At 42.1% G+C, this 60,948-nt stretch overlaps 3 protein-coding genes across 4 annotated transcripts; all 3 read left to right on the top strand.

Annotated features, from left to right (window-relative positions):
• Positions 1–261: 261 nt before the first annotated feature.
• LOC133895617 (putative lipase YDL109C) lies at positions 262–5,142 on the top strand. 2 transcript variants are annotated; one of them, XM_062336068.1, is made up of 10 exons: positions 262–797; positions 907–974; positions 1,995–2,065; positions 2,340–2,582; positions 2,931–3,094; positions 3,246–3,301; positions 3,401–3,453; positions 3,558–3,666; positions 4,167–4,264; positions 4,770–5,142. In XM_062336068.1, the coding sequence occupies exons 1-10, from the start codon at positions 469–471 to the stop codon at positions 4,839–4,841; spliced, it is 1,263 nt and encodes a 420-aa protein (XP_062192052.1). In that variant the 5' UTR covers positions 262–468; the 3' UTR covers positions 4,842–5,142. The 2 variants fall into 2 exon arrangements, with proteins under 2 accessions (XP_062192052.1, XP_062192053.1); XM_062336069.1 differs by having other exon boundaries at positions 673–807.
• Positions 5,143–21,598: 16,456 nt separating this feature from the next.
• On the top strand, positions 21,599–28,491 carry LOC133895730 (protein ecdysoneless homolog). Its single transcript, XM_062336226.1, has 5 exons — positions 21,599–22,886; positions 23,247–23,579; positions 26,662–26,801; positions 27,312–27,472; positions 28,102–28,491. The coding sequence occupies exons 1-5, from the start codon at positions 21,733–21,735 to the stop codon at positions 28,279–28,281; spliced, it is 1,968 nt and encodes a 655-aa protein (XP_062192210.1). The 5' UTR covers positions 21,599–21,732; the 3' UTR covers positions 28,282–28,491.
• A 16,071-nt stretch (positions 28,492–44,562) lies between these two features.
• On the top strand, positions 44,563–50,754 carry LOC133895438 (D-3-phosphoglycerate dehydrogenase 1, chloroplastic-like). The gene is made up of 5 exons (XM_062335745.1): positions 44,563–45,283; positions 48,932–49,308; positions 49,407–49,517; positions 49,616–49,711; positions 49,784–50,754. The coding sequence occupies exons 1-5, from the start codon at positions 44,677–44,679 to the stop codon at positions 50,456–50,458; spliced, it is 1,866 nt and encodes a 621-aa protein (XP_062191729.1). The 5' UTR covers positions 44,563–44,676; the 3' UTR covers positions 50,459–50,754.
• Positions 50,755–60,948: the final 10,194 nt, after the last annotated feature.

Below are 60,948 nucleotides of genomic sequence, written 5' to 3'. Positions count from 1 at the left end.
CGCGTCGAGATTTCGCTACGGTTTATTTGGAAATTCTGCAAAGATTCATACAAAATATTTGAATTTCTGTAGAAACCGATGGAATTTCCATGTTGCAACTTTATTTATATTTTTTCTAATGAAGGTTGCAACTTTTTTTAAGGAATCAGGTTAAAAATTGTTAGAGATAATAGAAAATAGAATATATAAAAAAAAGAAATTAGAAAGGAATAGAATCTAGGATGATGAAGGGAGTATGGTTGGAGATGTCTTACAGACCGTGTACTCCAGGCAAATTTCCAGCTCTCCCTTTCGTCACTCTCGCTGTACAGTGCAAATGTACAATCATTGTCATCTTCCCTGCTCGCCCCAAAGCTTCTCCTCCCAGCTCACCTCCGCGTTCCCTCGGCCCCCACCTTCCGCGCGAAGTAACCGCCGCTAGACACTTGTCCACCTGCCGCATCTAGGTCTACGCGGCCTCCTCGCCGGATGATTGCCGCCGGCGCCGCCTCGATGGGCCGCGCCGTGACTCGAGCACCCGGGGCCCGGCCCTCCCGGTGGCCGCGCACCGTGGCGCGGCTGCGACTCGCGCTCCGCTCCCCGGCGGCGGAGAGGGGCGCGGGCTGCTTCCGGCCGGCGCCGTCCCCGGCTGCGGCGGCGGCGGTGAATGAGGCGAAGGGGAAGCTGCCGGAGGTGGAGGAGGAGCCGGCGCGCGGCGGAGGGGATGACGTGTGGAGCGCCGAGGCCGAGGCGGAGGTGGCTCAAGGCGGGGGATTCCCGGAGCACCTCGTCGTCATGGTCAATGGCCTCGTCGGGAGGTGGATCCGCGTGCGCTGTTGCTTGGTCGCCCGCTGCAGTGAAGTTGGCTGTGCAGCTTGCGCGTATTCGTTCGCTGTGGCTAAAATTTTGTTTGCTTCTGTTTTGCAGCGCCGACGATTGGAAGTTCGCGGCGGAGCAGTTCGTGAGGCGGATGCCGGACAAGGTGATCGTGCACCGTGAGTACCACCAATCCTTATTCTTTGCCATTTCATGCTGCGTCGTTAAATGTACTTTGCTCGCTGAAACTGTGGAACTTCTGAGTTGTGGATCGTAGTGCCAAGTTAGTGTGCGTGCACGTATGTTCTAACGTATTGGAGATTTTGTCGTGGAACTTATTTTCCATTTCATGAAATGAAGTCGATTTTGGACCATTGGATGAGTGAAATCCAATAACTATGTAGGAATGTTATTGATGTTAGAGTGAAGACTTGTGCTGAAGGAATGCTTAACATGATGGTGACAACATTTAGTTTAGACATGAAATAATTAAAGATTGAATGCCCGTGGCAACATGTAAATAGCTATCTACTCCAGTTGGCAATAAAGGAGGGGATTAGGTACTTCTCAGTTTCCTATCCTATTTATTACATAACTTATTGTTGAAAGAGATACGTGAGGTATTGTTTGGATGACATGGTGAGTAGATCCACCACGTAAGTGTGACTAGTGAATAGACCCAGCACACAGTGTGACCAAGTGCTTTTGACAAGTCTGTTGTGGGGACATTGACGTACATGGGCAAGGGCAACATCACTTTGCATGTAGATAAAGTAACGGTGTACTCCTAATACCACTTAGCAAAGATTGATGTGAGAAAGGTTGTATTTGCCAATGCTATTCCCTGACACGCTTTCCTCCTATGCAGTCGTAAGATGCTTTTGTGGTACACCTAGTTGTTTAGTTGCATCTCAAATCTTGTGATCTTATGCAATCTTCTTCTTTCGTACCCTGTCTTATTCTTAGGTGACATGCCAGGTGTTATATAAGAAACTCTTTCATATGTCGAAGTTCAAAGGAACTATGCCAGCACATACATCTTTTTATGCTTTCTCCTTTTGGATTATGCAGATGCAAAAGTCAAGAAGTTTTTTTGGAATGAATTGATGGATACAACATTCATCTTTCCTCCACTCTGTGCCCTGGCACAGCCCCGGTACTATTCCTATTTTCCTGTATAACCTCTCCTTTTCATGCAGGAAGTCAATGCAACTCTGCCACCCAGACATTTGATGGAGTTGACTTGATGGGTGAAAGGTTAGCGAACGAGGTACATTTTTTGTTCTAACTAAATATTGTCGTCTATAGATAGAAGTTAACTGCATGTTTGCTCAATCCGTCTTGTTTGTCTCTTTTTTTATGTAAAATTAACCGCATTCATCCCTGGTGTATTCGTTATTGTGTACAATTCTTTTTGAAGTAAACAATGTTGATTTTGTGTTAGTTTGCATCCGGTTAATGGCATCCAGTCTTATTTTCATATTTGGAAGTACAATGTTTTCAAACTTATTGTTTCATATTGGAACCTAACTGAACTATTATAGGTTCTATCAGTTGTAGAGCAAAGAAGAGGGGTCAAGAAGATTTCGTTTGTGGCACACTCTCTTGGTGGTCTTGTTGCCAGATATGCTATAGGAAGGCTTTATGAACCTAATAGCATAAGTGAATCATCTGTCGGAAAGAGCAGAGATGAAGTTGAGCACATGGAGGGTCTCATTGCTGGTTTAGAACCTATGAATTTTATAACATTTGCATCACCACATTTGGGTTCAAGCGGAAACAAACAGGTAAGACTGATCTCTTTCTCTGTTTTATAAACTTAAGTTAAATCAGTCAATTTCTTTTTTCCTTGTTAACTTCATATGGCCATCCTACCATTGTGTATGTGATTATTGAGAATTTTGGAATTTGAGGTTCTAGCTAAATCTATGCAAGTTAATTAACCATGCAACTTTGTAAAACTTAGTTATGCTGTTTCTCTTAAGTTCATGGAATGTTACTCATGTTATTTCTGTTAATTTTAGATTTCGTATATAGTATGTATAATCATGAAGTATCTTGAGTTCATTTGAAGTAGAGCAAGAACATTCAAATTCTTCAGTAATGTTAGTCTCATGTTCAGATTCTTCCACCAGTTACCTTTTTTATGTGGCCTGCCTTTCCTTGAGCGAAGAGCATCAGAAACTGCACATTTGATTGTTGGGAGAACTGGAAAGCATTTATTCCTTACAGACAATGATGACGGCAGACGCCCGCTCCTCCTTCGAATGGTTGATGACTGTAATGATTTAAAATTCAGGTTATTTTGTTTACTTCTCCTTTCTATTTGAAATGGTTGATAAAATGTGAACGTATAGAATCAGATCCTTTATGCTTTCTTTGGATTGTCCAAAGGAGTTAAAAAATGTATGGGGGCATCAAGTGTAAGTACAGCATGTTCTCTTATGCAGGTCAGCATTGCGCTCTTTCAAACGGCGTGTAGCATATGCGAATGCCAATTTTGACCGTATCCTTTAATAGCCTCATTTCTTGTCTGTGTAATAATTATTTATGCTGAGTTACACTTCTTACCTCTGATATGATATCTACTTAACTAAATGAAAAGATATGGTTGGGTGGAGAACATCATCAATCCGGCGTCAGCACGAGTTGCCAAAAGTATGTATTAGCGGTACTTTCATGTTTACAATTTCTGCTCTGTAAAGAAATAGACTGAATCATTTATATTTGTTATTGAAATGGTTTACTTTCAACTCCTGTAGCATCGGCTTCTTGTTCGTGATGAGAAGTATCCACATATTGTCCATGTTGAAAAGGAAATAACAAACAATAATGAAACAGAAGCCCATGCTGATCTTTTTGACCCAGAAGGTATACTGACTTCTCATTAAATCTGTTTTTGATGAGAAATGTACAAAGAGCAATTTATCACTGGATTTTTTTTTATTTCCATCATGGCTGTGCTGTACATTGTAGTTTTGGCTCTTATCTGGTTGCCTAGATAAAAATGAATCACACATCTTTCTTTTGCTTTTTTTTTGTCTGGCAAGAGAATGATACACATCTTTTGGTAGTGATGCATCATGAACCGTTGTTTACAATTTTTAGATGCAGACTGTAATGAGGGAATATTTTTCTGAAATAGAGTTATTTAGATTGTATCAATTGTGATTTTTCCAATCATTTCAGTTAAGTTTGCTACATGGAATGGTATACTAATGTCATCCAGTAGTGATTTTGATGTATTTCTCAACTTTCAGCATACCCTATCTTAACCGAACTTTATACTTTCTTCGGATTAAGCTGTTACTTTATCCCAAACTACTAAAATTGATTGTTTAACAGCTGATAAGAACCCCTCTTATGTGCAGAGGAGATGATAAGAGGCCTTACGCAAGTTCCATGGGAACGTGTTGACGTGAGCTTCCAGAAAAGCAGTCAAAGATTAGTTGCGCATAACACCATTCATGTATGATTTTTTTTAAACTTTTCAAATTCATTCTTCATTTTCTGGCATTTGAACTTTCCTTGGGTAGCTGAGGTGTGTACTGTAGATCGTAGAGGGCCTCACTAGTGTGTATATTTTGTATGTTGCATCTAGTGAAATATCCCCAGAAAAAGTTTATCTTACATCTTGCTTGCAGAGTTGCCTTTTAACTACTCGGCAGTTGTGTATATTGTCTTATGTTACACATCCACCTTGCGTGCGTATTACGTTGTTTTGATAAGTTATTTCTGTATGCAAGATTTTCTGTCACTAGCATTATTAAAGCTGCCTTGAATCCTGAGTTATCTTCGTTCATTTTTGTTTCTTGAAGATGTCATAGCTTGTGCTAACTGGGGCACGAAAGGATCATGGCCTTTCTCTACACTTTTTATTCTCTCAAAATTGTGTATGCCATTCCCATTGTTGCATAACAGAAATAAGCAATCGACACATGCTCATCATAATTTTCTTGTACTGCCAATTCCAGGTGAAAAGCTATTGGCTAAACTCGGATGGAGCAGACGTGATCAACCACATGATGGATAACTTCATCGTCTAACCTACAATGTGGGCATGGCAGTAAATTCCTGTCGCAGTTTGTTGATCAGTGACAATTCAATTTTGCCTAGCTAGTTTTTCCGTGGAAGGTTACAGTTCCCATCCCAAGTAATGTGGTTGATTCTTTAGGCCCGTGTGCTGCAGACGCAGAGCAGAGCCCAGATGTCTCTGATCCTCCTCCATCAGCAATGCTAGCTCGTCCAATTGTACCATAATCTGCCCCCTCTCTTGTGTTGCACAACTGGGCTAAACAGATGTTGCTGGAAATATATTTCTCCTGTCTGATTCTATTGACATGCAAACTAGAACTTGACATGGTCGAGTGATTCATCACTTATTTATTAGGTCTAATTGCACGTATCAGTGACCTAATTGCATTAGCCTGGACCTAATTGATCTTTACCTAATTGATCTTTAAAACATATAATTGATGACTAATTCACTTAAGCCGATCACTAAAAGCATCATCCGGTCATTATTTAACATAATTAAATCTAATTGGGTTTGATTAAGGGCTAAAACGCCTCTGATGCTAAATATTAGGTCTAACTGCATGTAATTAACTAAGACTAACCCTTAGATCAAACAACATATCATTAGCGGAAGCATGATTGACTTACCAAAGCTCGGAGATGCCATTAGGTCCTCGATTTGTTGGTGCAGTGGACGCCGGCGTGAGAAAGAAGTTGTCGGCTTAATGCAGCTAATTGATGTGAGGTAGCTAATTGTTGGCACATAGTCGTAGACCAAGTGGCAGCAGTGGTCTTCACCTCGTTCTTAGCACCCTTAAGGATCAGCTAGGGTTTTAGGATGTGGGAGAGGTGGCAAAGACTTTCATGAGTTAACCCATGGCGTTGGACTCCCCCTAGTTTGGTTTTATAGTGTTGTACGGGGTGGGACTGCAATCAACGTGCTGGTTGTGCCCCTGATCAGTGGACATACGTGAGGGGCGAGCTCCTCCCCCCCTCTTCTCTCGGTTCGGTTAGGATACTTGTCAGGTAGTCGAGATCAAATCCAACATTCTCTCTCTTGATCGTAAGTCCACTCTTAATAAAATAACATACCAAGACAAAACATTACAACTGCTAATAAAATGCAACTAAAACCTAAATACCTATAACACACTACTCCATCTCAAAATGGGTATTCATTATCTTAATGTGAGTTTGTTTGCTTTATGATCCTCTTATCCAGAATCATAGGCTTTCCAATAACCTCATGCCAGCACATGATCACAAAAATATATGGGATGATAAGCCTTTAGTGAGAGGCGTCGTAAGCATTAGCTCAATACTTATATGTTTGACACTGATAGTTTGATCCTAGATTCTACCTTTCACAACATAATACTTAATGTCGATATGTTTGGTAGCATCACTCGACTTGTTGTTACTCGTACAGAAAACTACGAACTGATTACCGTAGTATAACACAAGTTGTTTCGTAATGCTATATATTATTCTTAATTCCGGGATAACATAAGTTCTTTAGTCATACAGCCTACCTGGTAGCCTCATAACATGCTACAAACTCATCATGCATCATGAAGATGTTGTAAGTATATGTTTGGAGCTTTTCCACGAGATAGCTCCTCTGGCTAGGGTGAGGATATAACCTATGGATTTCTTATTATTAACACACATCACAAAGTCTGCATCCGAATAACCAACAACTTTAAGGCCATCAGTTTTTTTAAAAATATGAGCATGTAGTGCTTAGTGCCTTACAAATAGCAAAAGACTTCCTTAATGGCTTTCGAGTGGTCCGATCTTGGATTTGATTGATATCTGGCAAGCATCCCGATTACGAAAACTAAATCAGGGCACGTACATACTGGAGCATACATAATGCTTTTTACAGTTGAAGTATAAGGAACCGACTTCATTTGATCAGTTTTATATTGATTTCTCGGACATTGCATATTAAAATATCCCAAACTTATTTCCCTTAGCAATAGGAGAAGGCGAGACAGAGCACTTATGCATATTGTATTTCTTCATCACTTTGTCCATGTATGCCTTTGGACCTATCTTGGTGAATCTCAGTGCCAAGAATGTAAAAGGTTTCACCAAGATCCTTATTATGACTAAGATGGTGATTTTTCTCCCTTTTAAACTTATACATAAATGCAATTGCTTACGACTTTATCAAACTTGAGATACTTCATCCTCAGTCTTTTGCTATGACCTGTTTTGAACCTTTCAATATTTCCCTTAGAGTCACACTTTATTTTGTAGACCCATTTATAGCCTACTGTTTTGGCTTCGTCAGAAATTTCTACTAAGTCTCATTCATCATAATCGCTCAGACTTCAATTCATACTTTATGGCAGTAAGCCACTCAGGTGAATGCTCTTTATACAAGTTGGGAATGTTGAGGCTCATTGTTAGGTGCTTTATTAGTTTCAAAAACTTCAACAACTCCTCCTAAATCTATGCAACGGTCAGGGTTAGAGAAGTCTAAAGGGTGAAGAATCTCTTTCGTAATAGACACTCTATTCTCCCCCTCGAAACATGGCCTAAAAGACAATGCCACAATTTTGAATAAGTCTCATTATTCATACCACAGATATTCACAGATACTAAGAATTCATTCAGAGAAAGCAAGACTAATAATTTCTGAATTTAAATTTAATGATACACTTATTATCTCTGAAATTACATTCATAACCATAATAAGATTCTTTCTAATGGAAGGAACATGAAAATAGTATTAAGATGAAGAATGAAGCCGCTATCTAATACTAATGGAAGTGATCTGATAGCTTCAACTTCAGCTTTCTTCTGTTGGCGACTCTAAGACTTCGCTCCTTATTTCTTAGGGTTCTCACGGTATGGAATGCCTGTAACGAGTTGGCATACTGCACAATGGCATCTGAGTCAATTCACCAGGTAATAAGGGAGAAACTAACATAAGAAGATTCATTAATAAATGTTATTATATTATTACCTTTTCTTACGAGCCACTTCAGGAGACCAGCATAGTTTCTCCGGTAATATCCTTTTTTTTTTGTAGAAGTGGCATCCATTATCCTTAGTTTCTTGAGTACTAGGAGCAAAAGGAGCAGGTGCCTCAGGCGCCTTGTGCCTTGACTTGTCAGATTTAGGGGAGAAATGCAGCTTCTTCTTAGATTTGTAGTCCCCTTGGAATTTTCTCTTGCTGGGGCCACTAACATATCACGATTAAGTTGCTTATGGTCCACTTCTCATTCTGAGTGTTATAATTGATCTTAAATGGAGTAAACTAAGGAGGTAGAGAGGTCATAATGAAATGGACAAGAAAACCCTTAGAGATCTTCATATCCATGCCTTTGAGCTTGCCAGCCATATTAGTCATCATAATTATGTGCTCTCTGATGCTGCCAAACCTATCATACTTAGTAATTAAGAGCCTTTGAATGAGCGTACTAGCATAAACCTTAGATGTGCTTTGAATTGCTCCTCCACGGATGTCAAGTACTTCTTAGCAGTATCAGAGTCAGGGATGCTTCCCTTATCCCAACTGAGATAGAATTCTTCATAATCTTTAAGGACAAGCGGTTTGATCACTCCTACTTCTCAACAATAGCATCATAAGTTCTCTTAAGTTCATCATAATTATCCACACCAACGGTAGGAGCAGTTAGAGCATCAACCCTGAGTACATAATCTAGGTCCAGAACACCAAGGACAATAGTAGCTTTTTCTTTCCAAGAGAGGGAATTATTTCTTGTAAGCTGCTCGATGCTATCAATTGTGGCGGCAACAGTAGAAGTGATTTGGGCCAAATTAGACCATTATCAAGAAGAAATATTTGCACGAAGGTAACCCTACGTTGGTCTGATTAAAATCATGCAAAATTTTAGCTCATGATCGCAAACAACATTGGTCAGTATGCAACCACGACCAAAACAACATCAAAATTCTCTAAATAAATCTTCATGTTGGTTCCAATTTATCGAGAGAAAAAAAATATAAATTTTGATAACATTAAGCTTAATTTATTTGGGCAATAATCATCAACAATTCCAGTGGATAAAAGGAAATACATTATAAATCACTGGAAAGTCCATTAAAACAAAAAAGCCTAAGAAATTATTAAAAAATAGTTTAGCCTACGAGCTGGTCCAACAACTTAGCGTGCAGCCCAGCTAACCCACTCTAAAATGTGCGCTTGGTCCACGCATCTATGGCCCACAAGAGCTCCTCCCGCCCAACAGCGCATCTCCTCACCCAAGCCGACCTCAAGCGTGTGTGCGACAGAGGTCGTGAGCAGCTCTGTCAAGCAGCTCCACGGCGACGCCCATGAAGACTAATCACACACGGCCAAATGGTGGACACCGACGGAGCTCCTGCGTGCACAACGGAAAGAGTAAGAGCACTGAAGTGGAGACACTAGCAACTGAGGAGATCCGCATTTGACCAAGACAGAGGAGGCAGATCCGCCGAAAAAGATGCATGAATCGGCTTCGGCTGTCTCACCATAACCTTGATGCGTATGTTCTTGCCTCCCCTAGGGATGAAAACGAAAATGGTAAAACTCAGAATTCCAGAGATCGTTTTTGAACTTTTTAGACCGTAGAGGGCAAAAATGATATATCCAAAAAAAGGAAACAGAAACAATGAAACTATATGGAAACGATAGCGAAACGATTTAGGCCACTTCTGATCGTTTTTGAGTTTTTTTCGTTTTGAGCCAGAAATTTCTAGCGGTAATTCTTGAGGCGTGTTGACGTGTCCCCCTCGAGGCTGAGGCGCAAGAGCACGATGCAAAGGGCGAAGACGCGGCCAACAGTGGAGTGGAGCACATTGAGGCTCGCGATCTAGCCAAGGAGGCCTAGAGTGGACGAGCGCACGGGGTCCCCTTCTCATCTGGATCCCCTCTCCTTTATATAGGCCTGGCGATGAAGAAATCAAAACCGGCTCACCGAGATTTTGGGCCAAACAACTAGAGCTCAATCCAATTGATTTCGAGATGGTTTGAATTGGATTTGGATCGAGATGAACTCGAGTTTGAGTTGGGGATTGGCTAAGGATTCGATTTGGAAGCTTGACTCGTTGGAGATAGAGGGGAGGGGATTAGGTGAAGAGGAGATAGAGGCGCCTTGTGTGAAAACAGACAGAGGCAGAAATTGAAGCGGCTTGGCTGGAGGTAGGGGAAGGAAGGCCTCAGCCGACTCGAGCTGGACCAAGGAGAAAAGATGATTGGGGGTGGGGGGGGGGGAGCCTTGGGCTGGCCTAAGAAGAAATGAGAAGGTAGGAGTGGACTATTGCTTCGGGCCAAAAGGGATATATGCAAACCTTTCCCTCTCTTTTTTCTTTTTTCTTTTATTTATTTATTTATATTGCTATATATATATGTGTGTGTGTGTGTGTGTGTGTGTGTGTGTGTGTGTGTGTGTGTGTGTGTGTGTGTAGGTTGCTGAAATTTCATTATACAACACCATTACAAGGACCACACCTATTCTTCATGTATCTGTATGACTGTAATGCGTATGCTAGAAACTTGACGTCACATTGTTCTTTCGAGTTTGAATTATCGATTCCCGATGATACCAGAAAGTTTTCATCCCAACAGCACTGTTTTCGGTTTCTCGTATTATCGACGTCGTATTCGTTTATGGCATTATCGTTATCAACTTTGTTTCCAAGAAAAAATGTGAACTGGAAGTGGTTTGGGCCTTTTTAGATCGCTTTTGAACAGTTTTCATCCCTACCCCCCTTTAGATTAGGGTTTCTTATTTGGGGATTGGGTTCTAGGGTTAGGGATTGAGGAATTTTTGGGGGTTAGGGTTTCGGGTAGTCCCAAAATTGGGTCTTAGGGTTTAGAGATTTGGAGGGGATTTGAGTGAAACTTCTCAGTTCTTCCAAAATTTGATTGATTCCCCTCATTCTTAATGCTACCCGAGCCTAATTCTATCTCATCTGAGGCCAATTCGACCAGAATAGCCTTCAATCCGATCCTAAAAACCACATAAAGACACAAACATACATGAACAACATCTAATTCATGATCCAAAAACTCCAATTCATGATCAAATACACTAACCCTAGCCTAATCCGACATAAACACATAAGCAACATCTAATTCATAAACATAAATGTAACACCTGATTTTCAAATTTTGCAATTCTCTAAAATTTTCCTAGATTTAATTTGAGTTTAAACAAATAGCATAGGATAAAACCTAATTTCTAAATGTTATATTCATATTTGAATTAGGATTATTATTTGTTTGAATGCATTCATGCTGGAGTTAGGCATTTAGATTTTTGTTTGACTTATTTGAATTGTTTGCTTGAGAATAGATTTAGCAATGTTTAGAAAAGAATAGAAAATAGAATTGGAATAAAGAAATGACAAAGAAAAGATTAAAACTCCCTCCTGGGCCGCCCTTCCTCCTTCGGCCCACTCTTCTATGCCGGCTCATTCCTTTCCCCGCCTCACGCCGCTCCTCCTGGGCCGCGCCGCGTGCCCGAGCCGGCCCAGCCAGCCGCCCGCGCCCGCGCTCGCCCGTGAACACGCCTTCCGCCGTGCCGCCTTCACCCGAGCCTCTGCCATGTGGGTCCTGCGGGTCAGGACCATCTCCTACCTCCGGACGGAGTCCGAACCGAGCACGAGACCGCAGCGCCGCCGCCTTCTTCCTTGTCGTTCGCGCCCTGAACTCCTTGGATCTCCGCCTATAAATAGCACCCGACACCCCTCTGTCCCATCTTGCCAAAAGACGTTGCCTCCCGTGCTCTTTTCGCCGAATCACCGAGAGCCCGCCGCCACCGCCATTAGAGCCGATCGAGCTCGCCAACTCGCTGATTTTGTCGCGCTTTGCCGCCGACTAGCCGTCCAGAAGCTCCTCCATCGACCTCCGAACCCGTCGGTACCTTTTTCTTCGCTTCCCGGCCGCCAGAGACCCCTTCTCGATGAGCTTCCATGCGCTGCCGCCTTCCTCACCGCCGCTGGGCCTCTCCCGTGCCATGCCACCCGAGGTAAGACCTCAAACAGGTTACTCTCTCCCTCCTGAAGCTTATCCGCCGCTCGTCGTCGCAATCCGCATACCGGAGCGTCGTTCCAGCCAACTCCGGCGTGTCGCCGCCGTGCTCGAGCTCGTCTCCGCCGTGGACTCCCTCCCCGTCGGTATCCATCTGTCCCCAAACGTCCTGAGCCGTCCGATCTATAGCGTGTGGTCCCGATTACATACTAGAATACCTCTTCAGTAGCCAGTAGCAAGTTGCCACGTGTCGCATCTTTAAATCTAGTCAGCGCATGTGCCACATCGGCTGCCACCTCGCTTTGCCAAATCAGCCTATCCGCATGTGTGTCATCCTTGTCACCATGCCACATCAACCATATGCCCAGTCATCTACCCAGTCAGCAATTCAAGCTTTTCCAGTACAAAGATAATTCCAAAACTTTCAGATAATTCCTTTAATTGGTAATTTTGCAGCAAGACCCCTAGACTTTTCTGTAATTACATAAAAGCCCCTATCTTTTTACAGTTTAGTCCCTGAAATTTTCCATAATTACAAATAGGTCCCTCTATTTTTACAACAAGGTCCCTATACTTTTCCATAATTACAATTAAGTCCTTTTCTTAATTAAAATAAACCATAATCTTGTTTTTAGCATATCTTTTCTGTCGTAGCTCCGATTTAAGCGATTCTTGCGCCGATAGATTCGTTTCTCCGAGCTCTATCTTTCTAGATAGGTTTTGTCTTGTTGTTTCTCTGGTTTATGCTCTGTTCTTAGTATGTTTTGTTTGTGTGCTTTGCCGGTTATTGTGCGATTAGTCGTCAACGTCCCGGATCAGTTTGAAGAATATCAAGACCAGGAGCAAGAATACACTGAGTAGCAATAAGGAGAAGGCAAGTGTCCTTGATCATATTGAACCTATGTTTTTAAATGTTTTATTTTACAAAACTGCATGCAATGTCTGTCAATATGATGGGTAGTCACCTATGTTAGGGTTTTCCCTAGATTTTCCATTATCATCCCTTGGAACCTTGATGGTTTATGGTTAGATGTCGTTGTTGGGTAGATTGCTTAGCCATGCTTCTGGGATACTGGGAAGTGTCATATACTTGACTAATGAACATATGCAACAATAGTGGTTAACTGGTTAATGGTCTAGCAACATGGAACCTTAGGCCTTGAGCAAAGTGGTTTTATTGGTTGTCATGGTTATGATGTTGGTTTAGTGTTTGCTCAAGTAACCTAAGTAAGGACCGGTTCGTGGAGCGACAACCCGAGAAGTTCCGTACAAACACGAGACTGATATGGGAAGGCTTAGACGATTAATTAGGGTTCTTCCAGTGTTGTGTGGGCCAGAGGGGAGGCGTGGATGAGGGAAGGTAATTCTCAGAAACCACATGGCACAAGAGGGGGCTTCTAGGTGGCAGCACCGCTAAACCTGGAGTGTTGGTGACACATACTGGGAGGATTCTTTGTAAAGGCTTTGTAGTGATCTCCTGTTAACACACCACTGGCGTGTGTATAGTGCTTGGCTGGCATTGCAACATGGAGACTTTAGTCATCTGCTTGCAGGTGATGAAATCACGACTCGTGGAAAAGTTGTATAACCTCTGCAGAGTGTAAAACTGTTATAACAGTTGTGCTCACGGATATGAGAGACTTGGATCCTCACATGATTAGTTGGTGGTGGAATGGTTATGAGTTTGGTTAAGGTTCTGGTACAGGGAGTACTGGATGGTTATGGTTTTGGTTATAGTACAGGGAATACTAGATGGTTATGGTGTGCAAGGTGAGGAGCCTTGTATGCTGGATGTTGGACTGTATGGGTTACATTCACTTAATAATTGTCTAATGCTTTTGAGTCCAAATATGTTTTCCTTACTTGCATTTACGCAAAAAAACCCATGTGTTAGCCTATTCTTGTTGAAAGTCTGCATATCATTATTCTCCCACACTTGCTGAGTACTCCATGTGCTCACCCTTGCTATCTCCCACAATACATATGCTGCTCAGTGGAAGACTTTCAAGATGATGACCTGGTGTTCTAGGAGCGTGTCCTCCAGTCGGTGCCTGTGGAGTGCTTGGTCGCCGATGCTTTCGTTCCGCTGCCGTCGTTTAATAGTTATAGATTGGTTAGTAGAGTTGTTTAGGTGAAGACTTTGTGTAAGAGTTTGACGATTGTAAGTTAAAGTATTGCTTTTGTTACTTCACCTGTGACATCCTTATGTGTGTTGAACATCCTGGGCACACATAAGCCGCATCTGGTTTTGGTCGTTAAAACCGGGTGTGACAATAAATGTACAAACATTCACTGATTGCATTAATCCGAAGCTAATTAAGGCATGAAGGGACCAATCAACAATAATCATGAACAAATTAGGCATAATTAGACATTAATTAGCACTGATTGAATCCAATTTGGCTCGGATTAACACTAATTGAGCTATCCCGAGGGCAATTAAGACTTAAACTAATCCAAAACTCAAGTGTATGGGCATATCAGTGACCTAATTGCATTAGCTTGGACCTAATTCATCTTTAAAACATACAATTGATGCCTAACTCACTTAAGCCGATCAGTAATTGGCATCATCTGATCATTATTTAACATAATTAAATCTAATTGGGTTTGATTAAAGGCTATAATGGCTCTGATGCCAAATATTAGATCTAATTACATGTAATTAACTAAGACTAACACTTAGATCAAACAACATATCATTAGCGGAAGCGTGATTGACTTACCAGAGTCTGGAGATGCCATTAGGTCCTCGATTTGTCGGTGAAGTGGACGCCAATGTGAGGAAGAAGTTGTCGGCTTGGTGTAGTTGATCGACGCGAGGTAGCTAATCGCCGGCACATAGTCATAGACGGAATGGTGGTGGCGGTCTTCACCCCGTTCTCAGCACCGTTAAGGATCGGCTAGGGTTTTAAGATGTGGGAGAGGCGGTTGAGATTTCCATGAGTTAACCCTTGTCGCTGGACTCCTCCTCGTTTAGTTTTATAGTGTTGCACAGGGTGGGATCACAACCAACATGTTGGTTGTGCTCCCGATTAGGACGCATACGTGAAGAACGTGCTCACCCTCTTCTCTCGGTTTAGTTAGGATACTCGTCCGGTAGCCGAGATCAAATACAATATTATTCACCTTACTACTTCCTAACACTGGGATGCTATTACAATATCTTAATCGAGAGTCTGTTTGGAATAAAAAAATGTTTAAAAAAACTTAATTCCAATTAAAAAAGAAAAAAGCCATTGCGTTTCAAAAGAGGCCTGAGCGAATTTTTTTTGGGCCATTCTGACTCGACTCCTAGCGGCTTTGGCTAAGCCTATCTGGCTTGGCGTCTGGTCTACGTGGAACCAACAAGTCACCATGAGCGAACGAGCCGTTGCTCGTTTGGTATGTTGCTCGGTTGGGAGTGGTACCACCCCGGGTTCGATCCCTGGATCAGACTCGGGTCGCACCGGGGCTATGCCCCAGCCTCTCGCGCATGGAGTCATAAGAGGAGCAGGTCTCTGAAGGATAGATCTTCGATGCTACGTGTGGTTGTAGGTCTATAAGTACGTGAAGGGTGTAAGTAGGGGTGTGTGTTGTGTGCGTGTATGTATGAACAGATGCTATAGCTTTATTCAGTCGAGAAGTTGAAAGTGCCTAGAGGGGGGGGTGAATAGGCTTTTCTGAAATTTAAAACTAAAACAGCAGATTAAATCTGTCGGATACTCCGGTGAAGGTTGGATACTCCGGTCTGGTCCGGAGTATCCGGTCTAGTCCGGAGTCTCCGGTCTATACAGGAAAACTAGAACAACTACGAATTAAAGCAAGTAGCTAGAAACTATAGTTGAAGCTAGGTCTACTAGATATCACAGAGCTAAAATAACAATTAACACTAGCTAGATGATCACTAGAGCAATTTGTATGAAGAATCACAAATTCACACGATTAAGCAAATTGCACAAATAAGAACGTGAGAGATTATCCCAGAGTTTGGCCACCTCACAAAGAAGTGCCTACGTCTCCGTTGAGGAGCTCACAAAGAGCCGGATCTTTTCCAACCCTATCCTCTTCTAGCGACCACCAAGATCAAGCTAGAATTTCTTACTCAATTCGAAGAGGATTACAAACTTCCTGTGGCACTCCACAAAGTTTGGGTGCTCTACGGGCGACGCCTTGCCGTCTAGAAGCACGAAGCTTCAAGAGAAATAATCACAGTGAATGCTCGAGGAAGAACTCAATGCTCAAGTGGCTTAAACCCTCTCCAAACACAAACTCACTAAATTTTGCAAATTTGCACTAGAGGTGGTTGGAGGGTCTTTGAATGCTCTTAAAGTGCTCAAAGAGTCTAAAGTTCACCAGCAACAGCAAGCCTTAAATGCCATGGGGTGTGGGAGTATTTATAGCCCTCTCTCAAAAACTAACCATTACTGTTCTGTCAGAACTGACCGGAGTATCCGGTGAACATCGGAGTATCCGGCTCTAAATCCAAAAACGGCGTCAGAACGGTCACAGAACGTGTCAGAACTAGCCGTTACAATTCTGTTAAGTTACCAGAATCTCCAGTGAACACCGGAGTCTCCGGTCCTGACAGGGCTTTCAGAAAAAAAAAAGACTAAGTCCGGAGACTAGCCGGACCCTCCGGCCTCTCCAGGTACCGGAGTATCCGGTGAACACCAGAGACTCCGGTCTTTTTATCAAAAAGATTAAAAGCTAACCGAGACACCCCTGCCGGAGTCTCTCTCGGAGACTCCGGTTAAAACTTATCCTCTTACCGGAGTATCCGGTGAACACCAGAGACTCCGGTCTTTTTCAATTAAAATAAAGACTTAATCGAGACTCTTTGGCGGAGTCTCCCTCGGAGACTCCGGCCTCAAAATCCATAAACTACCGGAGTATCCGGTGAACACCGGAGATTCCGGTCTTTTTCCAATAAAAATAAATCGGAATCGAGACTCTCTGCCGAAGTCTACCTCGGAGACTCCGGACTAAACACTGAGTACTGGAGTATCCGGTGAACACCGGAGTATCCGGACTCAGTGAACTTTTGCAGAACTAACTCGATGTCCATGGGTGAGTGTGTCTCTCAACTAGTTGGTTCTAAAGGATATCTTGAGCATTGAGACACTAACTAAGCAATCAAATGCAACCCTCTTAATAGAGTGGCTATCCTATACTCAATTTCAAAAATAAAAGAATTTAAATCCTATTGAGTACTCTTAGTTGCTTCTTCTTTTGTTTCGACGGGCGTCAAACGTCATATATCTTCTCAACTAATACTTAAACCTGTTTATAACTTAGATAAATATATTAGTTCCTTAATCGTTTTGTCATCAATAATCCAAAACCCACTTAGAAGACCTAGATGCACTTTCAGAAGTGTCAACAAAAAACAAGTCAGCATGAAGTCTAGCACCTTCTCAAATGGGCGTGGCTAATCAGCGCACGCTCACGCGGAAGCGAATGCGCGCCGCGCCCAACAGCCCTCTGCTCTTACCATTTTTGGAAAGTTTTTTCTTTTCATGTTTTTCCTTTTTTAGGAAAAGTTTGCATGACAGAAGTATGACCCATAAAGTTTTTAGAAAAATTTTGCACGAAAAAAGTTTGGCTCAAAAAGTTTTGAGAAAAAGTTAACGAGAAAAATTTGGCTCGAAAATTTTGAAAAAAAATTAACAAGGAAAGTTTGGCTCAAAGTTTTAAGAAAAAGTTTGCACGAGAAAAATTTAAAACAAAATTCCAGCACAAACGTTTCTGAACAAAATTTTTAGCACAAAATATAAGCACAAAATTCTGTTAAAAAATTTAAATAAGAAAATCCAAAAACTTAAAAACCGGCTCGGACCAAAGCGGCCCAGCCTGCCACGCACGAGGCCCAGTAGCGCAGGGTGCGTCCGTCGTCCGTCCGTGCATCTGTTCAGCGCGAGTTTGGTCCGTGCGTGCGCCCCTCGGACAATCAGACAGGGACTCGTTTCCTCTGCATTAGTAACTGCTACTGCAGAGAACTCACTCTCTGCATTAACTTGAATCTTAGCCCTCCTTTCCCAGATCAATGGCTCAGGTTGTTTGGATTAAAAAAAGGTTGCAGCAGAGACAGGTAACGTAGAAAAGAGCGGCAACTGAGCTCTTTTTTTTTGGCGCCAACTGCTCCCAGCTGCTTTTCTGGCGCCAACTGGTCCCAACTCCTGTTCCCTTCATTTCCTACTCATTCTCTTCCTTCCTTTCCTTCTCAGGTCCCAGCTTTGCTCTCATGCTTTCTCATCCTGTGAAGAAAGTAAACACAAGTTCATAAAAAAAAGAAAAAAAGTTCATGTTCCTCCACAAGACCATTTTGCTTTATTGATCTTTAAATTTCGTTTGGCAATCAAAATTGAATTTCCTCATTTATGGTTTCATCTTCATCTTCTGTAGGATGGAGAATCCACCACAGCCACCACCTTGGATGCTAAGGATAGGCAAGAAATTTAAAGATGTGGATGAGGCTTGGGATTTCTGGACTGCCTATGGAGGTATGGTAGGCTTTGAAGTAAGGAAGTAATATAACAACAAAAGCCTAGCAGATGGCATATGTACTTCCAGTAGATATGTATGCTCTAAGGCTGGTCAGAGGGGGAAAGATAAAAGGGATCATCTAACAAAGAATCCTCGGGCTGAAACTAGAACCGACTGCAAGGTTCGAATGGGAATAACACTGAATCGTGAAGAAGAAAACTATAAGTTATATGATTTGGTGGTTGAGCATAACCACATCCTTCAGCTGCCACAAACATGCCATCTAATGACATCACAACAGAAAATTTTCAATGTCCAAGCTTTTCAAATTGACATGGCAGATGCTTCCGGAATCAGACCTAAAGATGCTCATGAATTAGCTAGTAGACAAGCTGGTGGCTCAAGTAACCTTAGTTACACATGCCTAGATCACAAGAATTACTTGAGGACAAAGTGACAAAAGGATTTGGTGTATGGTGAAGCGGGAAGTATCCTGAGGTATTTTCAAGACAGATGTGCAGAGAATCCCTCATTTCAGTGTGCCGTGCAGCTAGATTGTGAGGAGAAAATAACCAACATTTTTTGGGAAGATGCTAAAATGCTTATTGATTATGCTCAATTTGGTGATGTCATTACTTTTGATACCATATTTGGAACAAACAGAGAAATTAGACCACTTTGGTGTGTTTGTTGAATTTAACCATTTCAGAGAAACCATAGTATTTGGGGCTGCTCTAATGTATGATGAGACATTTGAATCTTTCAAATGGCTTTTTGAAACTTTTTTGAAAGCACATAATGAAAAGCATCCAAAAACCATCTATACAGATCAAGATATGGCAATGAAGAAGGCAATATTTGCAGTCTTTCCTGAAACTTGGCATGGTTTGTGTACTTTTCACATTATGCAAAATGCCATCAAGCACCTAGCTCGTCTCAAGAGCGACAATGACTCAAACATCCTAGCTGATTTCAGTACTTGTATGTATGAATATGATGATGAGACAACATTTGAAGAAGCTTTCAGTGCCTTGAGAAGTGAAGTCCAAAATGATGCTTGGTTGGGTGGTATATATCAACAAAATGAGAAATGGGCTGCATGCTACATGAAAAATGTGTTCACACTAGGAATGCGAAGTACACAATTAAGTGAGAGCTTAAATAATGACATGAAGAACTATCTGAAATGTGACCTAGACACTGCTTGATTTTTCACACATTTTGAAAGGGCGGTTGCAAGCAAGCGAGCCAAAGAGTTGGATTCAGAATATAATGCAAGGAAAAAACTACCACGGATAAAGATGATGGCACATTTGTTGATACAAGCAAGCAATTTATACACATCATGTATTTTTAAAGCTTTTCAAGCTGAGTATGAAAGATCCATGACAACATATGCTAGACCAACTGAAAAACCTAATGAGTACATTGTAGGGATTGTAGCTCTTCATGGAAAATCTACAATGGTAGAAGAGTACATAGTTGTGGGTGACCTCTCCAACCAAAGGGTTTGTTGTAGCTGTCAACAATTTAAAAGAATTGGAATATTGTGTAGTCATGCTCTCAAAGTTCTAGACATGATGAATATTAAGTTATTGTCTGAGCACTATATTTTAAAGAGATGGACTCGTGAAGCAAGATGTGGGATTGTACAAGATATTCATGTGATGGCTATACTGGAAAACCCAAAAATTGATGCGACACGACGCTACTAGCTTCTCACTCGCAAGTTCCTTACAATTGCTTCTCGAGCAGCTAACTTTGAAGAATGCTATTCAATGGTTGATGTTGTACTTAACACCCTCTACAAACAAGTTGAAGATAAGATTAATGACTCTCCAGTAATTTCCACTAACCAATCCGAGGGACAGCAACCATTTAGACTACCTGAAAATTTATCTTATGTCACTGGCTTAAAGAAAAAGGAGGTCCGAAAGAGGACATCAAAGCGGAAGGAAAGCTGGGTCGACAAGTTGCATAAGAAAAAGAGGCAAAGTGTTATAAGAAGTATGAAACAACCAGGAGTTAATGTCAGTCTGGTGTCCAATCATCAAGAACAAGAAGAGAAATTCACAAACAACAATCAAGTCTTTGAGGAATTTGGATCTTTCACTACCTTCACCCAGCTGCTAATGGTAAACATATTCTCAACATATGCTTGATAAAATTAAGCATGTTTATTTGTTCTTCTTATCCCTGTTTTAATTCATATTGCAGGGTGGCTCTAACACTGCAAATGTTTTAGCAGGACCATGCCATTTTGGTGGAGGTCATTGATATGTTAGGATCAAATTCAGTGCTGCTTTTGCAATCGAAGTTTGCAGTCATGTGGCCTATATATTTAGTGCTATTGCACCATGAAAACATTGTGCTATTGAATCAATCTAAGATAAATTCCATTATGATCTCAATCTTGTTACAGAGTTATTCTTGTTACATAGTAGTATTAGTAATGCTTACTTGTAAGAATCAATGACGGAGTCGTGTGCGAAGAGACGGAGCCAGAGTCCCTTGCGTGGCCGTACGAAACCCACCTGCAGGCATCTGTAGTTGAGGGGATGAGGTCCCTTGCACTCAGATTAACTGGGGACCATGTCGAACATCCGCCTTGCCGCGGCCACCCGCTCGATGCTAGCGTATATGTCCACCAGCGCGCTCGCCACGAAGGAGTTGGCGGTGAGCTCGGCGTCCTTGAGGAATAGGCGTGCATTTCCCTTCCGATGGCGAGCATCTCCAGCTGCGGGCACGGGTGACAGCGTCGCGAATGCCCATCTCGCCGAAGAGCGCGAGCGCAACTGGGAGGTCACCGCAGCGGGCGTAGGCAGTGAGCAGCGCGTTGGCGACAGCCGGGTGGGGCTGTGGAGGAGCTCCCAACGCAGCGCGGCGCGCGCGTTGCGGAGGGCCGCGGCGGACTTGGCGGCGGGCGGGAGGGCGAAGTGGTCGACCGGGGTGGAAGTGGACCGCCAGGGAGGAAAGCTCGCGGAGGGCCGCGACGTGGTGGCCCGCCGCGGTGAGGGAGCAGACGGTGGTGGCGTTGGGCGGTTGAAGCGGCGCTGGCGGGGGCGGTGAGGTGAGGGGGAGCGGGCTGGCCGCCATGTCCGGAGCGGACGAGGCAGAGGGGATTGGGAGCTCCAGCTCGGAAGAGAAGAGCGGAGGTGTTGGTGGGCCTGCTGTCTTTTTTTTTAATCGAGAAAGTTCGAAACAATACTTGCCGTTCCATACCAGATGAAGGGATAAGATCCAAGTTAGCAGTTACTAATGCAGAGGATACGAGTCCGTCGGACAGGTCGTCCGCGATTTGGCCGCTAGCGGTCGCAAGCGTAACAGAATTCGTGTTCTCGCACCGCCGCGGTGGCGTCGGAGCCCATCCGTCTCTTCCAGAATCCCCCAAACCCCCGTCCCCGAACCCATACTCCGCGCCGCTCCTGTGTCCTGTCTCACTCTCCCCTCGCCGCCTCATCTCCATGGCGACCACCGCCTCCAACCCCTTCCCGTTCCCCTCGCGCCGCTCGCCGGACGACACCCTCTTCTACGCCGTCTACCGGCTGCCGCCCCCCGCCGACCTGCCCCCTCCCGCGCTCCTCGCCTCTCTCCGGTCCCTCCACCTCTCCCTCCTCTCCCACCTCGCCCCCTTCCTCTCCTCCCACCTCTTCCACCGCGACCCCTTCACGCTCTCCCTCCCGACCGACCCGGCCTCCCCCTGCGCGCTCTGCGCCTCGCCGCCCGTGCCCCACCTCCACGGCGCGCTCCGCTTCGGCGACTCCCTCCCCGACGAGTGGCTCGCTGTCTCCCTCCTCTTCGCTCTCACCCGCGCCTTCCCCAACCTCGCCGCCCGCGCCTGGGACTCCGACGGGGAGTTCCTCCTTATAGAGGCCGCCTTCGCGCTCCCGCGGTGGCTCGACCCCGACACCGCCCCCAACCGCGTCTTCATCTTCCGCGGCGAGCTCCACATCCTGCCACCCTCCCTCCTCCCCGAGACGCCCTCCCTGGAAGCCGCGCTCGCCGCCGTCTATGACGACTCCGTCGACACCCGGGCCCCTGACGCCGTCCAGGCGGCGATACAGCGCCGCATCGCCGGGCTGCCCGAGAGGGCGGCGGAGAACCTCCACACTGCGCGTGTCATTGTCCCGGCGTCCGTGGCGAAGGTGCTCAATGAGGAGCCATGCCTGATCGCGCGTGCCGTCGAGGGGTTCTACGACCGGGACATAGACACCATGAAGCATGCGGCGAGGATGGAGAGGTTCCTCAAGGGGCCTGGCGGGGAAGGGGTTGAAATGGTGAGGACCTCAGTGCGGATGACGCGGGCAATGTACGCACAGCTCATGCAGCAGAACTTTCAGGCGCCCAGGGGATACCTGATGCCGAGGAGGGAGGAGGGGCCAGAGAAGTGGATGGAGGCAGAGCTGGGGATGAAGATTGCATGCGGGTTCGAGATGATGTACCAGGAGAGACGATGCCAGGGGGAGGAAGTTAAAGGGAGCACGTGGGAGGTTTACAGGAAGAGCTTGGAGGCGACTGGGTGCTTTGAGGGCCTGCTTCCTGGGTCAAAGGAGTATAAGAGGGTCATGGAGGATGCAATGCAATATTACAAGAGCTCAACTTTGTTCTCACGAGCGAGGTAGTATTTTTTTTCATATTTCTAGCCTTGTGGATCCAGCTAACCATATAATTGCTATGCAAAAGAATGTGGTTGTGCAACCATCCCAACATAACCTGTTAGTTTCTAACCTTGAAGAAATCTATCTGGCTTGATGATCGTTATTTATTTCTTTTTCAAGTACCATGGTAGCCATTTTCTATATCAAAATGAAAAGAAAGTAGTGAATGACATTCCAGATAATTCTTCAGACTACTCGGTTCGCTTTACCATACTGTATCATGATAACTTGTTTGACCAACTGATAATTTCTTATGAACTCAATTGTCATGGACAATGCAAATTTCCCTCATGTTATAACACTCTTGCGGTATACCACAGGGAGATACTAAGTGAACCAGTGCGTCGAATTGATGAAATATTAGCAATGCCATACTCAGCAGACGAATTTAAAGGCATCGATCTTCCTCCCAGTGATAATGACTCTTGGTTGTATGGTGGGGAGGATGAGTTGAATGCGGAACTCCATGAAAGGCAGAAGGAAATGGAAGAGTATGAGGCTGTGAAGAAGCACAGAAAAAGTCAAAAGCAAAGTGTGGCTAGCAGTTCTATTTCCCAGACTGACGAGTTTAAGCTGGGAGAGATTACAGAGTCCATGCAAGAATTTGTTCGCAAAATGTCCAGTTTTGAGGGAGCCGAAGTTCCTGCAAACAGGTTTTCCTCTGACCCATTTATCATTTCTATACCATATTTCTATTTAGATAACAGCATTATTGATTCAGCTTGTTAGTTCTTCATGTTTTTCAATAATTTAGTTTTGCTTCTTTGATTATTGTTGCCATCTGTCTTCTTTAAGATTGAGACAATTCATGTCCAAACCACCAACTGAAAAAGGAGAAGTGGGGGATGCAGTGTACTTGTGTCAGGCATTTGTAGCATAGTTAGTCCTTTGTCAAACGGGAATCCAGATGCACTAAAATGGAATCTCATGTTCCTTTATGATCACCGAAATGTACACGACATCTGCAAACACTGAGAACAGAAAATAAAGAAGATTGTAAGTGGAGCGTCAGCCATGAAACTCTAAAAACTTTTAATCTTACTGGAGATCAAGTAATCCCAGACACTTTATTGCAACTTTGTAAGTTGTGAATTATGCCACTTGTGTGTACTGTGCAGTGAATGAATGAACTATGTTGTTACTACGCTACATGAATTTCTTCCCATGGTAGGTAACTTCTTTTCGTTTGTGTCTACATTGGATACACTTCTTGTAGTCCATTTTTTCAGAGCATGTACCTATTATGGGTATAATAGTCAAGGGTATTAAGAGTCATCTCCTAGTCCTAGGGTTTCCCTCATGTACCTTTATATATAGTGCCCATTGGGCCTCAATGTATCAATCCATCATTTATGCAATCTATACAAAGTTAACACGGTATCAGAGCCTGGTTAGGGTTAGGGTTAGGCCTCCATCTAATCCATCCACGATCCAAATCCATCTTCATATTCAAGCCACCGCTTGTCCATACACCCGTTTAAGTCATCACGCCGCCCATTGCAGAGATGTTCCCGCCCGCCCGTCACAGAGTAGCGCCGCCACCCCTTCATCCACGCGCGGGTGCCGTTTGATGGCCCAACACCACAACTCCGTATCGCAGTGCGATGGTGCCAAGGGGGGAGTCATCTTCGTCACGGTCGCCTCTAAGCCCTATTTCTGCTGCCGATCTGTATTCAATCTGTCGCCGTCGCAGAGTTCATCTCCGTCGTTGCCTTTTCGTCGCGGCACACCAAGTCGCCGTCGCGGTCACCTGCTTGAGTCGCGGCCACTTGCCTATCGTCGCCATCCACCCGTCACCACTGACTGTCCGTGTCGCCGCCTGTCGTGACTTCCATCTTTCGCGACGCGTTGGTCATCTGGTCCGTCGCCGCCTGTCGTGCATCTTCCTTCCGCTGCCCGTTGACCTCCCGTTGCTCGTTGTGGCCTCTTGGCCAGACCACGCGGAGGCGGATCAGATCCGTGCGTAGGCGGTTTTGATCTGCGTGGTGCTGCGGACTGCTCGATCCCTGGTCTTTGTGAGGCTCTTGGAGGGCCACTTGGCCACGGACTCTGCCGGCACCCCGCTGCACGACGTCCTCTGTGCGCCGATCCACCCCGACATCGTCCGCTTCATCCACAAGCTCATGTCCTGCAACAGTCATCAGCCCTATGCTGTGTCATGCCACGGTCTGGAGGCGGAAATGAGACTGAAGAACATGGTCATCTCCTTTTCGCGGGTTGTTTTGGTGCGTTCCTTATCGTCATCTTGCAGTTGTCATCAACAAGTAGCAGTAGCAGCAAGATCGGCCTGGATCCCGATCCAATCTTCAAGCAGCACGTCTGTCATCTTTGATACAGACATTATCATCTTTGTCAGATCTAGATTGCCTTCCACATCGCCAGTCAGCAGACGGTTGTTCCCCGCGTTGCGGTTTCGCCATCACCATCGATTGTTTGTGTGTCGTTGCGCTATTCATCGACCTCGTCATGGTTCGCCACCCATCGTCAAAGGAGGCGGATCCATCACGTCATGGGTGGCCTCGTCATCCTGCCACTACTCATTTGCTATGGTGTTGCTATCTATTTGCTTGCCAGTCGCTGCTATCTGCTACGATATTGGGTCTTTTCATTTGTCTTTGTTTTTCCGCTGCTAGTCTCTTTGACTTTTTTGAGTCACTTCTTTCGTCGTGTCCATCCAAGTTCAATTATCCTCCTTGTGTTCGTCCTAGCCGTACGTGTCCACAAAATTTTGCCAAGTTAGCCAATTTCTTCTTTTGTAGCCATCTTGCTACACGTCATGACCAATGGTCGTCTTTGTCGTCATCACGATAGTCTCACTGCTTGCCGTCTTGCAGCGGTGATTTCTCTATTCCCTTTTTTGGCTTGATTTTACACATCTCATTATTCTCGTCATGTTCGAAGTCTCCAAAGCGAGATACATATTTGAAGGTATTTGCTGCAGTACGGGTTATGAAGGCAGTACTCTCTTGTGGAGGAGTTTGTTTTACATCGGCATTGTTCAAGAATTGCACACTTCGACGCCATCTTCAATATCGGACTTCGGATGTATAATTTTTGAAGTCTAATGCTTAGTGTCAACTCTTCAAATGTAACGCTATTGCATTCACATTGCATTTGAGGGAGGTGTTGTGTATAATAGTCAAGGGTATTAGAGTCATCTCCTAGTCCTAGGGTTTCCCTCATGTACCTCTATATATAGTGCCCGTCGGGCCACAATGTATCAATCCATCATTTGTGCAATCTATACAAAGCTAACAGTACCTACCCTGACATTTGAGAAGACGACAATGAGCATTGAGCAATGCCCTTATCACATGAGGATAGCTTAGTATCTGTCTTGACCTAGCAGTTATCCTCATTTTCTTTAACTGAACAGTTATCCCCATAAAATGGTACTAAATGCTAAGAGTAGTGTTTAGTATAGGTATATGCTTTTTCCCCTAGGCCTGGCCAGGCCTTGATTCTCAAGTTACAACAGTTGTAGTCTTACTAGTTGGGACTGTCTAGGATGTTCACAATACTCAGTTGAGCATTTTATGAAAGAGAAAAGGTATGACAAAAGATATATTACATTAGTTCCCATGTGCATATGAGCTGCAATTTGATTATTTTGTTAGCACTTGTGCTATCTAAAAATATCCATGTAATAAGACCTTTTTCTTTCTCTAGCTATTTAACTATGCACCTGTGCTAGTAGGTTCTTTTGATATTTATCAACTCATCTTGTTCATGTAGGAGAGATATGGAATCAGTGGACCTAGATGTCAACCAGTTCTTCAAGGCCATGGAGTCGGTTTTAGGTGGAAGTTCACATGAGCAAGCTGGCCGTGATGGCGGATTTAATAGAAAATCCTCATCATCTGACATGGACTTCGGTATCTCTTTCCTTCATCTCATACACTCATGCAAAAATTATTTTGTCCTCCTGCTTTCTTTTACATGGTCAGTTATTAGTTAGTTTTGGATTGTATTATCCTATGCTGTGAACAATTTCAACTTTCTTCCATGGTTAGTATTCTGGTTTGCATATGATTCAAGAAATACAATTCACAGCACAAACAAACAAGTGTAGCGATATACATTAGAGATCTTGAAATCTGCTGCTACTTCCTTAAGTGGTAAAACTGCAACTGGACAAATTTGCCTGGTAGTTAACCAGGTAATAAGGGGCACTATAGTAACCTATGATATTTTTGGGGTTAAGCCTTATAAACTTTGGTACTACTTTGAAGAACGACTGTTCACAGCTTTCTAGTTCTTTCGGTTCATCAATATATATGTCTCACAACCTTCTTTATCGTTTCATCCTGCCACTTCGTTGATATCTGAATTCTTGTTTGGTATGAACTGGAAGTTACTGATTAGGAATGCTTCTTGTGATGCAGATGATTCGGATGAAGAGAATGATTTTGATGAAGAATCAGGTGACAAGAATGTGGCTGATGATTTTATGGAATCATATTCAGATGCTTTGAATAAAGAGCTAAGTAGTACCACTATCAAGAAAAGCTTTGCCCGAGCTCCACTCTCTGATGCCAACAATGAGGTAATCCTTGTCTATTTGGGATATTGCATGCTTCCATTGTTCCATCTTGTGTTTCGGATAGGACACTGCCTCATGTGGACTCATGGATCAAAATGCTTAAAGTTGATAAATCGTGTAGATCACCTGTCTGTAGGCTAAATTATTTCTTAAAAGTTCTGTAGATGCTCTTTTGGAAAGCAAATATCCCTAAATTGCATTTTTAGTATGTGGAGGTTTAAATGAGGATCATATTATATCACGTGCATACTCATTTGGTTTGAAATCATGAATATTCCGTTGGAACCTTTTCAAACACTGATGATCTTCCACTTCCACTGGTCATAAGGACTCTTGGTTTTTAATTTCCTATGAGTAATTGTACCGTGATGTGAACTTCCAAGGTTGTCATGCCATGTTTTAAATTTCTAAGGATGTTGCCATGTTGCAAATTTGCTATTGACATAGCCCAGTTGGGTTGACTAGTTAGATATTGTCAACCAATGTTGAAGCTGAAGAGCTTTATCAATTAGCGTCTCTCTATAAAGCTACTATGGAAGAAATTGATGTAGGCAGTATATGTTCAGTTTTTCTAGAATTATCGTTCTGTTTGACTAATCCAAAGAAACGTTGTTGTATATTTTGCCTTGCAGGGTCCATCAGAAATGGATGTTTCAGCTACTGATGGGGAGATGACTCCAGTTGACGTAGATTTGAACCTTGTGGAGAGCATTCTTAACTCCTACTCTTCTCAACAAGGCCTTCCTGGCCCAGCTTCCAATCTTCTTGGACTTATGGGTGTAAAGGTACCTCAAGATGGTAAAAAGTCATGATTTGTGGTTTAGGCTTTTAGCATACACATGAAATCTTGGGAAATATAGGAGAAAACCTATACACATGAAATCTTGGGAAATATAGGAAAAAACCTATCTTACATATCTGGGTGGTTACTCAGATTTGTTGCGATAGTATGTCTTGTGTAACTTCAATATCATACTTGTATGCAAACCTTGAGAAATGGAGTTGGGTAGCGTGGCATGACATTTCTGGCTTCTAGATGATAAAATGCACAATGATTAGATTGGGCACTTGGATAAAGATGATTTTCATCTTGGTGGCATGTGCTCGATTCATACTCCCCCTCCCTGTAGGCCTGTGCTACTGTTCCAGTATTAATAGGATGGAATCCTCATTTGAGTCTATATTTTTTACCAGTGTGGACTACCAATTTATTTTTGCTGCCAAGTATCAACAGCAATATAAGGTATCTACCGTAGCAGTACTAGCTGCTGGTAGTCATATAGCGATACTAGTTGGCTATGCAATTTCGGGTGCAGCATTGCATTATTGAGGTCCGAGGAAGCTATAGCAACCTGCTATTTCTGATGTAGCTATGATCGTGCACTTTAGGGAGTGGCATTCTTTCAAGATCTGAATGAGTTAGAGTTAGCTTACAGAATTAATTCGCTGGCCTTTTTTTTGAACACGGGGATATCCATCTCTATTACTAAGTAACGGAACCACGGATTAAGTATCATACATACGACGAGAACATAGGTTCAGCAGGAATATGACCTACTCACATACATAGATCAGACAAACCCAAAGTCAAACTGAAGTCACCGGAGACTGCAAGACAAGCACCAGAAAACAACTACTGGAGCAGAATGATTTTGAAGATATATCACTGAGTTTCTTCGGTATCTTTATCAGGGTTTTGATCTTTATCTTTAGGCTGATCCTCCAAAATAATCACTTGATTAATTGGAAGAGCTCTGGATAAAGACTGTTGTTGGTTGGCAAGAACATTCAACATCATGTGCAGTAGACCTTGAGCCCCTTGCATCAGCTCATTCTTGCTCAAACCCTTCAACAGATTTGCCCAAATATTCAGAAAAGAACATGCATAAAAGATAGTTTCACTTGAATCATAAATTAACTTCTTATCAAAACAGGCAGTATTCCTTGTTTTCCAAAGGGCTCAGCATATTGCGGCCAAGCCAATCACATGAAACTCTTTTTTCTGAGAAAGGAAAATGTCAGTCCAGCTGAAAAATTGATTGACAGTGCTAAAAAATTGATTGATAGAGTTAGAAATGAAGTCAGCTCCAATAAACAGAGCCACAGAACCCTAAGCTGCCTTAGCAACTGGACACAGGAAGAACAAATGCACACAAGACTCCTGTTGAGTGCAAAAGTAGCAAATTCCACCTCCAACCCATTTTCTTTTCAATATATTATCCTTAGTAAGCAGCACATTTTGCTATAAAAGCCAAAAAAAAAACTTTGATTTTCAAAGGAAGTTTGGGTTTCCAAACATGCTCATAAGAATTATTAGGAGAACCTCTCACTAATCATTTGTACATTGCTTTAACCGAAAATATACCATTCTTTTCAAAAGCCCAGTATATCACATCATGAGCACCACTTAATTCCACAGGAGCCAACAGATTTTTAATAAAATCCCACTAGGATTGAAGATCATTAGAAAGCCATCTTTTAAAAGATAGATCCCAATTTTTGTGATATACATTATTGACAAGAATATTAGAGCCATTACAGATCCTATAAAAAATAGGGAAAAGATCACACAAAGGTTTTTGGAACAATCTAAGCATCTTTCCAAAACCTTCTATTTCTACCATTTTGCACTTTAATCCTCCTTCCTTGAAGGTAAAACCATCGAACTTTACGGATATCATACCAACAAAGAGAATCACCTTGTTTATGTTTCACCCCAGCAAAAATACTAGAATGAAGGTATTTTCCTCTAACAATTCTGTTGCCACATACCTTCTTTACTATCTAATTTCCATCACCATTGCAAAGGAGGGCAATATTCATTTTAGAAAGATTCCTAATTCCCAACCCCACTCCCCCCTTTTCTTCAGTTTATAGATAATACTCTATTTAATAAGATGATATTTCTTTTTGGTTCCACCACCCTACCAGAAAAACCTTCTTCTAGCCTTATCAATATTATCCATAACAGTTTTGGGAAGCATATACATTGACATATGGTAGGTTACAACATTGGACAAATTAGCACTTATCATAATAATTCTTCCACCTATGAACATGAAACCACCTTTCGAGACATCTAACTTTTTATCAATCTTTTCCTCCACTTTAATCCAATCCACAATATGTAGCCTACTAGGGCTAACAGGTACACCTAGGTACCTAACAAGAAAGTATCATATCTGATAATGAAAAATATCAGCATAACTGTTCAAAATGCTAAAATCCCCCTCCCCCAATAACAAAAACTTCACTTTTTTGAAAGTTAATTTTCAACCCAGACATGAGCTCATATAAGTACAACAAAAGCTTTAGATTAGTGGCTCTACTGAAATCATGTTAAAGACACATAATAGTGCCACCAGCATATTGAAGCACAACAACACCACCTTCAACCAGGTTAGGAATCAACCTAACAACATTGCCAGATCTCTAAGCATCATATATCATTTTGGCCAAATAATTAGCAGCAAGGTTAAACAGAAAAAGAGACAAAGGATCTCCCTATCTAACACCCTTAAAATTTCTGAAGTAGAGTCCCATTTGATTATTCATTTTAACATTCAAAGTACCATTACTCACAACAGTCTTAATCCATGACTACCATTTAGAACTAAAGCCTCTTATACTGGAATAAAAATCCTAATAGATTTATCGTATGTTTTTCAAAATCAAGTTTGAGTATGATCCTAATCTCATACTTTCTTTTTGTCTCATGCAAAGTCATAACTCCATCCATAATGTTTCTATTTTTAATAAAAGAATTTTGATATTTGCTAATAAGCTTGTTCGTAGCAGGTTCAATTCTCAAGGTCAACACCTTAGTGATCATCTTGTAAGTACAATTCAACAAATAAATTGGACGAAATTGTTGAACTTTATTAGCTCCATAAACTTCTGGTAAAAGAGTTATAACCCCATAGTTGAGCCTACTCACATCAAGATTGCCCAAATAAAAATCTTGGAATAGACTCATAAGATCATCTTTAATCAAGTTCCAACAGTTTTGCAAAAACTCAATAGGAAAGCCATCAAGCCAGAGGCTTTATTCTCTTTCATCTGAAAGAGAGCCTTTTTGACTTCATCCTCAGAGAAAGGTTCATTCAGAGCCAGATTCTCATCACTATTTAATTTTTCCTAATCATTCCACAGAGAAGGATCAATATGAATAATATTCCTAGGGGCAGGACCAAACAACTCTTTATAATAACTAGTAACATGCTGCATTAGCTCTTTATCTCCATAAATCTTAGTATCCTCATGCATCAGATAAAGAATAGTATTTTTCCTCACTCTACCATTAGCCATACTATGAAAAAAATTGGTATTATTATTACCTTTAAGTAACCATTTAGCATGGACTCTTGAACCAGTAAAGCTCCTCTTCATTATAAATTTTGTGCAATTCAGTTATAATCTCAACTTTTCTTTTAACTGTATTCAACTCTAAAAGGGCTTGTTCTTCCATCTTCTCAATATCATCAAGCTCGGTTTTGAGAAGAACTTTATTTTTCTTAATTTGGTTAGCCAGATGGTCACCCCTCCTTTAAGATGGGATCTTAACTTTTTTATTTTTGCTAGCCAAATATCAAAACTATTACCATCAACCTTTTCAACTTCTTTCTAAAAAGACTCCACTTCTAGCCAAACAAGTTCAAACTTGAACTATTTGGTCTTATTATTTTTAGAGATGGAGGTAGAAAATCATGAGGATATTATGATTAGAAATATCTCTAGAAATTTTCTGTATGAAAAGGATACAGACTCTCCATATCATTATTAACAAGTACCCTATCTAGTTTCTGAGAGTTGGAATATCTCTATTGCTAGACCATGTAAAAACTTCCCCTTGCATATGTAACTCTTTGAGTCCATTCACTTGAATAATAGAATTAAACTGATGACAAAATGTAGAAAGAGTATTTGGCTTGTTTTTCTCGTGGAAGTATCTAATGATATTGAAATCACTATCAGTCATCGTAGGGAGCACAACTTGAGCACAAAAATGTGCAAGCTTAGTGACAAAATCATGTTTATGCCCATCTTGAGCAGCACCATACACATTTTTTTGATTTTTTTCCCAAAGGTCACATTGCAACAAAAACTGACCCTTTTTACAGCAAGATATCAAAACAATCAATACTGATACCACTTAACAAACCATCAAATTTACGATGGGAAGGAATTCATTCCCAAGAGTATTTGAAAAAAAGATCAATCTTTCTAAGATCAGCATGAGATATCCTTGTAGGATCAAGGAGGCCGACTAGAGGGGGGGGGGGGTGAATAGGCGGTTTTAAAATTTCTAGTAAGATATAACCGATAAAGATGCAGAATTAAAAATAATCAGTTACAACACATATGAAACCCCTAAAATCTATGTCTCAATAAAGTGATCAATTTTATGTCTATATCAAGATTTACAACATAGGGTGACATGTAAGCAATTATAATTCTAGCAATGTAAATTGCTCAAAGTAAAGAAGCTTAAGTAGGCAAATCACAGGGGAGACACCAAATTTTTTACCGTAGTCTTGGAGATTTGCCAGTCTCCTCTAATCCATGTTGAGGTGAGTTCAAGCCTTTAACCGCTCCTCTATCAAGTATATAATTCTCACCACGAGCAACTTGATCTTGAGCCAGATTAATACAATGAACCACTTACTACCTCGATTCTACTAGAGTTGTACTTTACCACTTCGGCAAGGCATGCACAAAGCCTCTCACAATCACACCGGACCTTCTCACAAGCTTCTTTGAGAAGATCATCGGATCACAACGCCACCACGGCGTCTAGGTGTTGGTAAACACCAAGAGTAACAAGCTAAGACGAACTCGACTCTCACCAAGTGCCTAAAGCTTAATCACTAATGCAAATGCACTTGATTCTTGCCTCATAACCCTCTCTATGTACAATACATGAACAAATGTGTGTGTGTGTGAGGGGGGGGGGGGCTTTACTTAGCTCAAGGATGCTCAATGGGTGCAGGAGAGTCACTCTGAGCCATTGGACATGAGGTATATATAGGTCACAACCTGAAATGTAGCCGTTACCTAAAGTCTGACTTCTCTGCGCATATAGCGTTCAGACCGTAGTACAACTGGCGGTCAGATTGCCACTCATCTAACAGCTTTAAAACTAGTTGTTACAGCCTTTTCATGCCTCCAACAATCAGACCGGCCATCTTGGTGGTCATATCGTCAACTTGGAACAGAGTACCAAAACTCTCTATTCCATGGCGGTTACACTGGCCACCTTGATGGTCAAACCGCCACCTGTTCCAGAGAGATGAAAGTTTTGGGCAAGCTCCAGCGGTCAGATCGACCATCTTGGTGGTTAGACCACCACCCTGGTGGTCAGATCGGAGTTCTTGGTGGTCAGACCGTCACTCGCTAACCAACACATTCGACACTCAGAGAAACGACGATAACTTTCTAACTTGATGTCCAATTTAGGTGATCTTAGACTCTACGAAAAGCTTATTCAGAGGGCTACACATCCCAACTTATTGCTTGATCTCAAACACATTGGATCGAACTTAAAACATAGTTTATAGATCCACCACAATGAAAACTGCATGAACCTTAATCTTTTGCAAAACAAATTTGCAACCTAAATATTCCATGCGACCAAGGGTTTAATCATTCACTATGACAACTTGCAAAATACCTTTGCAAACTTAGTGACATGCCATACAAAGTAGGGAACATAGACTTGATCTATTTGTAAACTATAGCATCCTATCAAAGAGAGTATGCACATGCAAGATTAAGCTTATCAACACATGGTAAAAACTCAAGCAATCGTCTAGACCCCTCTTAATAGTACAACATTTATCATATCAATCTCGTCACTTTTCTTCTTAAATCACCATTGACCGGTAAAAAAAAATACCCTACATTTTATACCTATGCCTTGAGCTAGCCATTTCATTAGACTTGACGAACACATCATCCGAGTCCTAATGTTTCTTCTAAGCTTATCATCAACTCTTCACTTGAGCTTGATGACGATGTTCATCATCGCTTCCTATCTCGATCATCTCTTGATCTTCCAGAAGCTTGATAAAGTTTATTTAATTGTTTCCCATGCACCAAGTATGAAAGACTTCTCTTTTTACATCATCTCTATTTAGTTCATCACCGAGTTATGAACCACAAGCATCAAGCACACAAATTATCCACTAAACTTGTTTTGATCTTATTCTTCCAACTCAACACATTGAATATGTCAATTCAATATTTGCCTTCATATGAAACCTAACCCCAACTTACTCTCAAGCACATAGCACATGAGTTAGTCTATAAAACTCAATTGATAATTTAATACCCTTAGTTACTTGATCTCCACAAGCAACTTTGGTCTTCACGTTTATTGTTAATATTTTTAAGACTATCTTCAAACTCCGATGTCTCTTCCTCTCTAGCTTCATCTTAATCACATGAGCATTACTTAGAGCACAATGACCTCGATGCATATCTTTTGATCTCATGGCATTCCCCAACGAATCCATGTTTTATTACTTAGGTATCTCCTATGGAATATCCTACTAATAATTCTCAATATAATTATTAGTCCATAGGTATTATCACCACTTACTCAAGTATTATCTAGAGCTTATTCATTTTGATGTATTTCTCTTAATCACATGACATTCCTCAATAAATTCATGCTCAATCCTCTATGCATCACCTATGGAACAACATACTAACTATTATTAATACAATTATTAGTTCATAGGTATTGTTATTAATTATCAAAACCACACTTAGGAGCTAGATTCACATTCAATCCTAGACTTAATGGTCTCTTCTAAACATATAAAATCAAGGTGATTAGAGAAAATGAGTTCCCCTAATGCAAGCACTCATTCGGTTTTTTTTTCTAGGCCTCTACAATTCTAAAAGCACTCAATCATTTATACTTTCTAGGTTTTTTGGTAACTTCCCTAACATGCCTCTGCAGGTTAGAAGTCCACACTTAACAGAATTAGACATGATTTTAACATTGCCCTTCTTACTTAATTTCCTTTTAGAACTAACAATGAAAAAAAATCTTCAGGTCATATTAGCCTCCTCATCAAGCTAGACAATTAATTTGGGGGATATATTCCTGTCAACAACTTCATTAGAATCATCTTGGCACAAAATAGGTTTAGTTTTGTTTGCTAAGGCACACCTAGCATCTTCAAGGTTTTTAATAAGATCTATCACTTCATAATCCTCAGTATTAAGAAGCACACCCATTTCAGAAGTCTTTTCAAACAATATTAGAGCAAGAGAGCACAACAAAATAATTCTTATCATGAACAATATGGGGAGGAGGCAAAGGTGTGCCTTCAAGATTTCTCTTCTTGACCCTCTACACAGCCAGATCTACAATGTTGTGTCCCACCAGGTGAGCACATCTAGAGCTAGCTCTAGTTGGCATCACGTGCCCTTTCTTTGAAACAATCAATTCTTGAGGCTTGTCAGGATCTGCCACATCTAACTTGATATTTTGAACATCCTTTGTCACAATAACATCTTCTCCAATCTGGATAATCTCTTTAGGTTCTTTAGTACCAAGCTTGAGGAGATCTTCAATCATAGTGGGAGCAATAATGTCATTATCAAACTCCTCACATCTGACCATAATCATAGGGTGAGCACCTTGAATTATAGATCCACTCCCAGCATCTCATCATCCACTTGAACCTCATCAGATAGAATATCTTCATCATCATCACTAACTTCCAGATCATTCAGAGCATCTATTTCTCAGCATTTATATTTCCACTCACTTTATCACTCCTAATAGGAAGAGGACAAGCTAAAATTGCCATACGAACCAGAGGGTAAAATGTCACCCCCCATAGCAATAGTTTGAGCCATATTCAGACAGGTCTGTCCAAAACCCTGAGCCTTAGGAGGAGCAGACTGAAAGTGATTATGCACAAGCCTCAAAGAGGAGGCACTCTTGAGATAGGTTTCGCCCTCACTAGTGTCGAGACCGGTTCAAGAAACAAACCAATCTCATCTATGTATTGAGCCTAGGAAATAATCCCAACACATAGTGACTTCATTGATAATAATCATTATAATATTTATACTTAATCGAATTAACCGTCTTACAAAAGTGACATTCAAGGGTCGAAGAACCAAATAGACTACAGTGGAACTAAACGAACTACGAAGACTCTATTCTTTTACGACTCTTTCACAGGCATCATCGACGTAGAAAATATCTTAGAATGATCCACCTTCAGTGTACTACTCGATACCTTCTCCAACTGAGTGTTTGGTGATAACAAGAGTGAGCACTTATCGTACTCAGTAAGTTATGAAGAAAATAGTATGCATATAAAGGCTTGGCAAGAATAAGGTTAATATGGCTCTCTTGCATAAATCAACATGTAAGTAAAAATATTTAAAAAACAATAATAATTAAATAAATAACAAATTACCTCAAGATTTCATCTATCTTACTTAACCAACTAACCAACACCTCAAACAAAGTTCCATTCACTAAAGATTGAACCCTCAATCATAGTTCCCACCACTATGATTGACCATCCACAACTATGATTCCCACCATCACAGTTGACCCGACTAATGAAAACATTAAGTTGTAATTATGGTAGGTTTTAAGTGCTGCTCATGACCGTGAGTATGGCTGAATATTCAGTTTTAACGCTACAGAGGTTGTACACTATCCACAAGACATTTCATCTCGTTTTTCAAGCATCCGTTGGCCAACGGAGAACTCTTACACACTACCGAGGTTTGCACTAGGAATCCACTATAAAACCTTTACAATGCCTCTGTCAGCACATGTCTACACGCTAAGATTTCACTGCCGCGTAATTCCACCTCAACAATGGAAGCCCTCTCTTGCGCCTTTCAGATTCCAAGACATCGTTCATTCACCACTCTTTTGTCTGGTCTACATTACGCTGAGAGTAAGCAAATTACTTGGCTAGGTCCATCCCATTTTAGGCTTGTGATTGTATTATAAACACAGAAAGGTCACCCCACGAATCGGTCATTAGATTTGAGCAAGAGTACTACTTTCCCAACCATACATCTCATTATACCACCTGCTCAAATCCCTATACCATGTTGCTACAAAAATTATTCCATCATATTTTCTCATTGTTGCATAGAACCATTATCAAGTTTGTGGAATAATTATCATGATTTCCATCACAAGCAAAGTTAAGCATCATCTACCCATCTATAACCCAAAACCATACTATGGCGGCAATGATGATAAGGGAAAAACTAAGGTAAATGCTAACTCTTGAGATTACCAATAAATTATTAGCATGCATGTTTATAAAACAAAATATTTGTAAAACTGGGATAAAAATAATCAAGAACACAACTTGACTTCACTAAACCAGTTGGGTCTTTAAAATCTTGATCCTGTAGACCTTCTAACTCCTCATGAATGTTGGCGTCTACTCGCAACATACGTGGAAAAACAACAACACATAAATACCAAGATCCAAAAAGAACCAAACATCACACATCAAACATCGTCAGCACAAGATTACACTATTCCGAACAATTCAGCGAAAGAACAGGTCAAAACAGGGCTACAGTTAAGAAGCTATGATTTTCAAAAGGTTAAAACAGGACTAAAGAGATTATTTACCGATGAAATTATGTTGCTAGGAGTTTTCTAGAATTTTTCAAAGCCATCTATGATTTTCTTGGACTTTCTAGGTTTTTTTTGGAATTTTCTAGCATTTATTTAAATTATAAAACTATTAAAACTATTAAATAGAATTAAATAAACCTATAAAATATTTTTAGAAATAAATTACTATTTATTATTATTTTTTAGAATTATTTTTTACTGAAAACTATTTATGACGTTAGCAAAATAATTAAAACAAACAAAAAGAAGAGAAAAAGCTGACTGGGCTGCCAACGCTGACATGGCATGACACGTAAGCAAAAACACTGACGTGGTCGGGTGACTGGGCCTGATGATGTTGCACCAACTGACTGGGATTATATATGCCACGTGACGCTCTCGGATGGGATCACGAAAGGGTACATAGGCTTATAATCTCGGCCCTCGGTTTTAAATTGGATGGCTCACACGTGTTGGCTCTCGGCTCCAGCAGAACAGAGGTGGCGGCGATGGCTTCTGCCGCGGTGCATCGCCAGAATCACTTCGGAACAGCGCTCCGATAATCTAGCTACTTCGGCGAGCGGTGGAAAAGAATCGGGGAGGCTCGGGGAACTCACCTAGGGTATGTGTCGGCGTCGGAGAGCCTCCAGAGAGGCTGGTGACGACGGAGGGTGGCTTGAAGCTTCGGAGCTCGATGGCGATGAGCTTTGGTTGATGATTTCGCCACAGCTCGATGGGCAGAAGCTGCGCAATGATCTAAGGAAGATCTGGGGTCTCATATTTATACACGGGTGGCTACCATATCTCCAAATTGATTCAGATTTGAAAAGAGAGGCAGCGGCAGCTCAAACGTGATTCTGATGATTCAAATGAGCTCGAACTCTTATCTCTTGGGCAAAAGCTCGCGTATGCCTGCTGGATTCTTTCTCCTTTTACTCCGTAGCTTATCTCCAACGCAATCTCTCGAATTTAGTTGAGATACCATGCGGCTGGTGGACTTGTTGTTGGGGCTTTCTCGTGATTGGCTCGGACTCTGTCGAATCCAACACAGGCTCATGCTTCTAGAAGTCCTGGCATTCCTGTTTAGTAGTTGGATGGTCGATCTTCAGCTTAGGCGCGGCGACGTCTACGCAGGTGGTGGCTGAAAGATGAGCTGGGCTGCGGCCTAGAGAAGAGAGAGGAGTGGGTGAGGGAGAGATGGTGGCGGGCTGGGCTAGCTGGTTCGGTCCGAAACTGAGAATGAGGGGGGAAGAGAGGTGGGCTTCGACCTATTTCATTCTAAAAGCTTTTCTATTTCAAAACTATTTTCTCTCATGTATATACACATGTATTCTTACACATACAGTTTATATACCACATATTTATACTATATTGGCTTACAAAAACAAACAATTAATCAAGCAATCAAATATATAAATATATATACACAACCTTTTGTTGCGACAACAGTTGTTCCCTAAGAAACCTATCATTGAGCACAGCCTTATTGATGGGGTTTGATTCCCCTATACATTGAATCTCAATGAGGGAAAGGTTTCATCTTGCCTATTTTCTAGCTTGGAAGTAGCATAAGAACATGTTCGGAAAATATATATCTATAAATATTATTTTATAGGAAAATAGGCCTCACTGTATACATGTATTTATACACATAACACATATATCCACATATATGCATATATGTATAAAGCACACATACACACTTAGGGATTTATTTAATTATGCAAAACTCTTTTTAATTTCTTTCAAAAAAGTTTTATATTTTCTTTGTTTTAGGATTTTGGGCTGTTACAACTAGTAAAGATAGAAGTAGTAATATCTCCCTTGCCAGCATCAGTTTTGACTTTTTTAGAGTCCTCTCACTAAGGTCAGACCCAGATGCATACTTTGCCTTATCATTATCAGAGGGGACAATAGCAGCTTCAACCTGAGGTGGCTCATCCACAGGAATTTCTCTTTCCAACAAGAAATCATAGAAAAAATAATGATCTGGCATAGCTGGCAGAGCCGAGACCCATGCCCTTTACGACCACACCAAACACACCTAACAGCCCTAATGCATTCCCTTGTAAGGTGATCAAAAGATCCGCAACTATAACAAGCCCCCACATCAAAATTACCACCCAATCCCTACTCATCTGAGAAGAGGAAGATTTTTGGACAACTTGAGAAGATCCAGGATCGCTTACAATGTTTTGTGGAGGATTAAGGTTGGAAGCTGCATGCATCACTTGTTTTTCCTTCCCGTCATCATGCATCCCTTGAGATCATTCAGATCGCATCTCTGGGCGATGATCCAAGCAGCCTCTACTTGTATCACCAGCGGCAACAACCTACGGATCAGGGGATTGATGCTTAGGGATTGAAGAAGTGTTAGTGTTTTGAGCGCATTGAATCAAATCTTGATTAGAATAAGGACCAGATCCCACTGGCTGCCATGCATGCCCCCCACTCAGAATGCCTAAATCCACTCCTTCTCATAGTACACCCATCTCCACACCCATATCTACTGGATCCGAAGCTATCTCGCTGAGATCCCAAACCTTGCCGCCCCGCCATAACCACTGGAGCAGCAAGTTTGTATCAAGGCAGAGGTGAAACTAACACTTGGAAGAACAACCTCATATCTCTGGTGATAGATCCACACCAAATCGAGCAATCGAGAGAAGATGAAAGTTTCCAGAAGTGTTGAAGCAGTTTCCCAAGAGCTGGATTGAATGAGAAATGCGCAACCGGTTTAACTCTAGGGATCTCCGCAGTTAAAGGCATATGAACTTCCGCAACCGTGCGGTCCAAGCCCAAAACTATCTTCTATGACACCTCTGGCCCCGCCCGCAAAGACCAAGCGGGCACCAATGGTAGTCAATCCTAAGATCCCGAGGAATATTCATGTGTTCACCCATGTCGCTTCTAACACCCTTGAAACGCACAATCGCAACTGCATGAATGGCATGAACCTAAGAGCCTCACGAGGTAGAGTGAATCGTCGCACGACTGCCTCCCTTCACGTTGCAGCCTATGGAAACATGGTGGCCAGTGGCGGTCTCCCTGGCCGGACCAAATGAGCGTAACCGTCACGCATCATAACCCCCAAAATCTAGATTATTTTCCTTAATTCATTGGTCATATCTAGTTTAGATTGAATAGTGGGAACTTAGAGCAAATTTTATGAAGTTAATGGTTGTTACAAACTTGTTTGAAGATGTATATAGACCATGTTTAGTAGAGCTTTAGTTCCGAGATCTATATATGATTTAAAATTTGTAAGATAAAATAAAGTGATTCAAATATTTATTTTCAGTCTAAAATAAGAATCAAAGAAGATCTTCAATCTATTCATAGCTCCAGCTTTACGAATTTTTAGAGATAGAGATAACCGACTCTAAAAAATTCTTGAAGTTAAAGTACTGCTAAACATGAACATAGATGAAGCCACCGGTTTTTTTTTTTACTATTTGAAGGGCATTTTGTCATTAATTTCAATGGTACAAAACTACTAGTAGTACATCTCAGACCTGTACAGTCAAGGCAGACGTGCAAATTTTTTGGAAAACACAAATAACGATAGAAGGCCCAAGCTCCACTCAAATTTAGTAATTCCCTCGAACGAGAAGAATGAACGTCGCGTCGCAAGAAAAGTGAGAGGGACGAAGCCAATAGACTCCAGTTCTTAGCTCCTGCCTCTTCGATGCGTCAAAGGATACATCACGGTACATTTTTCCTACAGCAGCCAAGATCTACCCGGATCATCTCCCAAAGAATAGGATAAAGTATGGTCAAACATGTTTCAATATCTTTTAACTTCTTTTACTATAGTAGTCCAAAATGGCAGATCGGGAAATCTCCTAGCAAAGTTGGGCATCGCATTATCACAAGATGACTAGTAAAAGCAAGCCGTTCCGTCCTCGATCGTCGCGTACGCCGCCACAAGCTAGTGCGGAGGGAAACGACAACCACTAAAATCCGAAATTAGATAATATATATAATCATATTTATTGGAATAGATAATATATTATTGTATTTGTAATTTTAGTATCTGTATTCGGTACCTTATTTACCGAAAACTAACTTTCGGTACACCGTACGTCGAAAAAATGCTGATCCAATCATAGATGCAGAATATGGCACTGCAGCTCATATTCGACACCTTATATACCAAAAATCAGATGTATTCTGCATATGATATGCCGAATATGCCGAATATGATATGTACCGACACATGAGGTTTATGGCATAAAATTACAACATCAAAATGCCCGTAGTCAGCACAGACCATATTCGGCACACAAGGTGCCGAATACGACACTGTAGCCCATATTCGGCACCCCATGTGCCGAATATACCTGATTTTTGGTATACGAGGTGATGAACATGTCATATTCAGTATCTCATGTGCCGACAATAGCAGATTCCGTAGCTGCCACTGTTGGAACTAATGAAGCAAATGATTGACCCATCATATCATCCAAAGAAACAGAAAATACCAAAAAGATATGGTCGGATCCGTGTTTTTTGGGCGTACGATGTACCGAAAGTTAGTTTTCGGTAAATGAGGTACCGAATACGGATGCTAAAATTGTAAATACGATAATATGTTGTCTATTTCAACAAATACGGTCACGTATGTTGTCTGATTTTAGATTTTGCTCAAACGACCATGGATGTGTCGCGTTGGATATGGAGTAGTGTTTTGTTCACTGCGCACTCATCACCCAACCCCTGACTGTTTTAACAGTAGTCAGGCAAAGTTATCTCCAGCCTATATTTAAAAATTTATCTTCTATAATATTATTATAATATCATCTAACAATATTATAATACTTTTTTCTATCTTTTATTACTCTCTTCATCTATTTGAGTCTACAATCATCCTCCATAAATAATGTTAAAGAAGAAGAGAGTACTCAAATTTAAGTATTTCGCCTCCCCTCTGTCACTGTAGCACTGGGATAGGGATTTTGCTGGAGACTGTAAAAAGCCAATGGATCCTCAAATTTGAGGTTTACAGTGGTTTGGGGATCCGTGCATAGTGTTTTGAGAACACTGTTGAGTTGCTCTTCGCTTGTGATTTTCTCTATAAAAACATTTACTTTCGCTATCAAAGTGAGCACACACCTACCCTATCATGGAAGGGACTGTTATCACCTTCCTGGCAAGTCTCTGGACTACTCATATTCGCATCTCCCTTTTGCTCCCCATTACTTTCCCTTTCGGCTACGATGGAACAAGTTTCCGTATGTGCATGCCGTCTCCCACTCTCCACTTCCCTTGGGCTGTCTCTCCTAGCGAAACTCCCCAACAAAATGGCATCTGACCGGTGAGTCAGGTCCACCACGATGCCTCTCTCTGACCTTATACATGCCGCTTGAGAAAATATTATGTCAAACTTTTAAAATTTTGATTAACAACCGTTTTTAAAATATTTAGTTTGAAAACTTTAAAATTAAATATGTAGATTTGTCTTTAAAAATGTTTTCATAATATCACTAATTCAATAAATTTTATAAATATATTATAATAGAAAATAGTGATCAAATCTATATATTAGAGACCGTGTCTTATCTAAAATGATATGTATTTATAATTGAATGGATACTTGTAGTATGCTGGAGACTAATGCAGGTGGAGTGGAAAACTGGAAATTCTTGCAATTCTTTGGATCAGCTTTAATTAATCAGGGGGGATCGTGGATTGCTGCTTGGCTCAAAGCGTGCAGCAGTGATCTGAGCATCGGAATTCAGAAGCTTTGCAAGACTGTTTCCGACCTGATTCCTGTAGGAGAACGGTGGGGGTCGCCGGAGGTAGGGGTTAGGAGACGGCGGAAGTCACAGAATCGCATTCGAGGGAGAATTTCGTGTGCTGGAATTGATGACCTCAGCCATTCGAAACGAAACTTTGGCCAGGCATCCACCCTAATTCAGGGAGGACAGCCAACCATTGGACATAATCTCTATCCATATTTAGATCCAATACTTACCCAACATTATCCACCTTCATCCAAAACAAAGAAACCTAAACAGAGACTAAACTAGCACGGGAACGAAGTTTTACAGGTATTCAGGGAATGCTAGCTACGTACTCCTTTGTTATGTGAGGCATATTTTAGAATGAAAATAAATCTTTAAAAGTAGATTTTAGCCTTTATTTTTCCTTATAGTATATTATTAATTTCTATAAATTAACATCATATTAAAACACGTTGAAATATGAATATTTTGATATAATTTTTGTGAACTAAACATATATATAACTTTTTTTAAGCCCTAAACATATACCGAGGTATATAACTTGACTAAAATATGTCTCACGTACATGGACTGAGGGAGTATCTGACCAATCCCTCGCATTTCACGTTTCCATTTTCTGTCCGAACATTTGTGTGCCCCAGAAACTGTAGCCGCACTGATCCCCAGCAATAATTCCCGGGCCCACCTTTCAATTCAAAGGTTCCCAAGAATAACCCCACCTACCTCGCTCCCATCTCACACCACCTCTCCCTTCCTCCTCCTCCGCCTGACCGCTTCCAAATCGCCTTCGAGCGCAGACACGAATCACCTGCGGGAGGCACGAATCGGTTCCAGTCATGGCCGCCTCACGCGCGCTCCTCCCCAACCCGCACGCCAGCGCTAGCCCGGCGAGGGCGCGGGCCCGCCTCGCCGCCGCCGCCGCGCCGTCCTCGCTCACGTTCGCAGCGCGCAGCGGCGGGGCCCGCATACGGTGCGCGACCCTATCGTCGCCCGCGCCCGTGGTGTCTTCGGAGTCGCATCGCTCGCAGCGGATCTCGCGGGCCGGTTCGGACGGGGCGCTGCGGCCCAAGCCGGCCGTGCTGGTGGCCGAGAAGCTGAGCGAGGCCGGGCTGGCCGTGCTGCGGGAGTTCGCCGACGTGGAGTGCGCGTACGGCATGTCCCCCGCGGAGCTCCTCGCGAAGGTGGCGCAGTTCGACGCGCTCATCGTGCGGAGCGGTACCAAGGTGACGAGGGAGGTGCTGGAGGCCAGCCGCGGACGGCTGCGGGTGGTGGGCCGCGCGGGAGTCGGGATCGACAACGTCGACCTCCAGGCGGCCACGGAGGTCGGGTGCCTCGTCGTCAACGCTCCCACGGCCAACACCGTCGCCGCCGCGGAGCATGGCATCGCGCTGCTCGCCTCCATGGCGCGCAACGTCTCGCAGGCGGACGCCGCGCTCAAGGCCGGTGAGTGACTGATCACGCGCTAGCTCTCGCTTGGTTGGCTATATAAGTTGCTTGCTTGAATTTGCTGCCTCAATGCCATTTGTTTTGTGCTTCTGGTGGTTAATCATGTTTACGCCTGAGTTGACGTGTCAGAGGCCAAATCATGGACGATGATGTCATTTTAGAATCTAGTTAATTAGCATTGGTTCGGATGCGAGCAGATTGTTCGATGTCGCCGCGGTCGAATGCAACGCAAATAAAATAAAGCTGGAGTGGTTAAATAGTATATGGTGATTAAACTTGTGATGGTCAACGGAACATAGATTCCCGATCGACTGATCTCAGTTTTAGTGTCCCCTTTGGTCGGTGTCCCCCCCCTCCCCCCCCTGGTGCGAATCTCTTAATGGAGTGATGACACTGGATAGATTTACTGAAGATGGGCAGGTTCATTGAATCTGGTTGTGCCTACACCGTCTCTTCCTTATTATTCACTGTAGCTATTTACTGTACCAAAATACTGTATCCGTTTTACTGCATATTGTTTTTTACTGTAGCAGATAATCAGTATGTTTGTTTCACACCTAATGGTTGATGGAGGGTTTCAGTTGATGGAGGGTTTCAGACTCGTATCCTCTGATACGAGTCCCTCTTCCTGACACCGTCGCGCAACGAATCATGGCTATTTTCTGGATAAATTAAGTAAAACACTAGGGCTCGAAAGACTTTCACACAATAGCAGACTAAAAGTCTCTTAAAAAATAGAAGGCTAAAAGTGCCATATTCGGATCTACTGGTGGATGGATATTTTCGCGGAACTGCAGTGAGATGGGCCTGATAGGTGCAATTATTGGAGGCAGATGATGAATCCTTTTTATAGACCTGGCTAGGATGAATCTTGCTTCGGAAGCCTGATGTAAATTATTGGTCATAACTCACAACCACCTTGCCTTCGCACCAACAGGCCGGGCTCTCCTTTCTTTTACTAGGTAGCATCATTGCAACACTAAGGCTATTTTTAGTATATATTTTAAAAATTTATTCTCTATAATATTATTATAGTATCTCCTAATATACACTATTACAACATTCATTTATACTATGATAATACTCTCTATTTTTTCATTCTCAACAGCTACCATATTCGTTACCTTTTATTCCTCTCCTTCCCTTTCGGGTCTATATTCATTCTCTATAAACAGTATTATGGTCATCTCTCCTCACTGGAGAACCTTGCGGGGTGACATCGAGCGACATCCAATCTACTCCTTCACTGTAGCGATGGATACAGACTCTGCTGGAGTCCGCCTAAGACCCCATTAACCAACTGGACAAACATTCCATTAAATTGATTGCGAAATTGGCCTGACAACTGCGTGCTTGATTGAGCCCATTTTCAATCCTGTAAGTCTATTTCAGATAATGACCGCCCACAAATTTATTTAATACAAGTAGCACCTTATCAGTTGCTGACCAAAAGAGATGCATTATCACTCAGGATAGGGGAATATGCTGTCGGTTGGTCTGGAGATTAAGTTTGGAACCTCAAACTATTCTGTCCTTCTGAATGCATTACAGAGGATACGAACCTTTAAACATGTTGTAATCATGATATTCAGCGTGCACAGTGAGATAAAAATGGTTCGAATTCACCTGGACGATGCTGATTAGTGATTGCTTATTGAGGAATCTATAAAAAATTAGGTTGTAATGTGCCCTTATTGAACTTCTATTTTAAAAAGAATCTGGTGCCTCAGTTTAGTGGAGAATACGATCCCTGAACGACTTGTGTCAAATCAAATCTTTTCCAAAAGGGTCTTTAGCTATTTACTAAAACTTTCCTGAAAATAATGTTAGTTGTCTAAGCCGAATCGCTACTTAATATTTCTGTCACGTCCTTGCGATAGCGACCGAAGAAGATAAGAATGAGAGGTGGCCGGTCTGTCTTTTGCCGGCTTCCTGCCCGTGGTGAAGAAGATGAATACGCCAAGGCGCCGGCTGGTTGGAAGCAGAGATGAGATAGCAGAGAACTTGAGGTGAGAGTTAGATTAGTCTATTGCCTGCCTCTTTCATGTATTGGCTGCTCATTAAATAGAGTCCCAGCCGACATAATCTAATCCTATTACAATTCGGTCTTCTAATTCAATCTCAACTAATCCTACCTTATCTGATTATATTACCGTTTCTCAATCTAACTATGCTTATCTATATAAATATGGTAACTTAGATATTATTTGGATTTACTGCCGCCTGCCGTCTGCGCCTACTATAAGTATTTCCGATCATAACATCTCTCCCCTCCTTCGGAAACAGCTCGTCCTCGAGCTGAAAATTTGGATAGCGCTGCTTAAACGACGCCACATCTTCCCAAGTTGCATTGGAAGCATCCTGACCTTGCCATCGGACCAAAACCTGCCAAATTCCTCTAGCAAGGCGACTGCGAACAATTAGAGCTGGTGTAGGCAATGCTCGACCATTAATCAGTGGTGGCAACTGAGGGATGTCTTGCGGTGGTTGGCCATAAAATTTTTTTAGGACGTCCACATGGAACACATCATGGATTTTTGCTCCTTCTGGCAGTCGAATGCGATAGGCCACATCACCAATACGAGCTAATACCTGAAAGGGACCATAGAAACGTGGAGAAAGCTTCCCTTTTGACGCCTGTATTACAGCAGCAGACCGATGAAGAAGCTTCAACCATACCCAATCTCCAATACCAAATGCTACATCTGTGTGTTTGGCATCATAATAGTGTTTAGCATGCTCTTGTGCCTGGAGAAGTCATTCTCTAACATCAGCCAAGAACTCATCCCGTTTCAGTAAAGATTGCTCAACAGCCTGTACTCTAGTTTCGCCCTTATCATATGCACGGAGTGATACCAAGTTGTCACGTCCTTGCGATAGTGACCGAAGAAGATAAGAATGAGAGGTGGCCGGTCTGTCTTTTGCCGGCTTCCTGCCCGTGGTGAAGAAGATGAAGACGCCAAGGCGCCGGCTGGTTGGAAGCAGAGATGAGATAGCAGAGAACTTGAGGTGAGAGTTAGATTAGTCTATTGCCTGCCTCTTTCATGTATTGGCTGCTCATTAAATAGAGTCTCAGCCGACATAATCTAATCCTATTACAATTCGGTCTTCTAATTCAATCTCAACTAATCCTACCTTATCTGATTATATTACCGTTTCTCAATCTAACTATGCTTATCTATATAAATATGGTAACTTAGATATTATTTGAATTTACTGCCGCCTGCCGTCTGCGCCTACTATAAGTATTTCCGATCATAACAATTTCGGAGACTTGTTGCTTCCTAGTTCTGTACTGAACATATACTTGCTTTGCCAAAGCGAACAACGGTACATGTAAGCAGGCTAGCTTAATTTGACTTGCCTGCCAAATTAGCATTGAAGGTGAGATAAAATAGGAGTAAGTATTTTAGCGGTAAAGATTAATATTGAAATCGTTACTGGGCAGTGCTAGGGTGTACTTCTGGCCTAAAATGCACTTATGACTTGGGTAAATTATATTCCTACCATCCTATCTGTCTTGTTTATGCTAAATAAATCATGTTCTGATGTTTTACGAATGTCCTGTTAAGCTCCTGAAGCAGCTGTGAAATTCGTTCTCACCAAGAAATATTCTGAACAAATTAACATTTTTATTTCCCATAGGTAAATGGCAAAGAAGCAAGTACGTGGGGGTTTCCCTGGTGGGAAAGACTCTTGCCATCATGGGCTTCGGGAAGGTAGGTTCAGAGGTAGCGAGGCGAGCGAAAGGACTCGGGATGCATGTGATCGCTCATGATCCGTATGCCCCTGCCGATCGGGCCCGTGCCATTGGGGCTGAACTGGTATCTTTCGACGAGGCTATAGCCAGAGCCGACTTCATCTCCCTCCACATGCCACTGATACCGACAACATCCAAGATCTTCAACGAGGAGTCCTTTGCGAAGATGAAGACCGGTGTTCGGATCATCAATGTGGCCAGGGGTGGAGTGATCGATGAAGATGCATTAGTGAGGGCCCTTGACTCCGGCAAAGTTGCTCAGGTGATCAGAAATTTCCTAAGTTCGGTGTTATTTTACCTCATTAATGTGAAGATTGACTTCTCTGAAAGCTGGAGCTTTTCTTTGCCAATGTTGAGCAGGCGGCTCTTGATGTCTTCACCGTGGAACCCCCACCGAAGGACAGCAAGCTGGTGTTGCATGAGAACGTGACTGTAACACCCCACCTTGGAGCAAGCACAGTGGAGGCCCAGGTCTCCATCTTACCTGCAACCATGTCCTGCACTGATATGAACCACCTGCCTCTGTCTCCCATGATGTACTAACATCACTGAACTCACCAAAATTGCAGGAAGGGGTCGCTATCGAGATAGCAGAAGCCGTGGTTGGTGCACTGAGAGGCGAGCTCGCAGCGACAGCCGTGAATGCTCCCATGGTCCCAGCTGAGGTACGACGCTTCTCGATATGTCGGTGTCTCACACTTCAAGCTCGATCTAATGAATTTATCTTCCCTTGTCAGGTTATGTCAGAGCTTGCTCCATATGTTTCCCTTGCAGAGAAGCTCGGCAGGATGGCTGTGCAGCTCGTCACTGGCGATAGCGGCATCAAGGGCGTGAAGGTGGTGTACACCACAGCCCGGGGCCCTGACGATCTCGACACGAGGCTCCTCCGCGCGATGGTCACCAAGGGCATCGTGGAGCCCGTGTCCAGCACGTTCGTGAACCTGGTGAACGCGGACTACACGGCCAAGCAGCGCGGCCTCCGCATCATCGAGGAGCGAGTCTCCCACGACAGCCCCACCGCTGAGGCACCGCTGGAGTCCATCCAGGTCCGCCTCTCGCAGGTGCAGTCCAAGTTTGCCGGCGCGATCAGCGACGCCGGGGACATCGTCCTCGAGGGCAGGGTCAAGTACGGCGTGCCGCACCTCACCCTCGTCGGGCCCTACGAGGTGGACGTCAGCCTGGAGGGCAACCTGATCCTCTGCCGTCAGATCGACCAGCCCGGGATGATCGGCAAGGTCGGGAACATTCTGGGCCAGAGGAACGTGAACATCAGCTTCATGAGCGTCGGCCGTACTTTCCGCGGCAAGCAGGCGATCATGGCCATCGGTGTCGACGAGGAGCCCGACAAGGAGACGCTTGAGAAGATTGGGGCCATTCCGGCGATCGAGGAGTTCGTGTTCCTCGAGCTATGATGGATAGCAAGTTGTTTGTAGAGTAAGTAGTACTGAACTTGGGCTTGACGCGTCTGATTGCCACAGGGAGGTAAGGTGATCCGTGGTCTGTCTCGGGGCTTTTACATTTTTTACGCCAGAAGGACGTATATGTGAAGGGTGCCTACGCTTGGTCCCTGTTTAAATAAGAAGGATTCATGTCAGTATGTGTACATATGTGCGTGCTTGGTTCTATAGAACAACATCACTGTCTCTGTCTCCGTGATCCAGACATTTGTACCGTGTGATGCAATAAATTGTGGTCGTACTTGGTTATCTGATGATGGAAATGAAATAACCAGGTCGCCATTTTTTTTATGAAATAATAGGATCGACATCTACTAGTTATGCATTAATGTTAAAATAAGAAAAGTACGTAGAAGAATATTATAGACCAAAAACAAAGATTAAGAAGAGACATATAAATTATTCTAAAGATGCAAGCCATTAGCCAGTAGAATCAGCTTATCTTTATCTCACTGTTGGATAACCATGACGAATTTCTGTTTGAAATTATTTCTTACAACCTCTATAGTGGGATGTATATCATTGGAAGCTCAATCATTTCTGTTGACGAGTAAATTTTCGATCTTACAAATACGTGAATAAAATAGAGGATACTCCCTATAGCTGAAGCGTACACCAAAACACATAGGTTTATGTTTAAGCCTCTAGAGTGATAATAGTCCTACGTCATGTGATCTTGTATTGATCTTGAGACAGATTACAGGGGTCTTGACTAGTCTAGATAGGATCTAAACCTAGTTGAGGGCTCCTTGCATGTAATTTTGATGATATGTCAATGTAGATCACGAGTACAGAAGTCTCGTGGCTCGTGGTGTGCTTGAAGCTTCTTAAGGCTTGTGCAATGGGCTTGTATCTTATCCTTCACAGGGTTTTTAACTCTGTATATATAGGAAAAACTGTGTAGTTTCTAAACTCCTTTTTGAGTAGAATTTTGTTACCCTTAGAAATAAATTTCTCTGTTTATGAGATACCCTAATACTTGCAGAAATTATTCATATGTCTAAGGATCCCTTTCCCAGGTACAAACGTATGCTCATAGAATACAGAAAACTCTATATAATCTAGATATATATAAGATACTTATATATTGTAGTTTTATACTACCTATCGTCAATTTGAATAGTCCAAATGCTCCAGCATATTTACATCTGCATTTCAGATGCCCCTAAAGCATGTATCCACACCTATCGCGCATCTATGCATTTGCGCATCTATGCATTTGTTAAAAAAATGTAGACAAACATCATATCCCAACATGAGCATTTTCATGACATATCCAAACATCACAGAACACTTAGCACGCTGCCATAACCAGAATGCCTATCAGAGCAGAGAGCACAAAAGCACGCTCGCTCACACACTACACATGCAGGGAAGAAAATCCTATAACTCCCATGAATTCTTGATCCTCTTGAGATGAGATTTAGACACATGGCAGCATAAAACTTGTAGGACTGAAAATGGTAACTAGAGAGGATGAATATGCGCCCGAACCAATTTCTTTCAATATTAATGGCCTACTCATATTTTGGTCACCCAACACATATCAAACCATAAACGAAAGCAAACAAAGAGAAACTTAGTTGAGACCAAGTAAAACCATAGCTCTGATGGATGATATATGAACCTTAGATTCCATGGAGCACAAATCCACAAGTTATTGCCACAAAAGCAAGCAACTTGGTAAGAAACACAAGAAACCAAAGAAGGAGACTACAAGGAGATGAATACAAACTCATGCAAGAAAATGAACTTCATTAACCACAGAGATTAGCCCTATTTTATGCATATTTTCTCTCATAAAAGCTCTAGCCTATTACAAAGACTAAGTTATCCTCTTATCTTCTCTAAAACCTATCTCTAGGCTCTCAAATAGCTGGCTCCACCCTTCTCTACAGTCCTACACCTCTATTTATAGGCATAGAGAGGTAGCTTAGCCCTTAAGTTTTCTTATTCCTAAAATACCCCTCACTTACAATGGTCTCCTACCTACCACCGGAGCATTTTGGTTCATATTTTGCTCCGTATATTTAACGGTCATGACACCTTCATGACTTAGCTTCGCGATGATACCATGTGCACTTCACCCTTTCATAGTTTTGAGGTCAAACCGCGAAACCGTCTCACACGCTTCTCAAAGTGTGATTCACATCTGCTTGCTTTGATCTCAAGCAAGCATCCCGATGTTGACGCGTGTACTCCATCTTGCGATCTTAACCGCCGGTAAGTCTCTCCCATTTCTGATCCCTTTGGCTGCCTTGTCACTTGCACCGGTATCCCTTTTGCTTGACACCCCTAGTCCACGTTGGACTCCACAAAGGATATGCTCCCGATCGGCACCCGGTCACGGCTCTTGAGCCACCAAGTCATAAAGACAAGACCTCCACTCGGATGAGCCACCAAGCCACCATGGCAAGTTCTCACCAATAGCCTCTCTTCTGATTCCGTGCCGTCGTGATCACTTCGTAGCTTGAGCCACCAAGGCAAGGGTTAGAGATAAACCATGTAGTTTGCTCATGGGTTAGAGATAAACACAAGCAACCTACCATTTAAAAACCTACACTAGGCATTGCAATAAATTAAAATAAGCATATGCAATCCTAGACAAGGCAAATAAGGTAGAAACAAAAAAAAATGCATGAACATAAGTCTAACTACCATTTACCTCTTTTACCTTTAGATATGGATTTGGGTATATGATGATCATGATTTTCATCAAAGCGCTCAAACTTGTATACTTGACTTCTTTGCTTGAACCTTCACTTCATCTTTTGAGCCAAGTCTCTAAATCTCCATAGCCGCTTCGGGCTTCAAGTCTTCTTTGGAACCCAAATCGATTAGGGCTCCTTCATGTTGGTGATGACTTTCTTAGGCATCCAAATGGGTTGGTTCGAGCTCCAATCCTTTCTCCCAACTATGTGTGCAACCACCTTGCTATTGTCCTTCTTCGTCAGCTTGTAGTGGTTGCTCTTGATCTTGATCTTGTAGTTAAACTTGGTGTAGAGGTTAGATGTCTTTTTGGAGAGGTTCGTCATCATCTTCTTCTCCTTGGTCTTCTTCTTCATTTATTTGCACTGAAAGGACTTGTGACCCTTTTAATGGTATTTGAAGTATGTCACAGTGGACCCTCCAAAAGCTTCTTCACCATGAAAGCACGGTTATCTTAAGAAGGTTGGACATGTCCTTTACCCTTTAAACTCGCAAAGTCCTTCTTGAGCTTCTCCACTTCTTACTTAAGCTTATCATTATCTTGTGCAATGAGATTGTTAGATTATTTTACAACAACATTCTTAACACAAATCTCATTGCAAAAGGGTGAGTTAGATAAAGCAATTAAATCATCACAACAAGTAGAAACATCTACCTTATGATTGAAATTAAATAGAGAGGTAGATTGCCTCAAGTGAACCTTAGTTTGAGATTCCATGCACTCAAATGTAGCCTTAAGCTCATCATACTCCTTGTTTAGCAAATTGAATTTGCTCAATAATTGTTCATAATTAGAAACAAAGGTAGTAGGAATGTCATCAAGTGTATTGAATTTCTTAAGCTCTTTCGATTGTTTCTTAAAGGCCCTTTGTTTCTCATTGATCAAATGAAAGAGTATATCATAGAAAGGATAATCCTCATCGAATTCATCATCACTTACATCGCTATCCATACCTTTGGCCATGAGGCACTTGTGTGATGACTTGCACGATGACGATTTGTGTGATGACGACCTTGTGGAAGAGCTTTTCTTGGAGGGGAGGATGGTGAAGCTTTCATCACTTGAGCTTGACTCTTCATCGTTGCTCACTCATCTTCCTATGCTTGCGAATACTTTGGCTCTTCTCCTTATCTCTCTCTTGTTCTTGATCTTCTTCTCCTTCTTGATATGATCAATTGTGTTGGACAAGTCTTCAATGGAGATAGCATGATCAACATTGGTATTTGATCATCTTCATGTTATTTTCTAACTTTGAGAAGAGCTCGACCATCTTAGGATCAATTTCTTCATCACTTGATGTGCTTTGATCATCCTCTTCATAGCTCTCTTCATCTTGATCACCATCATCTTCGCTTGAGTTTGACTCTGGCTCTTGTCTTCTCACCATTGCCTTCATATGTCGATATTGAGCTTGCTTGCTTGTGAGAGTAAGGTTTTTGGTGTTGAATGAGAAAGAAGCTTCCATCCCTATGTTCATTATCATATCATAGGCGGTGATCTTACTGAGCACTTGACTTGAAGTCATCTTTTTAATATCATTGTTGTCGTAGATGATGGAGACTATCAACTTATATTTCGGAAGAAGAGCTTGAAGTATTTTTCTCATAACTGATCATCTTTAATTAGTGTTAAACCTAACACAAAAATATTCAAACATAAATACATATCATTAGCACTTTCATGTGGTAGTTGCTTGAAGCCGTTGAGTTTAGTAACAAGTACATGATATTTCTCATTGCGCACATCCTTTGTGCCTTCATGTATTTCAATGAGACTATTCCAAATATCATGTACATTGGTGAGAGAATAAATACGATTAATGCATCAACACATATAGCTGATAAAAGGATACTCTTGTCTAATGCATATAATTGTCTCTCCTTATTGATGATGCGTTGTCTTATCCCTTTCTCGGTGTCTCTCCAAACATCTAACCATCGAGCTTGCAAATAACAAGTTATTAGAATTTTCCACCGGAGAAAGTTTGTGCCATCGAAAAGTGAAGCACTATGAGAATCCAACCCAAACCCGAATGTCACAACTCAATACGGTAAGCCTAACTGATCACAATGAGACTAAGGCTCATATGCCACTTCAATTGGTGAAACCTTGTGAAAGGTGTGAAGTTATAACATAAAATTGAAAAGCTAGATATGAGCCCTAGCTCTGATACTAATTGAAGGGATATGTGACGTCCTAAGAGGGAGGGGTAAATTATGACACTTAAAATCTATTCGGGTCCAAAAACTGCACAAGATAAACCTATATCAATTTCTATCTAGATGTGCTTTAGATTTATTTAGTGTATCTACTCTACCGATCAAAGCACTTGCAACCTATCTAAGAAGTTAAATTGCAAGAATGTAAATGCGAAAATGTAAATAAGGTAGAGAGAGCAAACTCGACACAAGAAATTTTTATTATGTAGTATCGATGGTATGAATGCCACTCCTAATCCATATTGGAGCTCCACAAAGGATATGCTCCCGGTCGGCACCCTATCACGGCTCTTGAGCCACCAAATCACAAAGACAAAGCCTCCACCCGGATGAGCCACCAAGCCACTAAGACAAGATCTCATCATTAGCCTCTCATTCGGTTCCTTACTGTCGATCACTTCGGAGCTTGAGCCACTAAGGCAAGGGTCTCCGCGTTCTCGCACAATCACCATGCCACCGCTCCACATCAAGTCAGAGGGTTAACAAGCTTGCCAACAACTCACAAGACTCCAATGTGCCATTGTACCTCTTGGTACAAGGTTAGATCACATTTTGATCCACTCTCTAGGCAGCAATCACCTAGCAACACTCTCTCTAGATCTATAAGCACTGATCACTCTTTAGTATTGTGCTTAATCATCTTAAATGATCACTTTAAACACTTTGGTGGCTTGGATGTCTTCTCAAGTGTGTATGAGCTTCCTCTAGACTCCAGCAGCATGCCACACATTCGAATGATTGAGTAGAGAGGTATTTATAGTCTCAAACCCGCGCACTAGCCGTTAACCCAACGACTCAAAAAAGTTGTTAACACCGAGTAATTCGGTGAGAACAATAGTACCAACACCGGATCATCCGGTGAGTAGACTCTTACAAACTAGCCGTTGGAACCTCACTCAAGCCTCTGTGAATACTAGACACTCCGGTATATATTTTATCTCCATCACTGGACTATCTGGTGAGTTATCCTGAACCATTCGAGCTTTTCTTTCTTCTCTGTGTAAATTGCTCCGGTGAGAACATCTGGTGCACATCACTTTATCACCGGACTATCTGATACCTTAAACTTTATTCTGCCTTTTTGCACTGCTCATTATCCGGTGTAGCCTTGCTTTATCACCGGATATTCTGGCGTGTTGATCTTCAATCTTCCACGGCTGCAACCTTCTCTGGTGGAAATGCTTCGATATGCTTCTTCCTCTAATCACAGGACTTACCGGTGGGTTGTTACATTCAGCCTTCTGAACAGAAACACTCCGGTATTACCATGCTTTGATCATCGAACTATACAATTATGCTTAACTTTCATCCTTCAACGCGACACCCTTCTCTAGAAGAATTGCTCCGGTGAGCACACTTGCTGATCACCGGAGCTTCCGGTGAGGTCTTCAGGCCTCTCTCCCTTTGTCAAATATGTTCCGGTGAGTTTAACACCCAGAGCATCGGACCATTCGATGAGACAAATTTTCCTATGACTTCTCTAATTCAGTCCAACTTTGTTCCGGTTGCGGTGACTTCTTCATGTATTGCATCCATGAGATCTACTCACATATATTCTTAATAAACATGTTAGTCCCATTGATTATATTATCATTAATCACTAAAATCATAATCATAGTCTAATAGGACCATTTCGCTATAACCGGACCATCCGGTGCACTATCTTCATCCTGACACCGAAAACTTCTTCTCTACTGGAATTAGTCCCGTCCTCTTTGTGCCTTACACCGGACCTTCCAGTGAGAACCTTCATTTCTACCTGTGCATTGTAATGCTCCTATGCTTATACCTATTACACATCGGACTATCCGGTGAGGTTAAAAGCTCTCACACCGGATTATCCGGTGAGTGAGATAAAAACTTCAGCTCTAACTTTGATTAGCCTTAAGCAAAATCACACACAAATAAATTTATACCAACTAAATTCAACTCAAATCCAATATCATTAATAACTTATTACAAACAAACTAAAATACTTATCCACTTAATTTTCCAAAACTAAAAGAAACAGTCAGTTTCATTCCCCTTCCTCGGTTTCCGATGTAGCAGGACATTGTGGGCTACCATCCCACAAGCAGTGCCTTCGCTGATCCTATATTACTTTCTGCCTCATATTCCTGCTCTTAACCTATTAATTATGGATTTTTTTTCCAACTAAGAACGGCCACCCAAACGATCATGGTACAAAGCCCAAAAGCGAGTTCTTCTAGATTGAACGGGCACGGCTCTCTGCTAGATTTCAAGAGAAGGGGAGTGAGATGGTAGAGCGGTTAATTTATATTAAACGCATGTTTGATACAACTCTAGCTAAATATTTTTAGCTTAATAAATTCTTAAGTTGAATTTGTCAAGAATTTAGATAAAATTAATTTTTAGAGCACTAGCGTTACCTTCTCCATCCACGCAAGACGCAAACATCTTCCCCTTCTCTGGTCATCTCTCTATGTCACTCACGAATCAAGGAACCGGGGGGAGGAATAACAGAGCGATAACAGAGTGAGTTTGCCAGAGCTCAACGACTAGAGGCCCGTCAGAGCGACCCTCTCTCCGTCTTAGATCCAGATCCGAGAGGATGAGGAATGCAAATCAGGGGCATAGGGCGAGGTTGCCGGAGCACCGGCGGCCGCTACCGAAAAGAGCGATGCTACCCACATCTTTCACACTCTCTCTAATTTTTGCTGCTAACATTTTTTCAATTGATCTTTTGCGCTGATTTTTTTAATCCGGTGATAAGTTTGTTCTAATTTTTTACACAAATCTTTTGCAAAAAAGTTTTCCTAAATTTTCATGGTATCAGTTCTCTTAAAAATTCTAAAGAAAATTTGTTCCAAAATTTTTTTCCACAAATCCTTTTGCAAATAAGTTTGTTGCAATTTTTTTTGCACAAATCTTATGTAGAAAAGCTTTCATAAATATTGACAGTATCAGTGAAAAGTTTGTTCCAAATTTTCAACAAATATTTTGCAAAAAAGTTTGTTCCGACTTTTTTCCACAAATATTTTTCAAAAAAGTTTGTTCCAATTTTTTACAACAATTCTTTTGCAAAAAAAGTTTTCCTAAATTTTTACAGGATCAATCCTTTCAAATATTTTTCACGGTGCAAACGTTGTGTTCTTTTTCTAAGTTTTTCTCGTCAATTCTTGTTTTCTGGATTGAAACGAAAAGTGATGGAGCTGTTGCAAGTGCGGAAGAGACAGGCGACTGGGCAGGTGGAATAAAAAAGGAAAGATGAGGGGCACGCTCTATTACCGGAAAAGGAAAGGACATCCTGTCTGAGATCGTGTGCGAGGGAGGGCGCTAGCGCGCTAATTATTTTTTATTTTAAATTAAAAATATATATTTAAATTATTTTATTTTAACTTATATACTTCAAATTTGAGATCGAGTTGATAGCCAGAGCTCTAACAAATAGTCTAATAAAAAAGTGAGGCCAACAAATAGTCTAATAAAAGAGTGACGCCAAGTAATTAGAGATCGGTGTCTGATATTATATATTCTTTTTTATTATGAAACTTTTTTTACGATGCTGCCAATGAAAAAAAAAATGAAACTTGCTTGGATCTCCTAAACTTCGAAACCGGGACGTAAATTGCATGAGAATCAGCAAACGTGGGAATGGGATGTTCCCAACTGTATTACGGTAATACCATCACTTAGTATCTTCCATTTCTAGAACTTACGAGATTGACGTCCCAATGCTTGTGTAATCTCGTTGTCCTTTTCATCCACGCAGTTCACTCCTTCGCGGACGCGGATGACCTGAGCATGACTAGTGAAGATAGGACGCGGCACGTGCAAAGTAGGCTTCCGAAGACCGAAGGCGCCATGCCGGGAAGAACGCGTAGGGTAAGTTTGCTCAAGTTCCGGTTCTAGAGCTGGGCTGCTGGGTGCTCGCGCGCACGCCGTAAGACGTGCCGTGCAAGCCCGCAAAAGGTGGGTTTGGGCCGTAGACCAGTCGGGCGCCGAGGAATTAGGTGGGCTGCTTCCTGCTGCGTCCAGTGGGAACCGCGCCGTGCGGCGGTATGGGCTGGGTCGTACACACGAGAGCTGCAACCGCACGCCGAAGGGCCTCAGTTTTGTATGGGCTTAGGAACCTGTGATCCCGGGGGGCCCGCAGCAATTCTCTGGATCCGCGTTGCGAAATCGACACGAATTTTTTATTTCTTAATTTAGCAGAAATAGATGCATTTCAAAAATCGAAAAAAATAGGTCCTTCTGGTCCATTGTAAGACACCGAACCCGATATCTCCTATGTCTTCTATATCAATCTCTGAATTAAGTAGCTAGTACGTATAATATAACAGTTATAGTATCATAGTCAAACTTCGTACATAAATATTAAGATTCAGAGTACAATAAGTTTACAAACCATACAATATATTACAAACATGACCGAATATAAAACAAAACATAGCGGAAAGTAAAGACTCAAGCCATAAGTAGGTAGGGTGCAAACACGACTTCTAAAACTACCTTTCATCCTCGTCTTCACCTCTGGTAAAATCAGCATCGACTTCCTCATCTAAATTACAGCAAAAATGAATATGGAAGGTAATCAGCAAGCCCTATACTACTTCTAGGTGTTGATAGATGCATAGAGGAGTAATTCAAGGATGAGACCTTACGGTTTAGTTTTAAGCGTAAAACAGTTTATGCAAGTATTCAATTGTATCATCTGTGATTGACTTTAAAACAATTTAAATAGTTCAAAACCAGGTAACAAGCTATATTTGGGGGTTTTTGGTCTTAGGAGGGGCTACACCTCATTCTGTAATCCCTATCATTACCTCTAATGTACCTCTAGTACCACACAGCTTCTAACGGATTGAGCCAGCAATCTCATCATACGGACATCTAGTCCACACATTCACTCATCAAGACACACGCACCCTGAGTCTAGTCAACGTGATTTCTGCTATCACATGTCTATGACCGTCGACATGACTAGAACAGGTTTACATTCTGCAGAGGTTGTACACTGTACCAACGCAATATGCTCAGCCTTCAACTGTTGTGAGCGGAGGAGCGAATTATATCGAGACACTCTAATCATGTTTCCTATCGGGCTTTTCTATGTGATACCCTAAGCACCAGAGTCCTTGGATTGAACACTAGATTGGCTATGCCATCTCTCGAAATATTCAGACAGAGGGACAAATGGTCACCTGACTCCTCACTACTCCTTAGCCTCCTAGTATGATGCCCAACTCAATCTAGTGAAGGAGAAGTCAAGTTCTACCCATTCAGGATGTATGGTTGCACTAGGTGGCTAGGCTAGACGGTGCATGACTCAGTCCTTAAGCGACCGGGTCATGCATCTTCATTGGTAATATATACCACCAGGTAACTCTAGCCCCCAAGAGCATTCTCCCAGGAGGACCACTATACTTGCCTGCGCCAAAACAATTTTCAATCATTTTTATACATCACCCCCTATATCCCACACAACATCAAGGATTTTACAACCATCAAGGATTGATAGTATATGAGTTAACATTGATAATAGTAAATTGTTA

The sequence above is a fragment of the Phragmites australis genome, chromosome 16, assembly GCF_958298935.1.
Source record: "Phragmites australis chromosome 16, lpPhrAust1.1, whole genome shotgun sequence".
Lineage (NCBI taxonomy): Eukaryota > Viridiplantae > Streptophyta > Magnoliopsida > Poales > Poaceae > Phragmites > Phragmites australis.
This window is presented reverse-complemented; position numbering and strand designations above follow the sequence as displayed.

Coding starts and splice junctions, on each gene's coding strand:
- LOC133895617 (XM_062336068.1), top strand. CDS start 469: ATGATTGCCGCCGGCGCCGCCTCGATGGGCCGCGCCGTGACTCGAGCA. Junction 3,454..3,557: donor GTCAGCACGAGTTGCCAAAA/GTATGTATTAGC, acceptor CAACTCCTGTAG/CATCGGCTTCTTGTTCGTGA. Junction 3,667..4,166: donor TGATCTTTTTGACCCAGAAG/GTATACTGACTT, acceptor TCTTATGTGCAG/AGGAGATGATAAGAGGCCTT.
- LOC133895730 (XM_062336226.1), top strand. CDS start 21,733: ATGGCGACCACCGCCTCCAACCCCTTCCCGTTCCCCTCGCGCCGCTCG. Junction 23,580..26,661: donor GCCGAAGTTCCTGCAAACAG/GTTTTCCTCTGA, acceptor TTGTTCATGTAG/GAGAGATATGGAATCAGTGG. Junction 27,473..28,101: donor TCTCTGATGCCAACAATGAG/GTAATCCTTGTC, acceptor TTTGCCTTGCAG/GGTCCATCAGAAATGGATGT.
- LOC133895438 (XM_062335745.1), top strand. CDS start 44,677: ATGGCCGCCTCACGCGCGCTCCTCCCCAACCCGCACGCCAGCGCTAGC. Junction 45,284..48,931: donor GGACGCCGCGCTCAAGGCCG/GTGAGTGACTGA, acceptor TATTTCCCATAG/GTAAATGGCAAAGAAGCAAG. Junction 49,712..49,783: donor CTCCCATGGTCCCAGCTGAG/GTACGACGCTTC, acceptor TTCCCTTGTCAG/GTTATGTCAGAGCTTGCTCC.